The sequence below is a fragment of the Pinus tabuliformis genome, chromosome Q (genome assembly GCF_031772625.1).
Source record: "Pinus tabuliformis cultivar Carrire ecotype Pingquan chromosome Q, CPIR1, whole genome shotgun sequence".
Classification (NCBI taxonomy): Eukaryota; Viridiplantae; Streptophyta; class Pinopsida; order Pinales; family Pinaceae; genus Pinus; species Pinus tabuliformis.
Genome location: NC_142296.1, coordinates 837065561 through 837137649, shown reverse-complemented (window position 1 = coordinate 837137649; position 72089 = coordinate 837065561). Strand labels below are relative to the sequence as shown.

At 39.3% G+C, this 72089-nt stretch overlaps 1 pseudogene; it reads right to left on the bottom strand.

Annotated features, from left to right (window-relative positions):
* The window catches only part of LOC149222204 (beta-fructofuranosidase, insoluble isoenzyme 1-like), a 2132-nt pseudogene extending 154 nt beyond the window's left edge, over positions 1 to 1978 (bottom strand).
* Between the last annotated feature and the right edge of the window lie 70111 nt (positions 1979 to 72089).

Genomic DNA, 72089 nt, shown 5'->3' with positions numbered 1-72089 from the left:
ATTTATACCTGCTCTGGTCACTGCACATTAATATCTTCAATTCGTTTCGATAGCGAACGATCTGAAAAAACACAGCAATGCGTTCATTCAAGTCCTTGGAAGCCAAAACAAGCAACCCAAATGGCCCAACAACAGTCCTCGCAGCTGAGCCAATCCGGCTGCACAGATTTTGAGCTGTCAAATTCACTCCCATCTCTTCTTCGAACTCTGTGATTTCGAGCCTTGGGAGATCGAAGGAGACCTCCACGTCAGCCTGATAACAAAGACAAATTCACTGAATAAGTTAATAAAATGAAACCACAAACACAGAAAAAAGGAAATAATTTCTTAAAATCTGTTTAGTCATGAAAGAGATCTTTTCTTCAACTAAGGTCATAGACGGCCTGTCTGATTTCCCTCCTATAAGAATCTTAAAAACTAGCAAAAGAACTACTAACTCGATACCTAAAATCAATATTGGGACAATTAATTAGCCTAAACATTAAAGAAAACCATTGAGATGTTCTGAGCAAACAATTGTTAGGTAAAATGTACTGAATTAAAAGAAATTTATTGGTGTAGTAAGTACCTGTGCTACATTTATGCCTGCAATTTCAACAACGGATCCACTGGTGAGGTCAATGTTTTGTCTGAAAGTTTTGTTTCGATGAAGGGATTCTACTTCAGAAACTGGTCACTGCAAAAGTTGTGTTCTAGTGATGTCTAGCCAGATGGTTCTTGGAATGGCCTTAACAAAACACAAACACATGCATCAAGAAGTAGAAGAAATAAAAAATGTAAACAACATATAAGACTAATAGGTGTGATCAAACTAACTTTACCTGAAGACCGGACCAGCCCTTGGTAATATCATCGGAGACACTGTCTGATTCATTCACCCATCCCCACAGAATTCGTCGCTGCTTATATTGATCAAAAAAGGACTTGGAGGCATAGAATTTTCCATAGTCATATCTCAAGCCATTTTTATAGTCATTGTTGTTGTTATCGGGCACGTATCGATCCTGACCAGAAAAGTAAGTTCCCACTATATAATAATCAATCATGTTACCACCCAGACTCACCTTCAAAACATGTTTGAGAGAGGGGCCAATTGTGGAAGTGTTTAGCCCTTTGGTCCCGGAAATAGGAACAGGGTAAAAATCAGGACACTCCCACATTTCTGTCAAGTTCGACGAATGTAAAGGATGCTCAGCCTTCACCCAATTGAAAAAATCCACGCTTTCGTATAACAGAGCCACCCCGCTGCGATTACTCTTATTTCCAACTACAATCCTCCATTTGTCATCCGTGTCTAACCATCCAGTGGTGGGATCCCTAAAGAAAGTCCCATTAATTCCATCGCTTGGAATCAGAATAGGATTCTGAGGTATCTTCACCCATTCCCTCAAAAGAGGATCGAAGATATTCTTAGGAATGGCCATGTTTTGCACCTGTTGGGATGAATTGGCCCATCCAGTATAAAGAATTACAGGCTTGTCTCCGGGCAGTAACGTCGCCGAACTGGACCAGCAGCCCTTTATATCATACCATTCGCTCGGAACAATGGCAGGATCCAGTGAATGCCAGTTAATGAGATCCTCAGAAACAACATGCCCCCAAACAATATTTCCCCACACCGCTCCTTGAGGATTATACTGGTAGAAGAGATGGTAAAACCCTTTGTAGAACATGGGCGCTGCAAAACGAACCCAGTTCGATTTCATCACAGAGAATTTTAAATCTGAGAACTATTGAATGAATGAATTGAAGAGGAAGGAAAAGGTCACCATTTGGGTCTGTTGGAGGTTTGCGACATAGTCATGCAGGCAAACACAAACATAACAAAACAGAGTTAGTAGATCGGCAGTAATGTCAAATACAGGGTTGTTATGAAAAATCTGGAATAATATGGACTGTACACACCATTCATCCAATTCTTTTGAGGCTGAAAATGGTAGGTCGTGCGATACTAGATTTGAACATTTGTTCCAGTTGTGTTGACAGTACGTTCCAGATGAGAAACCCACATAACAACGCAAATGCCTAAACAGAGCCCTGCCAGAGCTATGAGATAGATCGGAACGCCTCTAACCCATGACCCCATTCTGTGACCAGAACCGAATACACCAAATGCTATACGTTCACATGCTCTTTTATTTTATAGCACCGGCCATTAGATTTGCAATCGAGTGAAGGATGACCGTTACTAATCAGTGCTTGCCAAAAGCCAGGGAAGAAGAACAGTGCTTGCCAAAAGCCAGGGAAGAAGAACAGCAACAACAACTGGCAAGGAAAAAGCAGTAAAAATATCTTCAAGTGTGACATAAAAGAATGGGAAAAAGCACTGAGGCAACTCAACTAATATTTGGAAAAAATAGTCACATTTCAAATCAACGGTTGAAAGTGTCTCACCTGATTGAACGGAGGAGGGTAAAAGTGTTGATAATTGTTGATGCATAGAAAAGGCCTTTCGGCTTAAATATATAATTATTTTGTGCTAAATGTGAAATAAATATATATTAATTAACCATTAAAGAAGTATTGTATTGATAAACTAACTATTAATTAAATATGAAAGCTAATATTAATTCATTATTAATATGAGTTAATTAATTAATATAAATTATTTCATTTTTAATATATTATTTATATTTAATTATGACATTAAAATAATATTAAGAGATATATATATTAAGAGATATAATATTATTATTACATGAATAACATTATTATAATATTTAAATAGCAATAATTAGAGTTTAATATAACATTAATGATACATTAATAATATATTAATATACATATTTGATAATGATGATGATGATGATGATGATGGTTAATGTCCACTGAGACCAAACTTTGGTCTATCGGACCTAAAGAAAACAAATTATTTAGTTTGATTTAAGGTTTTATTCCTCTACTCAAAAAGCTTGGATAGAAGCCTCCCGAGATCACTATAATTTTGACATCAAAGAAGGCTAGGAAGGTTAGTATTGCAACAAAGATTATGAAACTGAGATCTAATGTGGTTGTACGCAGGGCACTCTAAGAGGAAGTGATTTTCATCCTCGATGTTCATATCCTCACAGAGATGGTAGATCCTTTCCATCCATGGTGTTTTAGGAACCACCCAACGACCCATTTCACTATGGAGCTCATGGGAGTTCATTCTAATCTTGGCTATATTAATTTTCTTCTCTGCGCTAGTTAAAACCAAGAGATACTTTTGATCTTCTAGGGTGGGGTTGATGACCTCCTTATAATATCTTAATTTATAATGTCTTAACTATAAATCAATTTATATATTAACTCATTTAAGTATGCTTGAGTATTGTTGACATCATTAATTATAGTTGACATGGTCTTCATAGTAAACAATAGTCAACATTACTTTCGTGGTGAGTCATAGTTACTAAAGGTGATCTATAGTGAACCATAATTAATTATATTGAGCCATGATGATTCATGGTCGACCATAAAAACCTATAGTGGATGGTTAGGGTTAATACTATTAAACTCCTTAAGGTCAATAATAATAACAATATTATTAAATATTTATTAGGGTAAATATTAAAATTTAATAATAAACTTTAATAAATTGATTAATAATGTTATTTAATTCTTAAAAAATTCATAATAATATATTAATAACTTTATATTAATACATTAATCTATAAATTAACACATTAGTCACTAATCTACACATTCATAATGTTTTAACTTTAAATAAATTTATAGGCTAACACATGTTGATTATGATTAACTATTGTTGACTTGGTCAACTATAGTAATAAAAACCCGTGATTAAGTACAAATTAAGTAGCAGTTTCTTAAAATCTTTAGGTTTTATTGTATTAAACTTAAGGATTATAATGCTAGTCGTAGGATTTATAAGGTGGGGCTTAATAATGTTAGTGTTTATGATATTTGGTTTAATATTAGGGTAGTGTGACAATCGTTCTCACAATGATACATCACATTGCAATTTATTCAATGTCGCACTGCAACATTGAATAAATTAGGGTTTAATATTTTGTTTTATAATATTTGGTTTAGGGTTTATTTTGGTTCATAATATTGGGTTTAGGTTTTACAATCTTAAGGTTTTTTATTGTAAGATTTATAATATTAATCCTAGGTTTTTTGATATGTTGGGTTGATAATATTATTAGAGCCTTACCAACGTCGCATTGTAACAAAGATTGTCTCAATAGGAAAATCAATGATGGTTAAGCATGGTCAATGATATTTATTTTTCAATTTATAATATTTATCTTGGGGTTTAAAGAACTTGGGTTTATAATATTAATCCATCAGGGTTAAAATATCAGTCCTTTTCATTTTTAATATTGATCCCTTGCATTTTTTTATCTCCTAGGTTTATAATATTTTTCTCTTGATTTTATAATATTAAACGCTTGGGTTTATTTGTTCTTTGAGTTTATAATATTAATAATTCATTTGGCTTATCAATTTATCCATTGGGTTTATTAATCCCTTCACTTTAAAATATTAATTGCTAGGGTTTATTAATCGTTTAGGATTTTAATATTAGTTTGTTGGGTTTATTTATTCCTTGGGTTTTTTTATTTCCTAGATTTATTAATCATTTGTTTCTATAATAGTAACGCCTTGGGTTTACAATATTAATAATGATTTGGGTTTATTCATCCTTTGTATTTATAATATTAATAATCCCTTGGATTTAAGGGTTTAAGGGTTCGATTTATAATAATAATAATCTCTTCGGTTTATTAAACCCCAATATTAAGGGTTTAATCCATCAACTTTTAAATGCCAATATTAATCCATAATCCAACTATTTATGATTATGTCAATATCACTATACATTAATCTATATGGAAATCAACCATCATCAACCATGGTCAACCATAGTTATTTTAGGGTTTATAATAGTCATGTTAGGGTTTATATGCATTGGGTTTATAATATCAATCCCTTGGGTTTATTATCCCCTTAGGTTTATAATATCAATCCCTTGGGTTTATTGATCTAAGGGTTCATATTCCTAAGGTTTAAAATTATTCAACAATGGTCAACAATAAACAACCATGTTCAACCCTAGTCCAACGTCGCATCACACAAGGATTGTCTCAATATGAAAATCAACCATGCTCAATGATCCGGATTTAAATAGGAACGCAACAAATTACAAATATAACCATACATATAGAGATAGAACATAAATAATACTTCATTGCATTACTGTAAAATACTGAAATATGCTTACAAATAGAAATGGAAATAAACTAGCTAGGGCAATGGTAGCTTATCTCTTAGAAGAGATGTGGTGACTAAATGCCTCTGAAGTGTGTTACAATGAGGCTCGAAGGCCTATTTATTGTTGAGAAACAATGGAAAACCCTAAACATCCAAAAACCTAACCCTAGAAGATGAAATGCCAAACTGTGGGCCCCGTTTGGGTAGATTGGTACGTCAACTTCTTTGGCATACGATCTCTGTTTAACACGAACAATATCTCGTTAGAAAGATCTATCTGATAACTACAAATTTGGGAAGATAAATAGTGGTCCATGGTCCCATTTTGCTCCCATTTTTCCCAAAAAACGTCGTTTAGGCCTCAACATAGCTTCGAAAGTCCAGGACCCGAAAAACTGCTAAAAATAGTAAATTGTGCTACAATTAAGGAAACTGAAAAGCTGAAAGAAACAATGGTGGGGGTCCAAGTGGACTGGGTGGGTGGCCATCAATATCCACTTGGATCATTCCTCCCCCCTTAGGAATCAATGGCCCCCATTGCGTTGAGTTCCTCCATGAGATGAGGAAACTTATGTTGAACTTGGTCCTTGGTGAGCCACTTGCCCTAGTGAAGGTGATCCAGGTTCGAGTGTGACAAAGGACCCTTCCAAGACCTTTTACTTTTGCTATGTGTTAAATTTCATTTTTAAAAGAAAATAAATGAATACATCTGTAAGTTGTAAAGAAGAGGAGGATGTCAATCATGAGCAACATAAAAACATAAGCCGTTGATAACGGATTTCGTCCAGGAGGGACTATGGCTCCAGGCTCCATTGTCAAGATGGTGTAGGCCGTTGCATTAAGTGTTCACAATAGTGATTATGTACATAAGAGGTGATGTCGCTACCATAAAAGGAAAATACCCTCACGCAAGAGTGGCTCCAAGAGATGTTCCTCTACAGGAACTCTCAATCAAAAGACTCCTATCAGTATGACATAAACCCATGCATGATGATCAAGAGCATCCCGTCAACATGGCATAAAAGGTATCTCAATGCAAACATACATGATGACAACATGAGTATCCCATCAACATACAACAAAGGGATCTCAAGACACAACATGACGTATCATGACAACAAGTACATCACACAGATGATTCTGCATCACATCAAGCAAGAATCATGAAAACAAGTAAGAAAAAAGATCCCACATCAAACATCAAACAGGGATATGTGCAACATAATGCATAGCAAAAGAAGTACATGAACACTCTACAAATATCTCACATCCAAGGGTCATCTGAAGAAGTGGATGTCAAACTGCTGAAGCTATTCAGACCATTGATCTCACAACATCAAATCGCATGAAAATGGCTACTCGCACATGAATGCTGACACCTGCACCCCACTTACAAAAGTGGATGAAAAATAGAATGAGAAAATGGAAAATATGAACACACCATCAGATTTGTGGCATCGAATAGTGTAAAATAGACTGTCAAATTTCTAAATTCTGAGAAAGTGAGAATCTAGGGCTCAAGGAATCTTTTAGATTCCCTTAGATTCCTCAAAGATTCCCTCCTCCTAGTCCTCTGTAAATCGGCTGCTCAGATTAGGAAATTGACTGTGCCATCAGGTTCATGTCGCTGAGAGGTGTAATATCGACATAAAGTTTGTCCAATTTGGACACTGCAAAAATTTCACCCTCCTGGAAATTTTGCTTAGTCATGGTTCCACCTGCATAAAAATTAATAAAAAAATGACTCCGCCTCGTTTTCCATGTCTGCTCCTGGTTCCTCATTTTTCCTCTACACACTGCTTAAAATGAATGTTTATATAAAATCCCCAGGCAAATTTAACAAGAAAGTAGTTTGGGATAGTGGTAAATGAGGTAAATGGTTGAGGAGGGGTTAGGTAGTCAAACCATGCCCCTCCCTTTTTTAACACCTTGTTGTTTAAAAAAAAAACAATCCACATAATTTTTGGGTGCATTATTGTTTTAATGATTGGTACGTTGGTACCGAGGTTCATGCATTAATGGGGCCATTGTAATTGGATATGGCATGGGGTCACTGCATGGTGGTGGGTCAACGACGTGGCTAGTATGGGTTTGATACCCACCAGCCTCCCTAAACTCATCGCATGTGGAGAGATTTGTTGGGATGTGGGTCGTGTCCACCAAAGGTGGCTTGCCCACCCGCTTAACATTTAATTAATGTTTATATGTGGCATGGGTAGATGGCTCGGCGGGGTGATGGTTTCAAGCCAAACTTAAATTTAATTTTTTGTACGGTAAGGTTTGGGGGTCAACGGGGATCATGGACCATCAGCCAAACTTACATAAATTTTTTAATGTGATTTTGGGGTCGATGGGGGTGGTGGCCCGCCACCACAACATATATTTTATTTTATTTTATTAAACATAGAGGAGATTTTCCAACCTTAAGAAAATAAGGGATATTGGGCAAATTAATGAGGCCACAACTTCGACCAATTTCAGGAGCTAGGTTTCAAGCCTCGGGGTCGGTCAAATTGTAGGACACTTAAACCTATCCCACAACCCAATTTTGACCAAAAATTTGACTGGCTCTTTCTCCCTGATACGAGCTCAGATTGACGAACCATTTGCACCGCCACGATCAGGATGACGAGATCTACGCTCGGGTCCTAGTTCGAAAACATTCTAATCACTTTTATTTTTGAGCTTTCATAAGCCCTCTTTGTCCTGTGTGTGTCTCTAGAGCCATCTGGATCAATCCTCCCCACTGAGAAGCTCTTGGTCCTCCAAAAGCATGAAAAACAATCTGCAACTTTTTTGTACCTTATCTACATCATAAGCGTCTTGAAAGGCCTCACTTCCATCTCCTTCACCTTTGTTCTTTGAAGCCTTAAGTGATGGGCTGACACCTACCACCTCGGCAACCTGTATACATTGTTTCGCAAATTACTTGTTTGACTTTCATGACCAACTAATGACCCAAGCATCGCACACTTTCCACAAGTTTATAACACATACTCGGTGGTCAAGCTTACATTAAGATGGACACAATACTCTAGCTACGACAACAAGGCCGAAATATCATTGTTTCTTCAACAAGTGATGGAAAACACATCATCACTATAACACATGATTTACAACAGTAAGGCCAACCATTGTTTTGTTTTGACAAGTGATGGAAACATGACATCACTTTCAAAATTTATCATGCAACACACAATAAGACTAGAAATCATTGTTGTTGAACAAGTGATGGAAAACACATCATCACTTTTACATTTTAAAATGCAACAAATGATTTACAAAAGTACGACCATGAAATGCTAACATATCTAGAAACCATTTTCCACTTATCAAGGTGAACAGATCATCACCCTGTGATGGTTTTGCTTGTCGAACAACTGTTTCATTTGGTTCAGGCATCGACACTTTATCTTTAAGGCGTTGCTCTGGATGGAGCCTCCAACAAGTGGCTCTTTGACTGCCACTTCTGTCGCAACAATTGCAAAATGTTTTCTTCCTCCAGATCTACTTAACATGTTTCTTTACCTGTTTTTGCGAGGGTCTCTCACACCTCATCCTTTTATGTGCTTTCATTATTTTCCAACACTTAGAAAATGTATGGTTATGTAATCCACAAAAGGTAAATTTTTTTCGATTCCATGTTTTACATTCATCGTTAACAACATGATTATAATCGAAATGAACATTCGAATGTCGAGAGTGGTTATACCTTTCCTTACCATCTCTGGTGTAAGTATGGTGATGAGAGCTTGCCTTAGCTCTTTCCCTACCATGAGCACTACCTTGGGATGATGGGGATGTGTTCCCATCATTCTCTTTCCTCGATGATTTTGACAATGTCTCGGAAGATTCTGACACCTTCGAGCGTTCTCCCTCGCTGTATCTCAAGCCTACAAATTGAGGTCTCTGCTTAACCTTCAATGGTTGAGTTACACCTTGGCTATTAACTCTAATTTATTTTTCCTCCTCATGTCTCGTCCTAGTAAGAAGCCTCATGTTTGTCCTTGTAATTGGGATCTCCACATCTCCAACAGAAATCATACTATGTGAAGATGAAACCGAAAGGAAATCAACATCTTTTACCTCCTCTGTCGATTTGGAAAGAACTAATGATGGATTCTCATCATTTGTTGTTGGTGGTTTGCTAACTGTCATGGTGAATTCCCCAGCTTCCTTTCTGACATACCCAAGTCCTGTTCGACACGGTAATTCCTCTACTTTGATGGTGTTCACAATGCCTTGGCCATTAATGCCCAAGCCTTTTCCTTCATACCCCATTTTCTTCAACAGTTTGGAGCCAATTCATGTGGTATGATTTTCAAAAATAGCAAAATCATCATCAGGACACATACATGAATATGGAGAATTGCTTTTTACCTCACATGGGTCACACTACAACTTTGCCAAGGCCTCGTCCTTTACTTGCAATTCTCGTCGCAAACTTTGTTTTTCCTCTTTCTCTTCATGTAGACGCATCTTCAATTCAACGTTCTTTGTTTGAAGATTCTGCTTGCTATGCTTCAGTTCTTCCAGGGCCTCTTCCGTGGCTTGCAACTGAAGCTGCAATCACTCCTTTTCCTCTGTTTCTTTCCGTAGAGTTTCATACATTATTTCCACCCTTTTGGAAATTTTGAGCATGGTCTCATACGTTGCTTTTTCATCCTCTGTCATTGCATGTTCCATTGTTCATGCTTGCAATTCACTTCCATGCAAAGACCACTCTAATACCACTTGATCCAGGTCCGGTGTGATAGAGGACCCTTCCAAGACCTTTTACATTCGTGATGTGTTAAATTTCATTTTTAAAAGAACATAAATGAATACACCTGTAAGTTGTAAAGAAGAAGAACATGTCAATCATCAGCAACATAAAACATAAGCCATTGATAATGGAGTTCGTCCAGGAGGGACTACATCTTCAGGCCCTGGTGTCAAAATGGTGTAGGTTGCCGCATTAAGTGTTGTCAATAATGATGATGTACATAAGATGTGATGTCACTATCATACAAGGAAAATACCCTCACACAAGAGTGGCTCCAAGAGATGTTCCACTACAGGAACTCTCAGTCAAAAGACTCCTATCAGTATGACATAAACCCATGCATGATGATCAAGAGCATCCCGCCAACATGGCATAAAAGGGATCTCAATGAAAACATACATGATGACAACATGAGTATTCCATCAACATACAACAAAGGGATCTCAAGACACAACATGATGAATCATGACAACAAGTACATCACACAGATGATTCCGCATCACATCAAGTAGGAATCATGAAAATGAGTAAGAAACAAGATCCCACATCAAAAATCAAACAGGGATCTGTGTAGCACAATGCATAGCAAAATAAGTACATGAACACTCTGCATATACCTCACATCTAGGGGCCATCTGAAGAAGTGGAAGTCAAACTGCTGAAGCTGTTCAAACCATCAATCTCACGGCATCGAATCGCATGAAAATGGCTGCTCACACATGAATGCTGACACATGCATCCCACTTAGAAAAGTGGCTAAAAATAAAATGAGCAAATGGAAAATCTGAACACACCATCAGATTTGTGGTGTCAAATAGTGCAAAATTGACTATCAAATTTTTGAATTCTGAGAAAGTGAGAATCTGGGGCTTAATGAATCTTTTAGATTCCCCCTAGATTCATTAAAGATTCCCTCCTCCAAGTCCCCTATAAATTGGTTGCTCAGATCAGGAAATTGACTGCACCATCGGGTTCATGTCACTGAGAGGTGTAAGATGGACATAAAGTTTGTCTTATTTGGACACTGCAAAAATTTCACCCTCCTGGAAATTTTGCTCAGTCATGGTTCCATCTACATAAAAATTAATAAAAAAATGACTTCGCCTTGTTTTCCATGCCCGCTCCTGGTTCCTCCATCTTCCTCTGCACACTGGTGAAAATGAATGTTTATATAAAATCCTCGAGCAAATTTAACAAGAAAGTAGTTTGGTATAGTGGTAAATGACGTAAATGGTTGAGGAGGGGACGGGTGGTCAAACCCCACCCCTCCCATTTTTAACACCTTATTGTTTTAAAAAAAGCAATTTGCAAAAGTTTTGGGTGCATTATTGTTTAATATTTGGTACATTGGTACTGGGGTTCATGCATTAATGGGGCCATTGTAATTGGATATGACATGGGGTGCCGCATGGTGGTGGACCAATCACGTGGCTAGCATGGTTTTGATACCTGTCGGCCTCCCTTAACTCATCGCATGTGGAGAGGTTTGTTGGGGTGTGGGTTGGGTCCACTAGAGGTGGCCTGCTTGCCCCCTTCACATTTGGTTAATCTTTATATGTAGCGTAGGTGGAGGGCTCAGCGGGGTGATGGCCGCTTAGCCAAACTTAAATTTAATTTTTGGTATGGTAAGGTTTGGGGGCCGATGGGGGTCATTATCCATCGGCCAAACTTACTTAAATTTTGTTAATGTGGTTTTGGGAGTTGCGGTGGTGGTGGCCCGCCACCACAACATATATGTTTTTTATTTTATTAAACATTGAGGAGATTTTCCAACATTTAGAAAATAACGGATATTAGGGAAATTAACGAGGCCACAATTTCGACCGATTTCGGGAGCTAGGTTTCATGCCTTGGGATCGGTCAAATTGTAGGACACTTAAACCTGGCCCATAGCCCAATTTTGACCAAAACTTTGATTGGCTCGTTCTCCCTCATACGAGCTCAAATTGATGAACCGTTTGCACCGCTACAATCAAGATGACGAGATCTACGCTTTGGTCCTTGTTTGACAACATTCTAATCACTTTGGTTTTTGAGCTTTCATAAGCCCTCTTTGTCCTATGTGTGTCTCTGGAGCCGCCTGGATCAGAAGGAGTTGGCCTGCTTTGACGACTTGATACAATTGGATATTATGTTGGCGAGTGTGATTGATCTGTGTGTCCATGATCTGATCAGTTGCGGCCATTTCCATGCAATCTGGATTTAACTCTATGGGTGTAAGATATTCTGCAATGTTGGATGTGTCTAGTAATGGTGGAAAGTATGGTCGAAGGCGATCCACATTGATCACTGGGTGCAGGCCAAGGAATGGGGGAATGCTGAGCTCAAATGCATTGTCTCCCATAACCTTGGTAATGGTGTAAGGACCATACTAGAGTAGTCAGAGTTTCTGATAGGCTCCAGTAAGGCATTCCTTTTGCAAATGCAACTAAACTTTTTTGCCCACATGAAACTTGTGTGGCACCCGATGTTGATCATGTCGCTGCTTGTACTTGGCATTTGATTTCTCCTGAATGTCATGGACTAGTTGGTGAATATGTTGGATGTGCTCAATGAAGTTGTTTTCCTTATCTTTTTTAACCTGGACATGAGTCGAATCTATGTGAGTAGCTACAAATGGCATGGCCACATCAATGGGACATAGTGGCTGGAATCCCGAGCCCACCTGAAAAGGGTTGTGGCTAGTTGAGCTGTGGAGAAACCAGTTTTAGTTGTGTTGAACATAGGGGAGGCTCTCGTCACATGTGTTTGGATGCTTTGAGTTGTACATGCGCAGAATGTGTACAATCATCTTGTTGACAACCTCTATCTGGTCATCAGTTTGAGGATGGAAGGTTGTGGACTTAGTGAGATTGGTGTCCAGCATCAACCAAAGACTAGACCAAAATGTACTAAGGAACCTGTTGTCCTGATCTGATATGTTAGACTATGGCATCCCAAAGTGTACCCACACTCATTCAAAGAAGAGTTTAGCAGTGGCTTCTGATGTGATATTCTTCTTGCAAGCCGCCATAATGGCCATCTTCAAAACTCGTCGACAACCACAAAAACATAGTCATTTCCATGCTTAGTGGAAGGAAGGCCCAACATGTAGTCCATGGAGATGGATTCCCAAGGTCGACTAGGGGTAGGCAACAAGGTATAGAGGCCTTGCTTCTTGATGGTCAATTTGGTAATGGCGTAGGGAGTACATGATCTGATGTACTTCCCAACATCCTGTTGAAGATTCGGCCAATAGAAATACTTCTGCAGTACTGCCACCATCTTCTTGACTCCAAAATTACCAGCATCTCGATTGTAGTGTGCTTCCTAAATCATCTTGGCACGCTCACTTGAAGGAACACAAAGGTGACCCAGGTGGCATAACAGGGCATCTTAGAGGTGAAAATCTGGAACATGTTGACCCTCCAAGAGTGTTTGGTATATGTGGCAGAATTCTGGGTCGCTTTTATAGAGAAGTGGCCAATCAAAAGTCTCGTGCCCACAAAATTTGAGCACGGTGGTTAACGCCATGATCGGTGGTTGACTAAGGAAATCTGCAACATTATTGGCGTTGCCCTTCTTATACTTGATATTCAAATGGAACTGTTGCAAGTATGTGGACCAGTTATGATGGCGATCATTCTGCAATTTCCCTTGGATCTATATGAACTGCAGGGTCAGTGGTCCGTGTGGATGATCATTTCCTTCCCCAAAATGTAATTCTTCCATTGTCAGCCGGCCTATACAATGGAATACATCTCTTTTTCATAAGTGGGATACTTCATGACTGTGTCTGAAAGTGTCTCACTATGATATGCCACTGGATGCCCATGTTGAGTAAGGACTGCCCCAATAGCATAGTCAGAGGCATTTGTCTCGACCTCAAATGGTTGTTGCAAGTCTGGTAATGCGAGCACTGGTGCCAAGAAGAGGTGATCTTTCAACCCTGTGAATGCCTTCTGTTGAGATTCAGACCAAAATAATTTTTCTTTCGCTCCTCCCTTGGGAACTTGAATCAAGGGCCAAGTGATATGAGAAAATCCCAACATGAACCTGTGGTAGAAGTTGGCAAGACCTAGAAAGCGGCGGAGCTCTGTCAGAGTGGTTAGAGATGGCCAATCCCGAATGACTTGGATCTTGGATGGATCCACATGCACCCCTTGTTCATCAATAATGTATCCCAGATACTAAACCTAGGTCATGCCAAAAGTGAATTTCTCCAAATTGACACGTAACTTGTGTTGCCACAGTGCTTGGAGAACCTGTCGGATGTGGTGGAGGTGAGCTTCCCAACTCTGGCTGAAGATCAGGATGTCATCCAAGTATACCACTACAAATGAGTTAGTGAATGGCCACAAGATGTCATCCATTAGCCTCATGAAGGCTGTCGGAGCATTCGTCAATACGAAAGGCATAACCAACCATTCAAAAATTCCCTCCTTGGCTTTGAAGGCAATCTTCCACACATCGGAGGGTTTTATTGGTACCTGGTGATATCCTGACTTCAAATCAATCTTGCTAAAATATTTTACCCCCTTCAGTTGATCCAAGAGGTCATCAATCCATGGGAACGGGTACCTATTATGGACAATGATCTTGTTTAGCGCCTGACAGTCAATACAGAGTCTCCAAGTCCCATCCTTCTTCTATACCAACACGATTGAGCTCCCACAGGGCGATGAACTTGGACGGATGTGACCTTTCTGCAGCAGCTCCTGAATATTCCTCTTGATTTCATCATTCTCCATAATAGAGCACCGATAGATTGGTCCATTGGGCAGCGGCACACATGGGTCATATCAATGGAGTGCTTGACTTGACAGTGCAGAGGAACCCCTACGGGGGAGGTGAAGATGTCCTAGTACTCCTCCATGACCTTGTCCATATGTAGTTGTTGTGTGGAGAGGACCTGTCTGGAGGTTGTGGCCATCATCATCTTCTTTCCTTGAGGGCGTATCATCAGGAAAACAAATTTCCTAGTTTTGGAAATGAGCTTACTGCATTGTTTTGCAATAACCAAAGAGATGGTGGTAAGCGGTGCTACCTCCGGTATCCTGTACAACTTATTTCCCAAAGTAACAATAATAGCACGGGGCCTTGATTCATACACAGCATGTCGCTTCCACAAGTATGGTTGTCCTAATAATACATCACAAACTTCAAGGGGAGAAATGTCACACAATACCTCATCCATGAAGGGCTTGATGTTGTATTGAAGGCGACACTGTTGGCTCTCGTGAAGATCCCATCCTTGGTGAAGCCACCTGATGATGTACAGTTATGGATGTGCTGTGGTCGGTAAGCCAAACCGCTTCACGACCCCTGCCGAAATGAATTTCTTTTGGCTCCCACTGTCGACAATGAATTGTAGCAGGGAGCCCTTTACCCACATTTGGGAGTGGAAGAGACGCTCCTCCTCCTCTGGATCTTCGAGTTCCTCCTTCTAGATCTTCATGGTGGTAACGGTGGCATTAGGCTCCACATAGATAATCTGCTTCCCTTTATCATTCCCCTTATCAGGTTCTGACTTAGAGTCAGAACATGCATCTGATTCTGAAACCTTTGGCTCGGCCACCAGTGACTTCTTGGCCCGACACTCACTTGTGTTGTGAGTGGAGCTCTTATGGAACTCACACCACTTTCCCATGTCCTTTTTCGACTTCACGGTGCTATTCTTTTCTTGCAGCTTTGATGGGTTGTCTTGGGCCACCCCGCCTTGGCTTTTTCCTTTGTTCTGTGGTTTGGTGGCACCTTTGCCTTACTTTGGATTCAAAGATCCAAAGTCTCGCTTCTTCGGTTTAAGCTTTTGCTCGATCTTGACGGCATATCGGTATGCCTTGCCGAGTGAGGAGATGTTCAGGAATTCTATTTCTTCCTAGGTGTACCTATGCATGCAACTGTGGTATTTGAGTACCAAGTGCTGCTCTGAATCTTTGATACCCAACTTTGTACAGAGGGTATGGAAAATATTGTTAAACTCTAGCACGTCTTGGTCGCTTCCCTGCCGCAGGATGTCCACTTTATGTATTGATCCTCATAGCTTTCGACAGGGTAGTACTGCTCCTTGATGGTAGTCTGGAATGAATTCCAAGTGGGTGCGTCTGAAAAAAGTGAGGCCGTAATTTCATCCTTCTGCTCGCAGTAGGTTTCCCACCAGTCCTTGACGTGGGGGGCGGCTTTGAGAAGAGCGAAAGTAATCTTTTCCCGGCTAGAAAAATCATGACCAGAAAAATACTCTTCTAGCAAATTTAACCATTTATCTACGGTGTTTGTATCTATCTGACCCTCAAATATGAGAATGTCAAAGTTAACTTGTACCTTATGGTGTGGCACTTCTAGAGTAGTTACTAGAAGTAGATGTGTCACCTCTAGGTAGTCGCTGAAGGATTTGGGAAAAGTTGTCCACCATCGCGTTCCTTTGTCACTCGAGGGCCTCTTCGAGCAAGTTGTCCCTCATCTTTCTTTTCATCCACCATGGGAGGTCATTGAGATTTGCGACGCTAGTCTTGCAAAGGTTCGACCAATTCAAGCCCTAACTCCTTATATCCCGACCGCATTGGGGACATGAAAAGAAAAATAGACAAAGAGCAGACCGCTCTAATACCACTGATCCGGATTTAAACACGAACACAAAAAAGTATAGATATAACCATACATATAGAGATGCAGCAGAAATAATACTTCATTTCATTACTATAAAATACTAAAATATGCTTACAAACATAAATGGAAATAAACTAGCTAGGGCAATGGTAGCTTATCTTTGAGAAGAGATGTGGCGGCTACATGCCTCTGAACTATGTTATAATGAGGCTAGAAGGCTTATTTATTGTTGAGAAACAATGGAAAACCCTAAACATCCAATAACATAACCCTAGAAGATGAAACACCAAACTGTGGGCCCCGTTTGGGTAAATTGGTACGTCAACTTCCCAGGGTCGTAACTTTGGCATACGATCTCCATTTGACGCAAACTGTATCTTGTTAGAAAGATCTATATGAGAAATACAACTTTGGTAAGCGAAACATCGGACCATGGATGCATGTTGCCCCTAGTTTTCCCAAAAAATGTCGTTTAGGGCCTCAAAACGGCTCCAGAAGTTTAGGACCTGAAAAACTACTAAAAATAATAAACTGTGCTACAGTTAAGGAAATTGAAAAGTTGAAAGAAATAATGATGGGGGTCCAAGTGGACTTGGTGGGTGGCCACCAATATCCACATGGATCACTCAACCATGTTTATTTTAGTAATTTTAATATTTATCTAAGGGTTTTTATACCTTGGGTTTATAATTTTAGTCCCTTGGGTTTAATATTATTCCCTTGGGCTCATAATCCCTTAGGGTTTTAGTATTAATCCCTTGGGTTTATTATTCCTTTGGGTTTATAATATCAAACCCTTGGATTTATTATTCCTTAGGTTTATAATATCAATCATGGTCAACCATTGTCAATCATAGACAACCATGGTCAACCATGGTTGAATATCACATTGTGACAAGGATTGTCTCACCATGAAAATAAACCATGTTTATTTTAATATTTGTAATATTTTTATTAGGGTTTAACAACGTTGGGTTTATAATATTAGTCCCTTGGTTTTAATATTATTCCCTTGCGGTTTTAATATTAATCCCTTGGTTTCATAATATCAATCCCTTGGGTTTACTATTATCTTGGGTTTATAATATCAATCATGGTCAACCATGGTCAATCATGGTCGGATCGCACATTATGACAAAAATTGTCTCCATATAAAATCATGGACAATCATGGAAAATCATGGTCAACCATGGTCAACTGTGGTAGATGATTGTAAACCATGTTTTATAGAATCAAAGATGGTCAACCATGGTCAATTGCAGTGAAACATGTTTGAACGTCGCGTCGTGACAAAAATTGTCTCTATATGAAAATAAACCATGATCAACCATGGTCCAACGTCGCATTGTGACAAATATTGTCTTGATATGTAAATTAACCATAGTCAACCATGATCCAACATGGCATTGTGATAAGGATTGACTAAATATGAAAATCAACCATGGTCAATCATGTTTATTTTAGTGCTTATAATATTTATCTTAGGGTTTATATATGTTGGGTTTATAGTATTAGTCCCTTGTGTTTAATCTTATTCCCTTGGGTTCATAATCCCTTGGGGTTTTAGTATTAATCCTTTGGGTTTTTTATTCCCTTGGATTTATAATACAGATCATTAGGTTTATAATATTAATCATGGTAAACCATGGTCAATCATAGCCAAGAATGTTCAACCATGGTCAAACCATATGGATATGGAAATCAAACATGATCAACCAAGTTCCAATGGTGTGTTCTGACAAAGATTGTCTCGTTATGAAAATAAATCATGGTCAACCATGGTTAGCCATGGTCCAACATTGCATTGTGACAAGGATTGTCTCTATATGGAAATCAACCGTGGTCAACAATGGTGAACCATGCTTATTTTAGGTTTTATAATATTCATGTTAGGTTTTATATACCTTGGGTTTATAATTTTTATCCCTTAGGTTTGTTATTCCCCTGGGTTTATAATATCAATCCATTGGGTTTATTGATATAAGGGTTCATATTCTTATGGTTTAATATTATTCAACAATGGTCAACCATAATCAACCATGTTCAACCATGGTACAATGTCGCATTGTGACAAAGATTTTCTAAATATGAAAATTAAATGTGCTCAACCATGTTTATTTTAGTATTTTTAATATTTATCGTAAGGTTTTATATCTTGGGTTTATAATATTAGTCCCTTGGGTTTAATATTATTCCCTTGGGTTCATAATCCCTTTGGGTTTTAGTATTAATCCCTTCAGTTTATTATTCCTTTGGGTTTATAATATCAATCCCTTCGGTTTATTATTCCCTGGTCAACCATGGTCTATTATGACGTCAACCATGGTCAACCATTGTCCAACATGGAATTGTGATAAAGATTCTCTCAATATGAAAATCGACGATGCTCAATCATGTTTATTTTAGTGTTTATAGTATTTATCTTAGGGTTTATATACGTTGGGTTTATAATATTAATCCCTTGGGTTTAATATTATTCCCTTGGGTTCATAATCGCTTGGGTTTTAGTATTAATCCCTTCGGTTTATATTATCAATCTATTGGGTTTATAATATTGATCATTTTCAACCATTTATTTTAGTATTTTTAATATTTATCTAAAGGTTTTTATACCTTGGGTTTATAATTTTAGTCCCTTTGGTTTAATATTATTCCCTTGGGTTCATAATCCCTTGGGTTTTTAGTGTTAATTGCTTGGGTTTATTATTCCTTTGGGTTTATAATATCAATCCTTTGGGTTTATTATTACCTTAGGTTTATAATATCAATCATGGTCAACAATTTTCAATTATAGCCAACCATGGTAATCCATGGTTGAATGTGTCATTATGACAAGGATTGTTTAATATTAGTCCCTTAGGTTTAATATTATTCCCTTGGGTTCATAATCCTTTGGGGTTTATGTTTCCCTTGGGTTTATTATTAACTTGAGTTTATAATACCAACCATAGCAACCATTGTCAACCATAACCAACCATGGTAAACCATGGTCAATCATGGTCGGATCTTGCATTATGACAAATAAATTCTCCATAGAAAATTCATGGACAATCATCGTCAACCAAGGTCTATGATGCTCAACCATGTTTTATAGAATCAAACATGGTAAATCATGGTCAAACATGTTTGAACGTCACTTTGTGCCAAAAATTGTCTCAATATAAAAATCAACCATGATGAACCATGGCCCAATGTCGCATTGTGACAAATATTGTCTCGATATGAAAATTAACCATGGTCAACCATGGTCCAACATAGCATTGTGATAAGGATTGTCTTAATATGAAAATAAACCATGGTAAATCATGTTTATTTTAGTGTTTATAATATTTATTTTAGGGTTTATATACATTGGGTTTATAATATTAGTCCCTTGGATTTAATCTTATTCCCTTGGGTTCATAATCCCTTGGGGTTTTAGTATTAATCCCTTGGGTTTTTTATTCCCTTGGGTTTATAATATTGATCCATTGGGTTTATAACATTAATCATGGTAAACCATGGTCAATCATAGCCAACCATGGTCAAACCATATGGATATAGAAATCAACCATGGTCAACCATGGTCCAACATTGTGTTGTGACAAAGATTGTCTCAATATGAAAATCAATCATGGTAAACCATGGTTAACCATGGTCGAATGCTTCATTGTGACAAGGATTGTCTCTATATGGAAATCAACCATGGTCAACCATGTTTATTTTAGGTTTTATAATATTCATGTTAGGGTTTACATACCTTGGGCTTATAATTTTTATCCCTTAGGTTTATTATTCCCTTGGGTTTATAATATCAATATGTTATGAAACCATCTCACAAAAAGATATAAAAGAGAGATCAGTGTCTTATAATTCAACCTCTTTGAGGGGGCAACCTCCTTCACATTACACAAAAGAACAATTCTTCGATGATACAAATGAAAAGACCTCCTTTCTATATATAGGAGTCTAAGGGGTCATAATATAATCAGAGCCGACATAACAATAATAATGTAAGGGCACAATAGTAACAATATGGGCGCTACATGGGTACATCAATATAATAAGTGGGTTGTACTAATAACAATAAGGGGTTACACTAGTAGTATAGGGGCCTAACACTATCCGTTTGGCTCTAAAAATATATATATAAGAAACTACCATCCATCCTCTTTCTGTACCTTCTTACGAAATTTCAATTCGATGCTTAGAGAGAAAGTTATGACGATTTTCCCCAGGTCACTTGTTTGAAATGTAATTCAGGAGTCTGCAAAAATACCTACTTCCTCAGATCATATCTCCGCAAATATAGCGCAAAAAGCTCTGAAATTTGGACCCAAGATTCATTGCGATTTCTTCTCAAATGGGTCTTTTTTATCTTCTGAAATGTCGCAGAAAAAAAGTTATATCGAAAATTCCACGATGACTTGTTTGGAGCAACGAAACCCTAGAATCCAAAGCTCTGATACCAAATGTTATGAAACCAGCTCACAAAAAGATAGAAAAGAGAGATCAACGCCTTAGAATTCAGCCTCTTCGAGGGAGCAACCTCCTTTACATTACACAAATGAACAATTCTTCGATGATACAAATGAAAAGACCTCCTTTCTATATATAGGAGTCTAAGGGGTCATAATATAATCAGAGCCGACATAACAATAATAATGTAAGGGCACAATAGTAACAATATGGGCACTACATGGGTACATCAATATAATAAGTGGGTTGTACTAATAACAATCAGGGGTTACACTAGTAGTATAGGGGCCTAACATGCCCCTCTCCTTCAAAAAGCATTTTCCTCAACGCTTGAGTAGTTCTTGATGCTTCTGTATAAAATTCTTGTCCTCCCATGTGGAATCTTCAATGGGTAAGTTCTTCCACTTGATGAGATACTCTGAAATTGATCGATTTCGTAGTTGTCGAATTCTTGTTTCTGTGACTGCTCCAAGTTCCAATATGATTTTTCCTTCCTCTTCAATTTCTGGCAATATTGTTTGAATTGGGATCTTTTGCAACTTTAGAATAAGTGGCCATACTTCTTCGTCCTTATTCCATTCATCCCTTGCTTCGTTTATCCAATCTGGTTGTATAATAGAAATAACACAAAACAATGCTTCCACATCCTCATCCTTGAAGAGTCTTCCCATTTGGTAAGGTCACCATTTTTTAAGTGCATGTAGTATTTCCAACATTTCCTTCTCATAAATAGCTTGCTTGAGATGTAACAGTAAAAATACCCAATCACCTACATCAAAACATTTTTCACTACGATGTTGATCTACATGTTGTTTCGTTTGATTTTGCACCGGAGTGGTGTTATCCTTTAAAAGTTGGAGAACTTGTTGTTGATGCTCGATGTGATCTTTCACTGCTTGAAAACTTTTTCTTCTTGATATTTCCTTCTATCTCTAGAGTTTTAGGAGTGGTAATTTCTTCCAATACTTTACAAGATATGGTTGGATTCATTTCTTGATGCTCGATGTGATCTTTCACTTCTTGAACATTTTTCTTCTTGATATGTCCTTCTATCTTGATAGTTTGAGGAGTGGTAATTTCAACCAATGAATTACAAGATATGGTTGGATTCATTTATTCTTTCTCTATGTGATCTTTCACTTCTTGCACCTTTTTCTTCTTGATATGTCCTTCTATCTTGAGAGTTTGAGTGGTAATTCTTGCCAATGCTTTACAAGATATGGTGTGATTCATTTCTTCTTTCTCTGGGGTGGAGTCCTGGCGTATATCTTCTTCTTTTGATGTTTCTTGATCCTTTTCTTCCTCCTCTTCATATTCTATGTAAAAAAAATTTCTTCTCAGCACATTTATAACCTTTAGTGCATTTTCTATCACAATTGTAACAAAACCCTTTTTCTCTTTTTTCTTCCAATTGTTGTGGTGTAACCCTTGTAGGTTGTGGAAGGCTAGGAGAAACAACACTTCCATCTTTATAGTTGTGAGGGATATGCTTCCTGGTTTCCATAATTTTGCTTTCCACTATGTCACAAAGCCCATTTACTCTTTCCAATTGTTGTGGTGTTGTCTAAAGAAGGTGTTTCTCTTTGTATCCTCATAATGTGTTGTCATTTCCTCTATGAAAATTGACCACGTAACAAGTTGTTTACGAGAACAAAGCCCTTCATACCATAAAATTTGATCTGGTTCTAAATATGAAGCTGCAATACATACCTTTTGTAACAGTGGTACACCATGTAGATCAAAATATTGCTCCATTTGAAGTATCCAATTTACCGGATCCTTGCCATCAAACTTCCTCATCTTGCTTTTTCTTGATTTTAGGAGCTCGATATTGAAACAACTGTAACTCTGTACTTTCGAATATTTAAGTTATAAGATTGCGACCTATAGTAGCCCTCTATGTCCTCTTTCCAATGCCACTAGTCTGATCCAAATTTGATTCTCCAAGAAAGAGTTATGCACAATCTCTCAAGATGCCCTGATTATAGACCTTTCCAGAAGAGTGAAATTGTATGAAGTGCCATGTGTCACTGTTTCAACCTTAGGCTCTAAAAAATATATATAAGAAACTACCATCCATCCTCTTTCTGTACCTTCTTACGAAATTTCAATCCGACGCTTAGAGAGAAAGTTATGACGATTTTCCCCAGGTCACTTGTTTGAGATGTAATTCAGGAGTCTGCAAAAATACCAACTTACTCAGATCATATCTCCGCAAATATAGCGCAAAAATCTCTGAAATTTGGACCCAATATTCAGCGCGATTTATTCTCAAATGGTTTTTTTTAGCTTCTGAAACGTCATAGAAAAAAAGTTATATCGAAAATTCCACGATGGCAGCGAAACCCTAGAATCCAAAGCTCTGATACCAAATGTTATGAAACCATCTCACAAAAAGATAGAAAAGAGAGATCAACGCCTTAGAATTCAGCCTCTTCGAGGGAGCAACCTCCTTTACATTACACAAATGAACAATTCTTCGATGATACAAATGAAAAGACCTCCTTTCTATATATAGGTGTCTAAGGGGTCATAATATAATCAGAGCCGACATAACAATAATAATGTAAGGGCACAATAGTAACAATATGGGCACTACATGGGTACATCAATATAATAAGTGGGTTGTACTAATAACAATAAGGGGTTACACTAGTAGTATAGGGGCCTAACACAATCCCTTGGCTTTATTGATGTAAGGGTTCATATTCCTAGGGTTTAATATTATTCAACAATGGTCAAGCATAATCAACAATGTTCAACCATGGTCCAATGTCGCATTGTGACAAGGATTGTCTCAATATGAATACCAATCATTCTCAACCATGCTTATTTAGTCCCTTGGGTGTAACATTATTCCCCTAGGTTCATAATCCCTTGGGATTTTAGTATTAATCCCTTGGTTTTTTTGTTCCTTTGGGTTTATAATATCAATCCCTTGGGTTTATTATTCCCCGGTCAACCATGGTCCAACATGGAATTGTGATAAGGATTGTCTCAATATGAAAATCAACAATGGTCAATCTTATTTGTTTTAGTGTTTATCATATGTATCGTAGGGTTTATATGTGTTGGGTTTATAATATTAGTCCCTTGGGTTTAATATTATTCCCTTGGGTTCATAACACCTTGGGCTTTTAGTATTAATTCCTTGGGTTTATTATTCCCCTGGGTTTATAATATTAATAATTGTCAACCATGGCCAATCATAACCAACCATATTCAACCATGGTCAAACGAGGCTGGATATGGAAATCAACCATGGTCAACCATGGTCTAACGTTGCATTCTGACAAAGATTGTCTCGATATGACAATCAATCATGCTCAACCATGGTTAACCATGGTCCACTGTTGCATTATGATAAGGATTGTCTCTATATGGAAATCAATCATGGTCAACCATGTTTATTTAAGGATTTATAATATAGATGTTAGGGTTTTATTCCTTGGGTTTATAATTGTTATTTCTTATGTTTATTATTGTGTTGGGTTTATAATATCAATCCCTTGGGTTTATTGATCTAAGGGTTCATATTCCTAGGGTTTAATATTATTGAGCAATGGTTAACCATGTTCAACCATGGTCAACCATGTTCTAATCTATAATTTTGACAAGGATTGTCTCAATACCAAAATCAACAGTGCTCAATCATGTGTATTTTCATAGTTTTAATATTTATCTTAAGGCTTTTATACCTTGGGTTTATAATATCAGTCCCTTGGGTTTATAATATTAACCCTTGGGTTTAATATTATTCCCTTGCATTCATAATCCATTGGGGTTTTAGTATTAATCCCTTGGGTTTATTATTCCTTTCGTTTTATAATATAAATCCCTTGGGTTTATTATTCCCTTAGGTTTATAATATCAATTATGGTCAACCATTATCAACCATAGTCAATCATGGGGTTTTAGTATTAATCCCTTCAGTTCATAATATCAATCCCTTGGGTTTATTATTAACTTGGGTTTATAATATCAACCATGGTCAACCTTGGTTAACCATGGTGGGATGTCATACTGTGACAAAAATTGTCTCCATATAAAAATCATGGAAAATCATGGTCAACCATGGTAGCCATGGTTGATCATGGTCAACCATGTTTTATATAATAAAACGTGGTCAACCATGTTCAATCTTCGGTTTTTAGTATTAATCCCAATGATGAACCATGGTACAATGTCGTATTAGGACAAATATTGTCTTGATATGGAAATTAACCATGGTCAACCATGGTCCAACATGGCATTGTTATATGGATTGTCTCAATATGAAAATGAACCATGGTCAATCATGTTTATTTTAGTGTTTATAATATTTATTTTAGGGTTTATATATGTTTGGTTTATAATATTAGTCCCTTGGGTTTAATCTTATTCCCTTGGATTCATAATCCCTTAGGGTTTTAGTATTAATTCCTTAGGTTTATTATTCCCTTGGGTTTATAATATCAATCCATTGGGTTTATAAAACTAATCATAGTAAACCATGGTCAATCATAGCCAACCATGTTCAACCATGGTCAAACCATATGGATATGGAAATCAACCATGGTCAGCTATGGTCCAACGTTGTGTTGTGACAAAGATTTTCTCGATATGAAACTTAATCATGGTCAACCATGGTTAAGCACGGTCCAACATTTCATTGTGACAAGGATTGTCTCTATATGGGAATAAACCATGGTCAACCATGTTTATTTTAGGTTTTATAGTATTCATGTTAGGCTTTATATACCTTAGGTTTATAATTTTTATCCCTTAGGTTTATTATTCCCTTTGGTTTATTGATGTAAGGGTTCATATTCCTAGGGTTTAATATTATTCAACAATGGTCAACCATAATCAACCATGTTCAACCATGGTCCAATGTCACATTGTGACAAGGATTGTCTCAATATGAATATCAATCATGCTCAACCATGCTAATTTAAGTATTTTAATATTTATCTTCTGGTTTTTATACCTTGGGTTTATAATATTAGTCCCTTGGGTGTAATATTATTCCCCTGGGTTCATAATCCCTTTGGTTTTTAGTATTAATCCCTTGGTTTTGTTGTTCCTTTGGGTCTATTTCTAATAAGAATGTAGTACCGTAATATTTGATTATTATAATGATTTCAAAAATAATATGAAATCAAAAAGATGAAATAATGGAGTGTCATCTGACATGATTCTGCTCATGAAAAAATAAAATATTTCCCCAACTCTTATCTTGATATTTTCATAATTATTTTTATCCTAAACTCTTAAGAAACAACAAATACAACAACCTGTCAAAATAAAAAATAAGGATAACCAAATTTGTAAATGAAATAACAAGCATTACTAAATTCACACTAACCTCAATAAACACAATGATTTGAGTGATGCAATTCACAAATGATATTTGATAAAATCAGATTGGCAAATCCACAAGAAAAATAGGATATCTTTATTGAAGTATGCTTGTTCATTTTATCTTTAAATTTTATTTTTCAAATGAAAATAACCTGGTATTTAGAGGGTTCGATTCTCCCTCTATTTGTGTTTTATTCTCTGAAGACATGTTAGCCTATGTTGCAAAAAATTGAACACTTTTTTAACATCTCCTGAATAATAGTGAGAAATTACTTTATCTTGATCAAGATTTTAGTAAATAGATCTCACGAAAGACCAATGAAATTTTAGATGAATATTTAAATAGTAAGTAATATTGTTTTTTGTAATTATGAAATCTCATAATTCAAGAAGGGAGGCCGGAAACGAATTCCAACCTCCCATTTCTCTCCTGGCGATAAAAAGAGATTTCATTGGAAAGAAAGGGGTTCAGTCTTGAATTAAAAAGAAGGATAAAGGAAAGTCTGTGAAGGAACAACACAATGTTAGAGGGGAAATCCAAAGCTAGACCTCGGCAAGTGGATAACCCCAGTACATAATTAGAATCAATGGTATTTTAGACTTGACTGTAGTATTTCTCTCTATTACCGAATTTGAGAGATAATACTAAAAAACTTGTTATCTATTGTCCTGGAGTGAAGCTCGGGAGAGGAGTAGACATGATTGCCCTTCTCAAGGTTGGGCAGAGAAGCTCTCACCTTAGTTGAATACATGGATTGACATACAAAAATAAGTATTCCAACTTTGCTTAAGTCTAAAGCTATGAGTTCATGAATGAAAATAGATATATATTTGGTTACTGTATTTGGTAAAATAGGTATAAACCCAAGTGTTTATGTTCTACTGAACATAGTAGCTTGAGAGTATGATAAATTGTGTAATCTTATTTAAGTACAATTCCAAAACTGAATTATGATAACACAGTGAAATTTTAGAAGAGTCTTTTGAAAATATAGACCAGCAGATTGTAACTCAGAGTATTGCATGAATTCCTAAATTCTTTATTACATAGTGTATATTCCCTTATCCCTTTAGATTTTGTGATGGAAGCAACTGGAAAATTGGACTCCAATAGGGAAGAACCGAATGCATGCTTAACCATAAATTAAAAAAATGCAGTTATGACTTCCTATAGGAAATGTATATATATGCGCCAACATTACACTAAAATTTGGAACCATTTTGATTTGTATAAGCAGAGAGTTTACATTGGGTTAACGAAGGGGTTAGGATCAGGTTGTCACTTCCACACCCACCCAATCCAGTCCCCTAGGAATCTATTAACAAGAAAGTCAAACCCAGAAGTAGAAATTGTCCTACCATTTCTATCTGAAGCATAAGTATTGAAACTAGATATAGTCCAATAATTTCAGAAAATAACACACTCTGCAAGAAGACTAAGTTATTTATTAGGAAGCAACACAATATAATAAAACAAAAACCTTTTCCTTGGAACAAAAATTGACAGAGATATAAACCAGTGACAAAGTTATAAATAGAAACCAACCAGAATTTCGCATTTCCATCATGAGGGAACATCCATCCATATAAACCAATTGCAGACAAATAAATAAAACAACATAAGTATAAATATTTAATGAAAATGGAAACTGTCTTTTAACCCAGAACTCAGCTACCAAGAGCACCGAGTTTAGTTCAAAAGTCGACCTCGACTGAGGAGGATAAGCCAAATAACATTCATCAAAAACTCAGTTACTTAGGAAAACTGAAATATTTAATAAATACAGAAAGCAACATTTCTGGAGAGGAAAATACAAAACCCTCGATTTTACAAGAAAATTGTTTGAGACATTCCAGTTTCTGGACAACAACTCTAAAACTTAAAAACCCTCATTTCTATTCACTACAAGCCAAATGGCTATGTTTTAAATGAAAGGCACCTGGTGGTAAGGATATCGAAGTGGTGTGGCAGCCGCCATTCGAAACCCACTCATATGTAAGCCTACAAGTTACAAGAAAACAAAGGTAAGACTCTAAAGAAAACCAATAGAGCACTAGACAAAAAATACACCAATTCTGTGCATAACGTTATGAGGAATTTCCTATATGAACAAGGGTTACCTTTAGCAAGGGTTTTAGTTCCTCGGAATCTAAAGACCTACAACCCAACACTCTGCCTATGAAAATGCCCTCTTGAGGGTTAGGACCTCAATAAATGAAAATAATATTGCAAGGGAGTTAATCGAAAAACTTAGGGTTATGAGGGTTACATGAAATGAGACAATGTAAAAAAAAAGGATACCTTTACCTGTAGCGGAAAGCACGATCCGTGTGCAGCAATTCCAAATGGAAGAGTAGCTTGTAAAGAAATTGTTGAATCACAGACATAATTAAAGAACTGGTTGTTGATATTGAACATAGCCTGGTGAATAACCCAGATTTGTTCGTGAAAAAACTCGCTAACAGTGAAAATTTACCCCTTGCATTGAGTTTCAGAGCTAATCCTCATGGAGTTGCACCGAGCGAATGAAGCAAAATCGGAACGTAGACACCCTAGCTAAAACCCTAACTGTTCACAAGAAATTTCCTGCCATTGAATCAGAATCATAATGATCGACGGTTCCACAACGTCCAATTGTCTATGGCAGTGGAACCCACCTGTAATCCTATAAAACTTCTCGATGCTTTGATCGATTCTTTTCAAGGTTTTTTACTATACTTAATGGGTCTAATTAAAACACATACCATATTGTGAACCTTACACATATGTATTATGTTCACCGATAATGAAGTCAACGTATATATATGATAATAATAAGGTTAATACCATATTGCAATCTTTATGCATATGGTAATGATATGGTCATGAAGGTATGGGTTTAATATTATGAGTTTAGAATAGAAAAATAAAAATAATATTTTTTTATATGCCTTTACATGTTACAAGTGGTATCAGAGCCACAGGTTCTAGCTATGTGGCCTTGGGAAAGAAAGTTGTCAATAACCAAATGTTTAAATGCACAGAGAGGAGCAAAGAAACAGTATGAGAAGGGGACAAGGAACTACCCCATCTAACTTGGAAATCTGGGTTTAGTTGGGGGAAAATACGACAAATGAGAATGTTGTGTTGTTTAGACAGTTCAAAAATTATGAGCAGAAATAATGAACTTGTGCTGCGACAATGAGAGACTGAGGTTAGAGAAGGAGAGGATCCTAAAAATATTCTCAGATCGAAAGAATCTGAGGGGTCCAAATCTTAGTGCAGACAATGGAACACAAAGAGGAGACAACCCATCAATAGAGAGGTCCTATAGAAATAGAGGAAACTAGAATGAATAATGATGAGGAAGAATCAGGGAATACTTCTAGAGGTAGAGGGGCTAAGAAGCCAAGAATTGAGTTACAAGGAGAATTTAAAAAAATAAAACCTCCATTATTTGATGGAGAAGCAGAAGAGGCAGCAGAAGCTTGGTTGATTAATATGAACCAGTATTTTCATATATATGAATACGATGATAATTTAAGGGCTCGACTAGCTGTTTACAAATTGTGAGGTAAAGCCACCCTTTGGTGGGAAGAGATTAAAACAGTTTGAAACTTGGACGAGCGGGGGGTAACTTGGGATACCTTCCGAAATACTTGACAGAAAGGTTCTAAAATGAGAATGTGGAGGAATTCCATGACTTGAGGTTAGGACAATAGTCCATGGATGAATTTATAGCCAAATTTACATCTTTATTGCACTATGTTCCGTACATGCAAGAGGAGAAAGCGAAAGTACAACTCTTCCTAAGTAGTTTTCCTACTCATATGAAGGAACTAATAGAGTTTAAAAATCCGAAAACAATGGACAAAACTATTTGGAAGGATCTTATCTGCTACAAGAAGATACAACAAAAAGGAGAAGGTAATAAGAGTTCGCCAAGCAAAAAGGGGCAGAAAGGATTTTCAAGCAATTTTAAGGGAAACAGGATAAGGTGGAATGAAATTTGTACCCAGAAAAACAAGGGGAGGAGCCTTAGGAAAATATTTGTCGCGAAACCAAAATCCAGATGAAGTCAAAATAGTTGAAACTCACATCAAGATAGAACTTAGACAGCTACCAAAACCGCCACTACAATGTTAGGGTTGTGGAGAACCTCATTACTACAAGAACTGTCCTCACTGCACCAGAAATGGAATTAAAGCAAGTGTTAAAGAAGCTTCCACAGTTGGAGATGTGGCTAGGAAGATACCAAAGATTAATGTTGCCTTGGAGGATCATCAGGCAGAGTATCAACCCACTATGATGGAGTTTGAAGGTAAGATATATAACTAGACTATGTCTATTTTGGTTGACCCACAAGCAAGCCTTATTTACGTTAGTCAAAAAATAGTTGAAAAATGTTATTTTTAAAGTGTGAAATTTAAAACTTTGTGGCTAGTGAAATTAGCCACAAGAGAAAACTTAGAGTGACAACCAATAAAGAAAATTGTCCCGTAGAAATTGCAGGTCAATCCACTAGAGTAAACTTAAATATATTACCTTTGGGTTCTTATGATGTGTTAATTGGGATGGATTGGTTCGAAGGACATTGGTCCTTAGTAAATTGTAAGGATAAAACCATTAGTTTCCTCATAAAGGAAGGGAACAGACAGGAAATACAAGGTATTAAAAGAAATACTAAGTTGTGGTAAATCACCATTGACGAGTTAAAGAAATGTGTCCGGAAATATTGTCAAATATATGCGGTACAGGTTGGATATGTCAATTAAAAGGATAAGCCGTCATCTTTAGAAGATATACCTATTTTCAAAGATTTTATAGATGTGTTTTGGAAGATATACATGGGTTACCTCTAAAAAGAAGCATTGATTTTACCATAGAACTTATCCCTAGAGTTGCCCAGTGTCAAAAACACCATATCGTATGAGTATTCATGAGTTGATTGAACTCAAAATGTAGTTATAGAAATTACTCGACAAAGGGTACATCCGACCAAATGTATCCCCTTGGGGAGCACCCATATTGTTTTTAAAGAAGAAAGATGGAATACTAACACTTTGTATTGACTATAGGCAATTCAACAGGTTAACCATCAAGAATAAGTATCCTTTTCCTTGAATAGATGACTTGTTTGATCAGGTCAAAGGTGCCACCATATTCTCCAAAATCGATCTGCGATCAGGGTATCATCAAATTCCAATTAAATATGAGGATGTTTGTAAAACAATTTTTAGAACATGCTATGGCCATTATGAGTTTATCGTGCTACCTTTTGGGTTGACTAACGCCCTAGAAACCTTTAGGATTTTAATGAATAGGATTTTCCACCCATACTTGGACAAATTCATTCTAATTTTCATTGATGATATTTTAATCTAGTTATTCAAGAGAGCATAAGGAGAATCTGAGGATTTTTCTCCAAACCTTAAGATAAAATCAACTCTATGCCAAATTCAGCAAATGTGAATCTTTTAAGGTACATATACAATATCTGGGGCATGTGATATCTTCCGAAGGCATTGTTGTTGACCCTAGAAAGATTAGGACTATCCTAGATTAGCATGTTCCTAAAAATGTAGAAGACATTGGATCCTTTATGGGTTTCGCGGGTTATTATCGTCGATTTATTGAGGGGTTTTCTAGAATTTCTTACCCCATGACATCTCTACAGAAGAAAGGGAGAGTTTTTAAGTGGACAACGGAATGTCAACTCAGTTTCGAACAATTGAAACATTTGTTAACATCCTCCCTAATAATGAAAGTAGCTGATCTAGAAAAGGACTTTTCTATTTGTACGAATGCCTACCAGCAAGGAGTTGGAGGTGTTTTGATGTAGGATGGTAAAGTGGTGGCTTATGAGTCAAGAAAGCTCAAAGAGCATGAGAAACAATATTTTTCTTACGATCTAGAACTTACTGCAGTAGTGCGCGCATTGAAAGTGTGGCACCATTACATGTTGGGAAATAAAATCTTACTTATGACTAACCATAGCAGTCTAACTAATTTCTTTAAGCAACCTAATCTAAATGCATGCCAAGATCGGTGGATAACATTCCTGAGCAAATTTGAATTTGATATAAGACACCTTAAAGGCAAGGAAAATCGAGTGGTCGATTCTTTAAGTAGAAAGGTTCAACGTGTGTATGAAATTCGGTATCACCGCATAAAGTTTGATGTGACAAAAAAGCTCAAGGAAGTTTGCCTTAAGGATCTTGAATATAAATTTTTATGGCAGCAAACTAAGAAAATGCAGGATTTGGGGAAACCAACTGAGTATGGCATAGATGATAGGAAATTGTTGATTTTTAAAGGAAGGGTGTATGTTCCCAATCAGGTAAGCTTCAAACAAATGTTGTTAGATGAGTTTCACTGCAATCCTTATGTCACTCACCCAGGTTATCAAAATTTGTTCTCTATAATTAAGAAAAGGTACTTTTGGCCTAAATGAGGAAGGACATCATGACATACTTGGTGAATTGTTTAGAATGTCAACAGGTTAAAGTTGAGCATCAACACCCCGGTGGACTGCTCCAACCACTTCCTATACCTGAGTGGAAGTGGAAAATGATTACATTACACTTCATAAATGGACTTTTGAGAACCCAAAAGCAGCGTGATTCCATCGTGGTGGTGGTGGACAAGTTGAGCAAAGTTTCTCATTTTATTCCTGTTAAATCTACCTATAAGGAAATGGAAATGACATACATATTTATGAAGGAATATTACGATTACACAGTATGCTGAAAATGGTAATTTCAGATAGAGATGTGAAATTACATTTGCATTCTGCAAATCTCCTTTTACAGGGCTAGGTACTCGGATCTAATTTAGTACTTCTTAGTAACCCCATACAGATGGAAAAACAGAGTAGGTCAATCAGGTATTGGAAGATATGTTACAACTGTATGTGATGCAACAACCAACCAAATGGGAAGACTATATCCATTTGGTTGAATTTTCTTATAACAATAGTTACCATGAATCATTAAATATGAGCCCTATGAATTGTTGTATGGAAGAAGGTGTAGGACTCCAGCTGGTTGGCATAACCCAGAAGACAAGATGATCCTAGGACCCAAAATGTTAGCAGAAATGGAACAAGAATTAAAGAAAGTTCGACAAAACTTGAAAGCGGCTCAAGATAGACAAAAAGTTTATGCAGATAAAAAGAGAAGTTTCAAAGAATTCCAAGTCAGAGATCATGTTTATGTCCAGATAAAACCCAAGAAAAGCACCTTGCAGTGGGGTAGTTGTGCTAAATTGGCACCCTGCTACTGTGGCCCTTTCCAAGTCTTGGAAAGGATAGGACTGATAGCTTATCAGCTTGCTCTTCCTCATCACATAAAATTTCATAATGTGTTTCACATGTCACTATTAAAGAAGTATGTGTATGACCCCAGGCACATTATTAATTGGAAAGATGTGCAAGTAAGTATGAATGAATTTGAATTATATTATATCCAAGATAGAATGAATAACTAATGGTGATAATGATGTTTTTGATAGGTCGAACTAGACGGGGAATTTTTGGTAGAACCCCTGCGTATTCTCGATCATAGAGAAACAACGTTGTGGAAGTGAGTTATCACCCAAGATAAAGTGCAGTGGAAGCACTTTAGCCCAGAGAAAGATTCTCGGGAAGAATAAAATATGTTGACACAAGATTCACCTACTATGTTCCATGGGCTACATTAGACACCGAGGACGGTGTTTTGCCTAGGGGGAAGATGTAACATCTCCCAGATAATAGTCATAAAATACTTTATCTTGTTTAATATTTTAGTAAATAGAACTCAGGAAAGACCAATGAAATTTTAGATGAATATTTAAATAGTAAATAATATTATTTTTTTCTAATTATGAAATCTTAGAATTAAAGAATGGGAGACCGAAAATGAATTCCAACCTCCAGTCAGTTAGTAACAATTAAAGACAGTTACACCTTTCTCTCCTGGAGATAAAAGAGATCTCAATGGAAAGAAAGGGATTCAATCTTGAATTAAAAAGAATGAGAAAGTAAATTTTGTGAAGGAACAACACACTGTTAGAGGGGAAAATCCAGAGCTCGACCTGGGTCAGTGGATAACCTTGGTACATAATTAGAATCAATGGTATTTTAGACTGTATTGTAGTCTTGTTGTCTATTACGGGATTCGAGAGATAATACTATGATTTGATACAAATACTACGAGGGTAAACATGTGACGAGAGGCTATTATGATCTTATTCAACTACCCATGTACAGTTAAGGAAGTGGGACCAATAAAACAACACCAAATTGACCTTTCACACATGCTACAGAATCGCCAGGATTCAACCAACCTTTCCAAGTGCCCAACCCCTAAGGGAACTTAACATATTACTAACCTAGAACCTTAGTCACTCCCATGACATGGGAATGCATGTGGTTGGGACCCTCTAGTCACTTTCACAATAAGGGCATGCAAGAAACTATGGTATTTTTCAACTATCTCTAAGCCTATGACCCCAGATTTTGTGCCACTTTTCCAGGGCCAGGACTTAGGCCACTGCCATGGTGTTTCCAGAAATGAAAAGTAACGTTGAAACAATGATACTAGTACAAATACTTGAATAAGGCTTCACTAGACCTCCACTAGCCATTAGAGGCATTATGTCAAACATGTCACAAATATGCATTCTATAGGTCATAATAATAGATCTGAGCATAGGGATCTCATAATTATCTAAGAATTTCTAAGAAACATTGATGACTTATCACATTCGCTGCATTATCCTCTATTAGGACATATATTCATTGCTCATTCATTTAGAAATCAAAACATGATGAGAGCCATACATCATCATTGTCATAAAACATACTCATAACCAGTATATAAACAAAAGAAATCATAAGGATACGACAACCATAAAATCCACATATAAACCAATACATTTACACTTGAAACACCAAGGAGAAGGTACTCTTATTAACGAATGCATAAGCCAACCAGGTATGGGACTTCCATGTACCACCCAACCATAGATTGGCTAAACCAAATCTTTCTTTTAGCCAATCAACCCTGTGTCATAATCCAAGCATGAATGTGGGACTCATAACCAAAATCAACCAGGGCTTCCTGAGGGTACACCACCTCACCCTTATCAATAGAACCAAGCTTTACCACAATCCCCACCAAATCATTAGGCCCTAAACAAGCATGGATGCCACCAGATTTATCCACCTACATCGTGATGAATTTTCCTATCTCCTAGTCTCTAGGATTTACCATACCTCCTGTCATACAACAGTCGAGGATCCCTAGGCCTAATCAAGGATCTGCACACCAGGATTTATTATATATCCTACCATTCATTGGCCAAGGATTCCTAGGCTTGATCAAGGGCACCCACCTCTAGGATTTACTGTATATCACGTCATTTACTAGTCGAGGATTCTTAGGCCCACCAGGGTAACACAGAATTCAGCTTTACCAAAACCCATAGTTCGGTTGAGGGGTTACTAGGCCAAGGCTTTATTGCAATTAATAGTCTGATTAAGGGGTCACTAGGCCATGTGTTCTTTCTTTCAGAGATCACCTCACTCAGTTTCGAATCCATCATGTAATCCGACTCAACCAAAACGTGAGAACCCATCACACCGTGGCTATCTAGAAATGGCAAGGCAAAGTTGAAGAACAATGTCACACTTGGAAAATCCCATGCCAATGAAAACAAGAGGACCAAATACACACATACATGTACCATGCATGCCAAATCTAGCAAGGGAATCACACATGCAAATCGATACCTGCAAATAACCCCTCTATATTTGCTTGATCCTGGTCTTCCTTGCTTCATCCTCTCTTTTATTTTTTTAATCTAATGCTAAAGTGCTCCAAGAAAAATCTAAGTGTCCAAGAGTGTGAGAGAGACAATAGAGAGAGAGCTCCAAAATTAAACTGACAAAAGGTAAAACTAACAAAAGATACCAAGTGATCCTCATAAGCCTTTTTATTAATGAGCTCTATTTTCTTGATTTTCCATTATTTTCCTTCATTTTCCTCATCACATGCAACCTATGACATTTCACCTTCAGTTTCTCTTAATTTCCATTATTTTTATAAATAAAATGCCAATTAATGCCTCGTTCCTTTCCAAGTCCTTTTCCATTGCCTTTGCCAATTTCCTTAGCCATAATAAACCAAAGTAACACCCACACCAAGATGTTTTTCCCAACACTCATCTTGGAACAGTCTCCCATAACGTGGTTATTATTTTCCCTTTATTAAATTTTATTACATGGAATTTTCACCAGGGCTGTTACAAAACCCTCCCCCTTGGGGGAACACCGTCCTCAGTGTTCAATGACACCTTCAACAAACAAGACTATTGAAAGAAAAACATACTATCCATGGAACTTTATAACTTACCTCGATGCAATATTTATAATGATCAACCTGTTGAAAATAAAACCAACATGACAACATAAAAACATGACACCCATACCACTTATTGGAGTTTTATAACACAACTCATGGCGGTACTTACATCCATATATATATATATATATATACACACACACACACACACACACCATAACATATGCTAAAGACATTCACTCAACTAGTGAATAGTGAAGGATACTAGCGTGCATCTGATCTGCCATCTCCCATGTAGCTTCATCGGGCCCAAAGTGATTCCATTGCACTTTAAACTGCTTGCTTGCTCAGTTTTGGAGCATGAGCATCTTTCTCAACAATATACACTGAGGTTCTATCTGAAATTATCCATCTAGCTCCACCTGCAATACGGACCAGTCAATCACATGATCATCATCTTTAACATACATCTTAAGAAATGACACATGGAAAACATCATGGACTTTCACTATTGGAGGTAGTACATGTCGATAGGCTACTGGTCCAATCCTTTCAAGAATCTTGAAAGGTATACAAAATCGAGGTGCCAATTGGCATACGATCTAATCCTCAAGGATCTCTTCTTCAGCTTGATGTGCAAATACACTTGTTCCCCAACCTGAAACTACTTAAACAACCTATTTTGATCTGCATTAATTTCTTCCCTGTCTTGTGCTTCCTTTAGATTCTTCTTGATTACCTGCATTTCATGTTCCATCTTTGCCAACATCTTTGGTCCAACCAACATCTTTGGTCCAACCAACACCTTGTTCACTAGATCAATCCAAATGATGGGAGTATTACAACTTCGCCCATAAAATGCCTCAAATAGACTCATCCTTAAATATTCTTGATACCCATTGTTGTAAGTGAACTCAACCAGTGCAAGATACTCTTCCCACAACCACTAGTGGTGTTAAAAAATGTAACTAGGTTCGGTCTTCATAATTGTACTTCAAGACTAAATATAATATATTTTCCAAAAGGAATTTTATTATTATTGAAATTGACTTATTAAAGCATGGGTTTCATGTTGGGTCATTTATATTATTTCAAGCTTCAATTTTAGGCTTTAGTTTATTTGTCAAAGTCATTTATTGTTTGACTCCTCCATCAAGTCATCCCCTTCTGCAAATTATTCTTCTCGGCCTGTTCAACGTTCTCAAGGAAGTCTTCATCAAAGTCTTCAAGTCGACCTCAAGAAAATTACAATCAAAATAACTCAAGTCGGCTCAATTAAAGGACACATCTCTTCATAATACATGTTGGCTCATTTTAGGATGGACAAACCACTATATATGCCCACCTAGGATCTTCGTGTTTCGCCAATTTTAGAGCTCGAAATCACAGAAAAAATTTGTGATCACAAAGAGGGTTTTTCGTATATCTCAGAGGGAGTTTCAGTGAAATCTCAGAGATAGTTACTATGTTGATTATAGTGAGGATTTTGGGTCTCAATGATACATATCCTCGTTGTTGTCATAGCTAAGGGATGCAGATTGTTGGAGTTCTATGATATCTCAAAGGAAGCTCCAGTGTTGATTACAATCAGGAGTTTGGGTCTCAGTGAGACATATCCTCATTTCTGTCACAGTTAATGGGTGTGGATTGTTCAATCTACCACGGTTCAGTGCCTTGGTGTAACTACAATGTGGTGGGATCGCTACCACCACAAAATTAAAGTCTATCGTTGCTATGACCTCAGATATATTGCAGTGATGATGTATTTGATGGTAATGCGGTGAAAGGAAGAAGGGTAACTTGATGGAGGTAGTATTGAATGTAAGAGCCTTGGTCGTCTCATCTTTGAATCTATTGAGGGAAGAACTTTTGACTGGGTTTTCCCCTCGAAGGGGGTTTTTCCCTGGTAACGTGCCTATATCTTGTGTTCTCTTATTTTTTCCTTTGGAATTAATCTTGATGATAAGAAAGGATAATTAAGAAATCTAACACTAATAATGAAAACATCACAATTTAATGTTATAATAAGGGAAAATCGTTTTAACTACCACCTTTGCTGATTTCCAAACATGGCATCGGAGCTATGGTCATGGTCAAAAGGCAGTTTGAAAAAGGAAAGTTTTGGGCTAATGGAGCTAAGACTACAATGGGCTAAGACACCTTGAAGAAATTGAATTTCACCATACCTCAAGGTGACAAGTCAAATAATGAAAAGTTCAAGTATTAATCTCAGTCACAGTCAAATCATCTCAAAGAGCAAGGGTCGATGATCTCACAGTCTAGTATAAAAATATAACTTCACTCCACGGGATAGTAATGAACTCAAGGCATCTAGTATAACAAGTATAAGTGTGATGTAAGTTATAGTGAGACAAATTGGTCACTTCGGATATTTGTTTCATAAATATTCGATGAAGTTACAGTCATAAAGGAATTCAAGTTCTATGATATGTGGTTGAAGTTATGATAGGAACAGGGGCTGGAGAATTGATATTTATAAGAACTAAAATAGTGATAAGGGTTAACCACAGTAAGAAGATTTTGCGACCACCACATTGTCATCATTAACGAATTATGCTACCCCTTCTACAAACAACGAAGATTAGGATTATTGTGTACAAACCGAAGTGTATTGTGTCATCACATAAAATATTTGAAGTTTTTCCTTACTATCTCAAACATTCTTTCAGGATCTGAGTACAAGAAAGTATTGTTACTACGACAAGGTTAATAAGCTCTCAGGAATCAAAGGTATGAAAAATACAAGGTAAGTATAATCATAAATATTTTCAAATGATACATAATTAGTACTCCCTAGATGACATACTAAATCTCATATTAGAATCTCGATCCTTACAAGTAATCTAGGATGTCAAATAAAAGTCCTTGATTGAAAGAAGTAATAATATTTATAGGATTTAATCCTCCATGGTTATGTAGGAGATCTAACTTGAGAATTTAAATCATGATTCTTTTTATCCCATATTTTTCTTGAAAATATGTCTACAAGTATAGAAGATTATGACTTTCTGAATGATCAAGAATTATGAAAGAAGGCCTCACAAGACAAAGCATTGGATATAAAAAGGTATGTCTTAGAGAATGAGCTTTTTCCTCTTCATAATCATTCTTTTTTTATGATCCATTCTACACTATTAATAATTGATGTGTCTATCTCTCTTGAATCACAATTATTCTTGTCTTCGGTGATTCATCTCTTGATAAATCTACCCACCCCACTCATATTCTTAACTGATTTTGTAGAACCCATATTCTTAACTCATATTCTTAGGGATATTGTGAAATGATTTTTTAAGTTCTATTGATGATGTCATGTTTGGTGTTTTTGTATGATCAGGAAAACCTAACTGGTTAAGGTTGAATGATAAGGTCTAAAATCTTGAACCTTTGAATTTTTGGTAATGTTGGCTTTTCTATGTTTCTACATTGAAACCCTAACTCATTAGGGTTTGGTGGAATGTGTGAGCAATATCCTTTCAATGTCTTAGAAATGATTTCCTTAGTATGGGTGTGTTTGTTTGATCAAACCCTAGGCTAACTAAGTGTTGGAAATAATACTGAGGGGGGGGGGGAATCAGTATTATCTAGCAATTTACCAAATCTTCCTTATTTGATCTTTTGAAATATTCTTGCATATCAGTACTATTAAAACATGAGCATGAATAAAGAAAATAGACAGTCACACCAAAGAACACAAGATGTAAGGTGGAAACCCAATGCGGGAGAAAAACCACCTGCTGCAATATTGTCTCTATCTTCTTTCAAGAAATTCTTTTTACAATGATTTTGTACTGGTGCAGTCCTTTACCAGCACGCAGGCTGCAACCTGCAAAGAGCTACAACTCTTTCTCGTTTTCCAGACTTCTCCTGGAAGGGAGCTACAACCCCCTACTTCTTTTTCAAAATGATCAACAAGTATACAACAGATACAGTCTACTACAGATATCAGATCAGTAATTACAGAAACAACCCAGAACACCTTATGAACAGAAATATACAGTTAACAGATCATCTTGAGACAGGGACGCATATTTTCTTTCTGTGGCCTGCGACTGGACGCAGTATACCTTATGCTGTTCTGCGTGCAGACGCACTGTTACTTTTGCTTGTCTGCGACCGACGCACACATCAACACTATCGCGCCGCGTCTTTTGCTTCAGAGACGCACCCAATACCACAGTCGCGCTGCGTCCTTCGCTTCAGAGACGCATCTGATCCTTTACTGTACTGCGTCCCGGCGCACTTTCCCTTCACTGAATCTGCGTCCCTTTAGATATAGAAGATGAGAGGACTTCAGAACCAACCCAAACACTCAGATCCACAGATCTGATCATGCGCCATATAGATCGTAGTCCATTAGAAGATTTACCCTTAAAGATATGGACTAGATCACTCCAAGAGATGATCAACACAGATGATTCTTAATCCAAATGAACTCCTTTGCTTTATATAGGCAAGCTTCTCCCCAAAGCGTGGAACAATACCACGAGCCGACACCATAGAAACACGCAACCGTCGGCTAGATACCACACAAGAAGCCCCCACGAGCTTTTCTCTACCTTGAAATGTGTGCACTGGGCGGACGCACCTTCTGAACGGCTGGCCAGCGTCCCTGGACGCGGGTTCTGTATGGAATACCTGCGGGGACGCACTTTCTGAACAAAATTTCCTGCGTCCTTCTTGATTTACCATCTGAAAGAGTTTGCCATCAAGTACAACACCTGAATCATAATGCCAACAAACTCCCCCTTTGGACTTGATGGCAACCACATAATCTTCAGCTTCATCATTCTCCCCCTTTGACATCAAGAGCAAAGGGTATGCTCCCCCTATGCTCATGCTTCTCCAGATTTGTAACCAGAAATCCATCATGAAGGAGACAGAGACATATTGCAGCTATTTCCAAGATCTCCTTCTCCATAATGCCAACAATGCATTATGTGCTCCCCCTGAGCCTATACCATCAATAGGAAGATGGTCAACAGTGAGATGATGCATCAACAACCCCCAGCTTTTGCCTGAGGTATTCAAAAGTGTCCCTGGGCAACGGTTTGGTGAAAATATCAGCAACTTGTTCCTTAGAAGGAACATACTCCAACTTGACCTTCTGTTCAAGTACTTGTTCCCGGAGAAAATGGTACTTGATTGGTATGTGCTTGGTTTTTGAATGCATAACCGGATTCTTTGAGATGCTGATTGCACTTGTGTTGTCACATAAGATAGGAATAGGAGGTGTACAAGTGATTTGATAATCCTGCAAAGTCTGCATCATCCAAAGAAGTTGGGTGCAACAAGATGCAGCCGCAACATATTCCGCTTCAGCTGTAGACAAGGCAATTGAACTCTGTTTCTTGCTGAACCAAGATACCAGTCTAGAACCCATAAAGAATGCACCACCACTTGTGCTTTTCCTGTCATCCACGCTTCCGGCCCAATCTGCATCTGTATAAGCATGAAGAGTGAGATCTGTATCTCTAGGATACCATAGGCCATAATTTTGAGTCCCTTGAAGATATTTGAAGATTCTCTTTACTGCTTGAAGATGAGTCTCCTTTGGATTTGCCTGAAACCTTCCAACTATTCCAACTGCATGCATGATGTCTGGTCGGGTACCTGTCAAATATAGTAGACTTCCAATCATAGATCTGTAGGTTGGTTGATGAACTGCTGCAGATTCGTCATTTGCACTGAGACTACATCCTGTAACCATGGGTGTACATACTGGTTTTGCATTTTCCATGCCATATTTCTTCAAAATCTGCTTGAGATACTTGGTTTGAGATAAAAGGATTCCTCCTTTCTTTTGTTGGATTTGCAAACCAAGAAAGTATGTCAGTTCTCCTAGCAAGGACATCTCAAATTCTTTCTGCATGACTGAGGCAAAGCTTTGACTCATAGCTTCTTCATTACTGCCAAAAATAATGTCATCTACATACACAACAAGTATTAGTAATTTGTCATTTTCAACTTTTATATAAAGATTGCTATCTGCTGAACCTTTTGAAAAACCTTGTTGATGAAGATATTTGTCCAACCGGTAGTACCAAGCCCTTGGAGCTTGTTTGAGACCATAGAGAGCCTTTTTTAATCGGCATACAAGATTTGGATCGTTTCCAAGAATGAAACCATCTGGCTGTTCAATGTACACTTCTTCATCCAAGTCTCCATTCAGAAAAGCTGATTTCACATCCATTTGAAATACTTTGAAGTTCTGACAACTTGAGAGAGCAAGAAACATTCGGATGGCCTCAAGTCTTGCAACAGGAGCAAAAGTTTCTTCAAAGTCTATTCCTTCTTGCTGTGCATACCCTTTACAAACAAGTCTGGCTTTGTTTCTAATTACTTCTCCATTTTCATTCAATTTATTTTTGAAAACCCATTTTGTTCCGATAACATTCTTATCCTTTGGTCTAGGAACCAGCTCCCAAGTATTGTTCTTTTCGATTTGCTCAAGTTCTTCATCCATTGCTTTCACCCAACATTCATCTTTGCATGCTTCTTTCACATTTTGTGGTTCAGTAGAGGAGAGTAATGCCAAATAACTTGAAGCTTCTGCAACTGTTCTTCTAGTTTGTATACCTGCTTCCTTTTGTCCCATGATCTGAGATTCTGGATGGTTCTTTTGAACATATCTGGATGGAGTCTTTTCTTCTATTCTTGTTCTTTCTTCTGCTTCTTCGTGAGGTCCGTCTTGAAATTGTTCTTGCGGTTCTTCTTCTTCATCATTCTGTCTTTGAGGGTAGCTTTCATCTTCTTCAATGTCTTCACGATGTATTTGCCTAGGAATGTATCCTTTCTCATCAACCACTACATCAATGCTTTCAACAATTCTGCCAAGTCTTTTATTGTAGCATTTGTATGCTTTGCTATGTGGAGAGTAGCCAAGAAGAATTCCTTCATCTGCTCTAGGATCAAGTTTGCCAAGCTGCTCCTCAGTATTTTTGATATAACATTTGCTCCCAAAGATTTTGAAGTGCTTTACTGAAGGAGTTTTACCACTCCAGAGCTCATGAGGAGTTTGAGTGCTGTTCACTCGGACATTTGTCTTGTTGAGAATAATAACTGCCGCATGTGCAGCTTCACCCCAGAAGGTTGCAGGAGTTCCTGATTCATCAAGCATAGCACGAGCCATTTGCTGGACTGTTCTGTTCATTCTTTCCACTACTCCATTTTGCTGAGGAGTTCTAGCTGTAGAAAATTCTCTCCTTATTCCATGTTCATCACAGAAATCGAAAAATTCATTTGAAGTAAATTCTCCACCTCTGTCGGATCTGAGGCACTTAATCTTGTGACCTGATTCATTTTCAGCCAAGGCTTTGAAGGATTTGAATTTTTCGAAAGCTTCATCTTTGTGCTTCATAAGTCCTAACCAAACAAACCTGGAGAAATCGTCAATAAATAATATCAAGTATTCCTCTCCTCTAGGTGTTCTTTTTCTGAATGGTCCACATACATCTGTATGTACTAGCTCAAGAGGCATACTGGCTGATCCTTCTTTCTCTGGAAAGTTAGTTCTAGTCTGTTTTCCAAACTGACATGATCTGCACATGGTGTTGTCAGGAATTTTGATATCTGGAAGATCGCGAACTGCCTGATATTTGCAAGCTTTCCTTATTTGTGAGAAGCTTAGATGTCCCAATCTTCGATGCCATAACCAGTGCTCTTCATCCTTGCTTAAATAGCATTGTTGTTGTTCTTCATCAAAAATGTATAGATTATTTGAAGTTCTTTTTCCTTTGAGAACTGTTTTACCTGTATCAAGATCACGAACAAGACATCCATTTGATCTGAATATAACCTCGGTTCTTTGATCACACATCTGGCTTACACTTAGAAGATTATGCTTTAGTCCATCAACAAACAAAACATTTCCAGCCTTAACATCTTCTTTTAAAGGAGCAATACCTTTTCCTTTTATAGTTGCAGGAGTATCATTTCCAAAAGAGACTTTCTTTCCCTTTTCTAAATTAGAATAAGATTCAAGTTTTTCTTTATCACCTGTCATGTGCTTTGAACATCCACTGTCAATGTACCATAGATTTTCTTGTCCTTCTGCATAGAATGCTATCCCACATCTTTCTGTTTGAGGTTCCTTTATTTTCCATGTTTTGGTGCCTGAGGTTTGTTCCCTTTTTTGTTCTTGTACCTTTCTTTCCGGAAACCTGCTTCTACATTCAACATCTTCATGTCCAAAATTATTGCAAATAGAGCATTCAACTTCATTTTCAAGAGCTGAAAAATTGTTATAGGTCCTTTTTGTATTCCCTGTCATGCTTCTTTGTTTTTGAGCTTCCCTAGTCATGATTGTTTTATACGCAACACATTGGGCTGCTTTGTGACCAAAGTTATGGCAAGAAAAGCATTGTCCATTGAAGAAGTTTCTGCGATTATTGAATCTACCAGCCGACTGATTGTAATTTCTATTTTCATCTATTCTTGAACCAAATTGAGAAGGTTTTACCTGTGGCTGGTTGTGGCTTTTGTTCACCCTTAAGCTGGATTGCCCCTGATAGTTTGAAGTTTGTCCCTGCTTTACCTGATGATCTTCCTTGTGTTCTTGCTCATTTCTTCTTGCTGCATCAAGATAACTTTTTGAAGTGGAAGCTTGAGAAGTTTCTCCATTGTAGCCCAGACCTGTCTTATTTAGAGGAGATCGCTGCACACTGATAATCTCATTCAACGTTTCAGATCCTTTGACAAACTTGAGATTAATAGTTTTTGTTTTCTCAATTTCTTTTCTAAGACCAACAATTTCACCTTCTAATTTTTCAAGATGTTTTTCCTTTTCATCAATCTGAAATTGTAGAGTATCAATAATCATGTTCTTTTCTTCTATACATCTCTTGAGTCTAGTAATTTCATCATAAAGGTTATCCACATCTATAGCATCCTCATAATTTCATCTTCAAATGCCATTAACAATCTATATTTGTTACCTTGTTCATCTTCATCACTGTTTGATAAGCCATCGCTATCTTCATGGGTGTAGTAGCTTTTCTTATTTGTACCCTGTTTCTTGTTCCATCTAACTGGTTCCTTTCCTTTATCCTTATAAGAGCATTTTGCAGCATAATGACCTACTCTTCCACAAGCAAAACATTTGAAAGGTAGCTTACCTCTGAACCTTCCAGAACCCCTTTGAAGATTTCTGACAAAGTTTGATTCTTCTTCCTCTTCTTCTGGAACATGACATGCTTCATAGTGATCTTCTTTGCCTGATGCTTTAAAAGCAGCTTCCCTTCTGTCTGATGGACCTCCCTTTCTCATTTCATAAGCAGTTAGAATTCCATGCAGCTGAGACATAGTGAGAACACGGAGATTTTCCTTTTCTTCTACTGCAGATACTTTAGATTCAAACTTGGGAGATAAAGATCTTAGAATCTTTTGAACTACTATAGTCTCTTTTATTTCTTCACCCAAATTTTTCATACAATTAACAATCTCATCTACTCGAAGAAAATAATTAGCCACACTTTCATCATTATACATCTTGAGAGTCTCATATTGAATCCTGAGAGTTTGAAGTTTAGCTTCTTTTACCTGTTCATCTCCTTCATAGCTAGTGATCATTTTGTCCCATATCTCTTTTGCTGATTTGAAGTGCATGACCTTCATGAACTCTGTTTGAGATATACTTCCTAATAGAGTACTGACTGCTTTTGCATTTGTTTCATACTGCTTTTTCTCAGCTGGATCTGTAGGAGTAACTGAAGGAAAGGCATAGCCTGATTCTACAATGTTCCAAACTTCTGTACCAAGAGATTGAAGATATGCAGTAACTCTTACCTTCCAATAATTGAAGTTTGTTCCATCGAAGACGGGTGGCCTGATTGATGCTTCTCTCTCGTAGTTGCTCATGATGAACGATCTACCTTCAAGCGATCAAGCTGTTCTGAAGGACCTAGCTCTGATACCAATTGTTGGAAATAATACTGGGGGGGGGGGGGGAATCAGTATTATCTAGCAATTTACCAAATCTTCCTTATTTGATCTTTTGAAATATTCTTGCATATCAGTACTATAAAACAATGAGCATGAATAAAGAAAATAGACAGTCACACCAAAGAACACAAGATGTAAGGTGGAAACCCAATGCGGGAGAAAAACCACCTGCTGCAATATTGTCTCTATCTTCTTTCAAGAAATTCTTTTTACAATGATTTTGTACTGGTGCAGTCCTTTACCAGCACGCAGGCTGCAACCTGCAAAGAGCTACAACTCTTTCTCGTTTTCCAGACTTCTCCTGGAAGGGAGCTACAACCCCCTACTTCTTTTTCAAAATGATCAACAAGTATACAACAGATACAGTCTACTACAGATATCAGATCAGTAATTACAGAAACAACCCAGAACACCTTATGAACAGAAATATACAGTTAACAGATCATCTTGAGACAGGGACGCATATTTTCTTTCTGTGGCCTGCGACTGGACGCAGTATACCTTATGCTGTTCTGCGTGCAGACGCACTGTTACTTTTGCTTGTCTGCGACCGACGCACACATCAACACTATCGCGCCGCGTCTTTTGCTTCAGAGACGCACCCAATACCACAGTCGCGCTGCGTCCTTCGCTTCAGAGACGCATCTGATCCTTTACTGTACTGCGTCCCGGCGCACTTTCCCTTCACTGAATCTGCGTCCCTTTAGATATAGAAGATAAGAGGACTTCAGAACCAACCCAAACACTCAGATCCACAGATCTGATCATGCGCCATATAGATCGTAGTCCATTAGAAGATTTACCCTTAAAGATATGGACTAGATCACTCCAAGAGATGATCAACCCAGATGATGCTTAATCCAAATGAACTCCTTTGCTTTATATAGGCAAGCTTCTCCCCAAAGCGTGGAACAATACCACGAGCCGACACCATAGAAACACGCAACGTCGGTAGCTAGATACCACACAAGAAGCCCCCACGAGCTTTTCTCTACCTTGAAATGTGTGCACTGGGCGGACGCACCTTCTGAACGGCTGGCCAGCGTCCCTGGACGCGGGTTCTGTATGGAATACCTGCGGGGACGCACTTTCTGAACAAAATTTCCTGCGTCCTTCTTGATTTACCATCTGAAAGAGTTTGCCATCAAGTACAACACCTGAATCATAATGCCAACACTAAGTGTGTGTGTCTAACACTTATTTGATATTTTTGTGATGTTGGGTTTGACTAACACATGATATGAAATATATTTGAATGATGATGAAATCTAAGCATATATAGATATGTCCCTTTGGTTGAAACCCTAGCTTCGTCTAGGTCAGATGTATTAATATTGTCGAACATATGATATGCTTATGAATGACTATGAATTCCTACATATATATGTTGACCTAGTTATTGATGGTCATAAGTTTTAGGATTTAATGAAAGTCCTTATCTAAAATTTTAGGATGATGATAATTCGAAATCTATGGTTTTGCAGCTAAACCCTAGTAATAGTTCCATTGTCTAGTATGTGTGATATAACAATCTGAGATCTATTTATTTAATGATTGTTGAGATTGTGAAAATGGAATTTTAGGGTTTTAGAGTAAAACCTTAGTAGAAGTAGAAACCTCTGATGTATGATGACAACATAATAATTTGAGATTTTTGAAATCTAAGTTTTGGTTGGGATTGATGGTTGATCAGAAATCTAGGGTTGGTGACTAACCCTAGTGGAGGTTCGTCATGTTAATGACTAAGCTGTGATTGGTTTTGATTGACTCTTTTGCATGAAAAGTTGAATTTGTATGAAACCCTAGTGAAGTATAACATACGAATTTTGAAAGTTTATTATTTGCTTTATATTTTTCTGAATTGTTTCTAGGGTTTTTGTTGGCTTGTTCAGGCCTGACCCAGGTTCGTATTTAATTAGCCAAACAAATCCCTATACTACTGGCCCTTTCAGCAACACTCCATGGAGCGCGAACTGAGGTCTCACCCGAACTAGTATGGGAGGGTGTTGGAACCAAGTTTCCGCACCCTTGAGACATCTGAGAGTTCAAACTAGTCCAACTGTTCATCCCTACGCGCAGGTCACTTCATGCAATTCCCTATTGCTCACGCCCTGATATACTACCTTCGCACAGCCCTAACCAGGGGTTGTGGAGCTTCCATGCCGCTAGACCAGCGCTCTGCGCTATTCCCCGAGATCTTACTTATCTTCCTATACTAGTTAATTACCTTCATGTAATTGGATGTCTTACGTTATATTCATTTACACAAAACATTCATATGAGTTCACGCAACAAATAAATAGTATACTTGCAAATTATACCCAATGATACATTAAAAAAAGAAAAGATACACAAAAATATGGTAAGCATCTCTTTATTGATTCTTCCAACGGTTACAGACTCAACCAACCATACGCACTCAGTTGCAGGGGTCCGTGCACTCAGCTTCAAACTACTAGGCCTCTGTGCACTCAGCTGAAGAGCCTTCTCCTACTCTACGATTCAAAGACACACCTTGCACTTCAACTCAATCACTTAGACTTATCATTTTTCCCTTCTATTAGTTATGCTATTCTCTCTTCTACACTTAGAGCCTCGCTCTATTTATACAATCCCATGGTACACGTACCATGGGTAGGTCTATTAAGCCGACATTACTTTACAAAATCAAGGGCAGACAACCTTGTGACTCTATTATGATTTCGCGCTCTGCACCCACAATTCGCGGGGCTTTTACAAAAGGATTTGGTCAAAACTTGGGCTTTAAGCCCCAAGACATGCCTTGGGGGGATTCCATGCCCAACAGGCCCCCAACACAAACATCGTGTCTCACCCTCAAGTCACTTTGTCGAAACGGAGATCTTCGCTTGGAGTTCTTCCAACTCTGCTTGAAATGTTGCAAGGTCGGCAGTACACGGAGTTGTTGCCTGCTGGATCTGTTGTACACATTGTTCTGAGACCGAGGTGTCAGAACTGTTTCTCTGCATCTATGCCTCTGTCCCCTGCATTTGTTTATAGTCCCGTGTCTTCGTCTAGATCCTTGGACTGTGAAGTTTGTGCTTCTTTTGGCTAGTCAGATAGCTGGGACACCCGTGTAGGGCTTCAAATGGCTACCATTCACTTTGCCTGGGAAAGGCTCTCCATTTAGTTTGACTAGTTGTACCGTGCCTCTGTCTGTGACCTCCTTAATAGCATATGGTCCCAACCAATTCATTCTGAACTTTCCGTCAATTTATCAAACTTACTGTCATACAGTAGCACTAAATCATTTACCTTGAAGGTGCGCAACTTAATATGGTGATCATGCCAGGCCTTCTCACGCTGCTTTTGCACCTGCTGATGAAAGCTAGCCACGAACCGTTCCTCCTCAAATTCTTCCAACTTCTCGAACCTCTCTTCGAGGGCTTTGTGTCCGTCATACCTGTAAGCGCTACTATGCGCAGACTAGGTACAATATACACCATTGGCATGACAACTTCCACGCCATAAACCAACCAGAAAGGTATCTGTCCCGTAAGTTTCTTGCACGTTGTCCTATAAGCCCATAATACCGTAGGTACGCACAAGTCCCAATCACTCCGCTCCAAATTGCATACTTTGGTTATCGCAATCTCCAGTATTTTTTTGAATGCTTCTACCGTCCCATTGGCTTGTGGGTGATACGGTGTGCTTTTTTGATGATACACCTGGAACTCTTTGTTAGCGCGCTGATGCTTTCATTCAGGAAATGTGTACCGCAACCACTCATTAAGATTTTTGGACAGTCAAATCGATTCAACATGTGTTCAAACAAAAACTTCGTAGCCATGGCGGCCATGCAGTCTTTGACTGGCTGTGCTTCTGCCCAACAAGTCAGGTACTCTATCACGGTGATAATGTATCGTGCACATGTTTTTTCCTGAGGTTTGATAGGTCGTACAAAGTCAATTTCCCACTTTTCGAAGAGATGCAGTGTCATTTGTGGATTCAAAGGCATCTCGTTCCTCTGCGATGGTTTACTTGTCATTTGACATATATCACAGGCCTTACAGTGTGCTTTTGAATCCTGATGAAGGGTTGGCCAACACAACCCTGCGCGGAGAATATTTTGCACGATCGCTCGTCCTACATAGTTTCCTCCTACAGCGCTCCCATGTGCTTCCATGGGGACTTGACTTCGTTCAAATTCAAGTACGTACCTCTGCAGTATCTCATCATTTCCCATTTTGTATAGGTGCCCGCAATGACAGAAAAATTAGCCGCGCGCACCACCAGTTCCTTCTTCTGCTAGACAGAGTATTCCTTCAACGTAGTCCTCGTTGTTAGAAAGTGGATTATATCTTCAAAGTTTTCGTCTGTTACATGCACAGCAAAGAGTTTTGCATCAGGTAATCCTTCGTCCAAACTAGTAGGTTCCTCTCCCATCTCAATACGTGACAAGTGATCCGGTCCCACATTCAGGCGTCCAGGATTCACCATGACCTCAAAGTCATATTCTTGGAACAATAAGATCCACCTGCATATGCGCCCCCCCAACACAGGCTTGTTGACTAAGTATTTTAGCGCAGAATGGTCTGTATACATCTTGAAATGTCCCCCTACCAAATAGTGCCAGTATTTTTGGAGCGCGTACACCATAGCCAACCCCTCGCGTTCGATTGTGGAATAGTTCTTTTCTACTTTAGACAAAATGTGACTCATGAACATGATAGGGTGATCTAAGCTCTCTCCACCCTCTTGTGTTAACACCACTCCCAACACTATACATGATGCGTCAACATGGACACGAAACTCCACATCCCATTTTGGGAAGACCAGGATTGGGGCAGAGGCCAATTTCTCTTTTAGTACATCTAGGTTCTTCATGAAATCACCATTCTAGCAGAACATGACATCCATTTTCAATAGTTTTTCCAATGGCACGGTGATCTGGGCATAACTTTTGATGAACTTCCTGTAGTACCCCGTATGTCCCAGGGTAGCATGCAACTGTTTAACACTTCGCAGTGCTTCCAAATTCAAAGTTAATGGAATCTTCGCGGGGTCTACCATTAGTCCCTGTTTGCAGACCACATGTCCCAACAGGTTCCCACTTTTTGAGTTTCAGCACGATTTGGTGTCGTCGGCAAGTATCCAGCATCAATCGTAAGCTTGCAACAACTATTCGTGAAAAGATGGTCGGCGCTTTCTTTAACCCAAATGGCATAACAGTGTATTGAAAGCAGCCCCACTCAGTCGCAAAGGTGGTCTTTCTATTGTCTTCTGGTGCAATTTTTATCTAGTGGTACCCTGGGAACCCATCAGTAAAAGAATATGCTTCTTTCCCACTGACATTTTCCAATACTTAATCTATGAACGGAGTCGGGAATGGGTCGTGCACATAGGTGTCATTCAATTTCCTAAGGTCCATGCATATTCTTATCTCGCCCTTCTTCTTCTTCTCTTGCACTACCATAGGGATTACCCAATTGGATTCTTCCACTGGCTCAATGATTCCAGCTGCGAGCATTTTGTCTAGTTCTACACAGACCTTTTCCTTGTACTTCGGATTCAAGAGGTAAGGCCTTTGCTTAATCGACTTCACATCGGGTTTTAAGGTGATCTTCATCATCCCTAAATTACCAACGATCCCCTTTAAGTCTGTGATCTTGGTCGAGAATAAGTCTTGGTACTCACGGAGTAACTCAGCGACCTTATCCACCATCGCATCATCCCAGTAGTCGCTGAGCATTGCATACTTCGGTCCGGCCTCCATACCAATGTTTACCTGCTTTGTCTTTACCAGCATGATTATGTCAGGGTATTCAATCAATGGCCCTTGAACCTCGAGATAGCCTTTAGTTTCTGGAATGTTAACTTTTCATGGATCTTCATCATCTTCTTCAATATTTACGTTGTAACACTCCAGCGCACAGCTCAGCTGGGTAGCCCATTTAGGCTGAAGCACTTCCATTGGCTCCTGGGGTATTTTAAAGATAGTTTCTTTTATTGCTTGTAGCACATCATCAATAGTATCCCACCAACAACCCTCAAACGTGAAGGTTAACACGAATCCTTCGTACAAGATATCCCATGTTGATAATGCAACAAGATGATGGAGCTTAGTGGAAAGAAGCCACCTTCACTAAGTGGGCCGCAAGCTATTTTTGGCACAAAGTCTATTTTTAAACCATTTCTATTTTTATACGTATGGATCATGGTCTATGAGTTGCAGGATGCTATTTATGGATGATTGGTCATGTTGGTAAAAATAGATGGACTTCTATTTTTAGACATATGGGCAGGTTTCTATTTTTAGACTGCCAGGCTAAAAATAGAACAGTCGAATATTATTGTCTCATAATAATATTTGGACTATAAACATTATCTTATCCTCTTGGAGCACTTCAGTTTGAGCTACAGATGTGGCACATGCAGCTGTCAGAAGGAAATACGTTTTCTTTGTGGGTCAGTTGAGCTATTGCATGTAGGACTTCAGTTAGAACTCATGTGGTTGAGTTTCGATGGAGTTGATTGTGGAGTTGATGGAGTTGTGTTCAGTTTGACTTGGTTGAACTAGTTGTATTTTACTCTAACTAAAGAATACACTAGTGATGAGTTGTGTGAATTAAATATTAATTAATTCACTAATTATTAACTCATGAAGCAACTGAAGAATACATCAGTTAACTCAGTGTGCATACAGTTTAGTGGAGACTGGTGTTAAAGGTTGAGATTGCTATCAGTTGTGACTATAGTTGTGCATGAGATTTGCACATGCATGGATGGATATTTCCCATGAGGCTTGCACAGTATAACCAAAGGAATTCGATTTCACAGAGTGATTGATTTTTCTTGGTGGATTGCGCATTGGAGGCAGGCAAACAGTGGAGGAGATTTGAGGCATTAGATCTGAGCTAGTTTGTGTGTAACAGGTGGAGATAGTACTGAGTACTTGTGAGGAATATTATACTATGTATTGTTACATGTTATCTATCATTATAATATACAGATAGTGTGGGGTTTTCAGCTGTATGCTTTCCCCTGGTTACATACTATGTTAATGTGTGCATGCGATTGATGTTTCATTGTTTTTAATGCTACTAAATTGATGATCAACATAGAGGAGGTTATGTATTATTCATGTATTCCGCAATAGTGTATAATCGGGATAATCTCTGTGAATAAGTGTCATATTATTCAAAATTTCTACATGGTATCAGAGCTGTTGATCATCAGATCTATTATTCATAAAGTGTTTACATTTTATTTATTCAGGCAGAGTCTGTAATCGGACCAGGTAGCCTCTGGATTCATCCTTTCTTTGGAAGGTGAGATATCCAGTAAAATCCCATACAGTCAATCTCTGTACGAGAAATACTTTGTTCTCACGAATTCTAGATTAGAGGCGGTTGAGTTTTTGAGCTGGTGGAATTCGAATTTTCAGTAGTGTTTTCTTGGTGTCAACATTGAAATGTCTTTCAACGGATTGCGATTGGAGTATGCTCTTGAGGGCAGCTCGAACTATATTGCATGGAAGGATAGGATGGAGGCTGTGTTAGATGATAATGGGCTGAAGGAGTTCATAGAGGCTGATGTCCCAAAGCCTACTAATACTGTGCAAGTTGATGCTTGGCAAAAGAAGACGGCAAAGTGTTGAAGGATTCTGTTGGAGGGCGTGAAGGATCACATTGTGTCCAGCCTGCACAGAAAGACTTCTCCATACTTGATGTGGAAAGCGTTGACAGATATATTCCAAATCAAGAGCGATCAGAGGAAGCTGGCACTCAAAGATAAACTCAGAAACATTAAATGTGAGAAGGGAGACAATATGCCCAAGTGTCTCACGAAGTTCACTCAGTGCAGGGATGAGCTGGGAAGTGTGGGGGTGACTGCCAATGATGAGGACTTGGTGAGCTTGGCTCTCCCTGGTCTTTCGAAGAGTTGGAATTCCTATCAGGACTCTGTCAATGGTCAGGAGAAATTTCCAGGATGGGAGAGGCTTTGGTCAGATCTTGTGCAGGAGGAGATCAGGTGGAATACCAGGGACAGATCTTCATCAAAGGGACCTGATGAATAAAATTGCGCTTTGGCTGCCAATGCAAAGAAGGGGAAGAACAAGAAAGCTTCTCATTCCAGTGTGAAAGGTAAGAAGCAGGACATGTCCAAGGTGAAGTGCTTTCACTATCACCAGCACGGACACTATGCCATAATTGTCCACAGAAGAAGAAGAACAAGCAAGCTATTGGATCTGCAGCAGGAGAGGCTCTAGCCTCGCAGTTTGAGCTTGATTTTTCATTGATCGCATGCTTGGTTTCAAGTGTGATGGGATCGGTGTGGTTATTGGACAATGGTGCGCCTTTTCACATGACAGGAGATCGAGATTTGTTTTCTAATCTGGAGGAGAAAGATCTTGGAGTGCACATCGAGATGGGCGATGATGGTAGATACAGTGCGACCGGTATCGGTACCATTTCCTTTGAGAGGGAGTCTGGTAAACCCTTCGTATTGAAGGAATTGATGCATGTTCCAGGATCGAAGAAGAATCTTATCTTGTGGCGATGTTAGAAGACAAGGGATATGATGTTGTTTTCAGCGAGGGAAAGGCTTTCCTGCGCAGTAAGACAACTGGAGAAACCTGGAAGATAGGGGTTCAAGTCAGGAACCTTTATCAGTTGCATGTAGATGGCTGCATAGCAATGGCATGCAAGGCAGAAGGATTGGTGAGCCGGGATGATGGTGAGTTGTGGCACAGGAGAATGGGTCACCTTCACCATGGAGCCTTGAAGATACTGTAGCAGATCACTACAGGGCGTCCTACAGGCACTCTTGCACAGTCAGATCAATGCAAGGGGTGTACTTTGGGAAAGTTTGTGAAAGCCACCTTTCACGAGAAGGATAGTCGAGCCACGACGATCCTTGAGAGAATTCACACAGATGTGTGTGGACCTTTCTCAATAGCTTTGACAGCAAAACACAGGTATTATGTGATCTTTGTTGATGATTTCTCTTGTAAGTGTTGGATCTTCTTCATACAGAATAAGAGCGAGACATACTCAAAGTTCTGTGAGTTCAAAGCATTGGTCGAGAAGGAATCGGGGAAGAAGGTGAAGGCTCTTAGGAGCGACAATGTTGGTGAATACATCTCTGGCGAGTTTAAGGACTTTTGCAGTGCAGAAGGGATTTGAAGAGAGCTCATAGCTCCCCATAACCCACAGCAGAATGGGGTTGCTGAGCAGAAGAACAAAACAATCGTGGGTGTTGCATGGGCGATGTTGAATGATCAGAGCCTACCCCTTCACTTGTGGGCGGAAGCATGCAATACTGCAGTATATGTGCATAACCATTGTCCTCACAGGTGTTGTGGGGAAAAATGCCTATGCAGGACGATCCTATCCACCTAAGGTGTGACAGTGCCTTAGCAACAAACAGAAACAGCTATTCTAGTATTCTTCCTTTATGAATTAAGAATGAAGAGAGATGGATGGACTAACGGTGTCTTCCGTTTGTCCCTCGATCCGGTTTCTCTTCTCTTTGAGAGTTCCCAGCTACTTGCCTTCTCACTCGCCCAGCTTCAACAGGTTCCTGCAAGATCACAAGAAGGGAACACTACACAAAGACATAGATTCATATTCATAACTAGTTCAGGATTAGAAATAAACTAAACATACTAATGCAATCATACATCAAAGATACATCAGTATATAGGAGAAACCAAGATAGCTTTATTGATGAATAATAAGGTTCAGGAGGAGATACAACCAAGAGAGTTCCAATCCAGCATCTACCTCCCAGCGAATGAAATCCTTTCTTCACCTCCCTTCAAAGCATTAAGCACCCAATGATTCCAATCTCAAACCAACAGCAATTCTTTGCAATAACAAAATTCCAGCCTCCTGGATCTCATGCAGGAGAGATCCATATATAGATGTTTGGAGAGAGGATGAGTCAGCGTGAGATCTGACTAGTGTCCTCTCCCTCTGTCAGTTCTTGCTTCCACTTGGAGACTAAGAGCCTCTTACTCATCACTTAGTCGAACTCATCAAGGCAAGTGTCATGGAGGAAGATTCTGGAAGCTTCCACAGTCTTTACACCTCGCACAAAGGACCCTTCCATTTGTCATTTCCCGCCCAGCGCACCCTGGTAGTGCTTCCACCTACTTTGCAATACAACTAGCCAGTGTAGCCTCTGCATTTCAACGCAGGCAGCTAGTGGAGCCTCTGAATTGATCCTGAATTGACTTGTTTTTGAGCAGTTTCTGGTGGAGAACTTCTGTGAATTGTTGTGGCTTGTTAGCCTTGTTCCTCTAGGGGTAGGAACAACATGTTTAGGGACTTTGTATCCCTTGGATTATGGACATTTCATGCTTATAGCTGTAAGGCACAAAAATGTCTATAACAGTTGCCCCCTAAAGTATGAGGCCGTTTATCGGGTGAAATGCTTTATTAGGAGGATCCGAAGTTCTTTCAATTCTGGGAGGAGACCTGTAATACAATACAATACAATACATTATTTTCATACTTTTTTCACGATCTAGCTGAGGCGGGCATTCCCATGCTCAGCTTTATAAATTCATTTTCATGTACATATAACAGACAATCGTCTGATGATAGACTGATGATTCTGATAGAGCCATCATCCTTTTGGTAGGATGATTATCTGTGATGTAAAGCTTTACATTTCTATGTCTTTATTTTATGAATATATATCGCAGCCCAGATGGATGAACCTAGATCTGGGGTCTTCAATCGCGTCTGATCTTCACTCTAAGTACAAGTCGATCCATGTGAGAATTGCTCTGAAGTCGAACATGGAAAGACATCGCTTGATTACCAGTCAATGATGTAAACTGTTAACAAGCGCGAGAGGAATCACCGATAATGAAGATGACCCTCAAGGTATTGCAGTACAATTCACGTGGTGTGAATAGAGGACTTGGCATCGAACACCACGCAAAATCTTTCGGTCGAAGGTCATTGATGTGTACCTGTCGCCGGAAGTGAGAAACTTGCCATTGAGGCATGCAAGCTTCAAAGTACTGAAGGGGGTGTTCCTAGATCAACTTCTTGGATAATGAGCTGATGTCGACAAGAAGTGATTCGTCAAAGGAGGGCCTTAATGAATCCCACATCAATGACACGGAACGGAGCTAATGATTTTGATGGAGGTGAAAATGATCTGATGACATATGATTCAGGGTGGCGGTCATGAAAGAGTATAATGTATGGTAGTGGATGGGACACAGGTGACTTCTCTGAATGACTTCTCTTGAACATATGGCGACACTTATGCGATGGATCGGTAGCATTACCCCAAATATGGATGGCATGGTGAGACCATGGCGATGTGACCGGTGAATGAAACAACCCAACCGATTGTGGTACGGAGGAAAAGTGTCATGTTCAAGAGCGACTTGCTACCATCAAAGTTTTCTTGAGTTTCTCCCAATTTTTCCCCAGTCATTGCTGACCAGTACCTCTTTATTTTTGTCAAGCTTGAGGAGGATAACATATGCTTGTTCTATAACTTGCCCTTCGGGCAAGCCCATCGCTATGTTTTAACGAGCCTAGCGATAGTGAAACTCGTTCTCGTCTAAAGACAAGTTTGTCGCTATTTCATGCATTTAACGAGTCTAATGACAAGGATAACTCGGTCCTTTTCATCTTTAGAGAGTCTGAAAAGGTACGTAAAGTTAACTCCAAAAGTCCTTTTTTGTCATCTAATCCCTTAAGTCCGAAAAAGTATAAAACAATACAGAAGGGATGAATTTTCGATATCTTTAACGAGCCGAATAAAACAAGCGCTCGATCTTTTTGTTCAATAATCCCTCAGGTCCAAAAAGATTAAAATCTAGAGGAGGGATAGCTCTTCTGGTCACTTTATCGAGCTGGAGGGCCAAAACTCGGCAATCTTTTCATATTTCACGAGTCAGATGAAAAGAGCTTAAAGAAGACTCGTCTTTTGAGGAACGAGTGATAAAAAGGTTAGCAGCTGATTCCAGGGAAGGATTGGAATTTCCAAATCACGGCAGTGTCACAAGGATGGCTAGTGAAATCACTCTTCGCAGCTGTTCCTCAAAATGGGTAAACAATCATATGGAGGTGAATGATCGGCCAATGGAAAAGTGGAGGTGATGGGAAAACACGACCAAGGCTTTAATGGCTGATGATATTACATTCACGGTGGTTATTTACCGGAATAGTTCATTTTTTAACGAGCTTAAACGCGGGTGGAAACATTTGCTCGATCTTATGTTTATTTTTTAACGAGCATGAACTATGCGCTAAAACTGCTCGGATCTTGCGTTTATTTTTTAACGAGTATGAACTGTGTGCTAAAACTGCTCGATATAAGTTTGCATGCCCCCAGCATAATAATGCAAATTGAGGTGCATGCCCCCCAAGCTTCATTGCATTCAACTTGGTGGTTGGAATGAAGGTTTACCTTTGAGATTTGAAAAGGGGATTTGTTTCATTTTTTAATGAGGTTGACATAGTAAAAGAACTATCCTCATGACTCCTTGTTTCATTTTTTAACGAGGTTGACACGAGATAAGAACCATCCTCGGAGCCCACTGTATTTACAGTATTTGATAGAAAATCAAAAACTGAAGGATGATAAAGGTCATCTTTAGTATCTTCTCCACAATTCGGGAGAAGGGAACGATGGTGGGAGATATTCCATGGCGCCCCGTCAATTACCATTGATTGAATGATTCCTTCATTTGTAGAATGTAAAGTGACGAAGGATTTGAAGAGGTTTCATATTCCTTAGACCTATCTATCCAAACGCTTGATGAGCGTTGATTTGGGGTTGCCCTCCAGGCCAAGAAAATTGATTGCTACAATATTTCTAAAATGGCGATGATCCATGCTGACAAAATGTTCAGGAATCTTTGGAATCCATTAGATATAGAAGATTTCATATTGTAGGTTTCCACTGTGGCCACTTCCACCAGATTACTCGCAGGCGGTAGGGTAAAAGTACCCATTAAGGCAGGGTCTTTTAGGAGACCTACTCCAATATTTTGAAGCGAATGATTGCTTCCATGGATCATTGGAATGCTTCCCGTAACTTGTGAACTGTCGGGGAGGAAAATTTGTTGGTCGATGACTGTAATTCCTCCTTGAAAGGGAAATGCAATCTTCCTGAAGTAGGTCGACACAACTGCGGCCATGGCATATATCCAGGGCCTTCCCAGTAGGATGTTGTAATCGAGTTTTCCATCAATTACTTCAACATCAATTCCTACTGTTTTGCCCCCTAGTTCAACTTGCAAGTTACTTAAAATCCCGTATGGAGTGTATGACCGTCCATCAAATGCTTTTAACGTCGTTGACGATCTCGACAAGGGTGGTGAGCCTAAATTCTTCCAGCAACTCATCGACATAATACACGTAGATGCCCCCTCATCAATAATTGTTCGATGAACAGTTTTGTTGAGGGCTTTCACTTGAATAAGGAAAGCTAGTTGAGCTGGTAACTGAGGGTCATATCCTTTATGATCAAAGGCCACAAGATTGGAATCCATTGGGCCAATCCCACCTATTGCTGATAATAAAGCTTGCTCTTGGGAGGGGCAATTTTGCGGTAACTCAAGTGTTGACATAGCGGACGACGATTAGGCCAGGTCCTCTATTATATTATAATTCTGTGCTACTTTTGCACGAGGATTAAATGTCGATTTGTGTACTACTCCCTTTGGCGAATTTATCATTGGTTCAGGAATGATGGGTGGCACAACTTCAGTCAAAGTTGTTGTCGAACTACTAGGTTGTTCATTAGCCTTGTTATTCGACAGCTGTGGTTTCCCGTAATCTTTATTCCTTGTCAAAGAATCATTTTGCTGCTTTGAGATAGACAACATAAGCACTTGGGATCGGGAAGCATTTTGATTAGCAACCAGTTTGGTTCCCGGGTTTGGAAACGGATCAGTCAATACTGCTGAGATTTTCGAACTCTTAAAGAATCTTTTAAGCTCAGCTTTGTATGGACATTCATTCGTCCAATGGTCCTCATCGAATATTTGACACCCGAAAAGGGGTTTCCTTTGCCCAGAAGGGTTTGCAGAAGCTTTTTCAGGAGATGACTCATCCTGCTTCTTTTTCCTCCCTTTCTTTTTCTTCTTGCCCCCTGGTTGCTTCAGTTTTTTGCCCTTGTCGGTCGACATGGCATTTACTTCCGAGGCAAGAAGTTCGCCTTTTGCATTTTGATCTGAAATCTTACGGGCTTTCTTGGATGTAGCCTTTGTCGATTTCGCGTTTGTCGTGCCAATCACGCCATCGTCGGCGTGAGAGTCATTGTTTGATTTAGGAGGAGGAGGAATTGAGAATTCCGGTCTAGGGGCGTCAGGTATTTTGTTGTAGAGTGTGCCAGACTGAGTATAGACCAAGTCTATATATTGCGCACGAGCGATAACTTGCTCTTCCGTTACGACTCCCCCCTTTTCCACATCTTCCGTTATGGCAGGAAGTAACGACTTGATAAACCATTCAGCTAATAGCTGATCGGGAACGTACGTTTTTACCATCCTACGACGACGTCGCCACTCATGTATATGATCAAATATGTGAGTGGTCGTTTTCTGTTTGAAATTGGTTAGGAGTTCCGTTCCCATTTCATACCTTATCGGTAATTGAAAATGGGTTGAGAAAGTCATGGCTAAGGTACTGAAATTGTCGAACAAAGCTCTAGGCAATTCAATATACCATTTTGCCACTGGACCCGTTAACGTCCTCTGAAAAAGGCGAAGTCTTATCGAATCATCATTTAGGGTGTTTGATGAATACCACAGATGAAATGTCATCACATGATTCGACGGATCTTCACCCGGATTTCCATTAAATTTAGGAATATCTGACGGAAGTTTATGCGGAATCGCTGGCCACCAAGGGGCATAAGCAATTGGATCATTCGTCAACGGGTTTAGATCTGGTAATTCTAGAGTTGCTACAAAGGGCAACTGTTGATTCAGGTTAGGTGAAGCATACCCAGGATAAGATGGAATTGCCTGAGCAGTGGGTCTTTGCATACGAGCATAATGTATTTGATGCTGGAAAATTTGACAAGGTTGATGGGCATAACCATTATAGTATGGTTGTTGATAACCGCTTTGGAAATGCAGTTGCCCATTACTTACAAAGACTTGTTGCTCAGGTCCTTGATATGATTGTTGGAATTGCGGTTGTTGAGATTGAACCAGCCCTGGTTGTTGGACCATTTGTTGTTGTCCAATACTGGATGATTGACCAAGATGAGGAGTCATAGTACTTGTTTGAGCCTGAGTCGCTCCAGATAAGGAGGCACTAACCTGAGGTTGTGATTGAGTTGTCGAGACAAGAGGTTGTTGTATTGCAACCTGAGAAACTTGGGGTTGACATACAACAGGTAGCGCTTGTACTTGCGACGCAATCACCATACTAGGTATAGTGGGAATATTCGACACAGGGTGGACTGGTTGTATTGAATATGCAACCCTTGGTTACTGAGGCAGTATTGGTACCCAACCGCTGGATGTAATTCCAGTTTGACCTGAACTTTGTTGTAAACTCCCATATGGTTGTTCTCCGGGAGGGAACAATGAAAAGGCATACTGCCCTCCATATGGTGGCAATCCAGTACTTAAAGGGCAGATTGGCCTTTGAAGACACATTGGATCAATTTTTGAGTTTCAACATAAGAAATACCAGATGATAATCCGGATGAAGAAATAGGAACTAACCATGTCGTCGAAGCAGTCCCTGATGGGACTCCGGCTTGTTGTTGATAACTTGCCGGGATAGATGGTATACCATCAAACATCGTTGGGGTAGCAGCAGGAGGCTCTGTCGCTGCTGTGTCGGATGACACAGTCCTGGATGTCGACGGTTGTTCAGACATATCTAGTCTATCCAAAAGATTTTCTAGCGATTCTACAAGAACTTACGATGAAAAGAGACTAACTTCGAAGATCAACGAGGGAATGGTGATGATTATTCCGTTTAAAATAAATTTTAACGACGCTTAGACACAACCTTCTTTTTCAATTTTAAAGAGTCGAGAAAAAGCAAAAGATGACTCTAGTCTCCTTCGATGTTTTAACGAGCCCGAAGTGACAAATGCTCGGATGGACTTTTTCCGTTATAGAGTCTGAAAAAGGCCAAAAGGAACTGCTCTGGAGTTCTAGGTAGAGGGTGTGCCAAACTTTTCGCAAAACCGGAGAATACTTTTTAAGGTATGGGCGGTCAATCTTCCCGAATGCTGTGTTCAGTGCATTGCAATCAGTAGGGCGGCCGACACGGCTTCCTAAGGATAAAGGTTTTATGCCTATAGGGGTCTCCCAATATATACTCGACGGTACGTGGGAGCACAATCCATACTGGCGCTATCGTTTCTCAGGAGGAATAACCCAACCATCAGCGAGATTGACAGTCACCAGGTTTTACGCCGCCGAAACACGTCTCTAGCCTAGACCTCTATGTTGTGTGTTAAGTTACAAAGCGTTGTTAAGTTCATTCAATTTATTTTAGGTTGATCTTTCTTAGAAGTTTGCCTTTTTGGATCACCACGAGATGTATGATACAATTCCTAGCTACAAGGGGAAAAGGAAGATACAAACTTTTCTCAAAGAGCATAGAGCACACTGTAATGCACTTTCCCCTAAATCAAAGCATGCAAACTATCAAAATGCAAATGCACAAATGCATGTATTTGTTTTCGCTTTCTTAATATTGATGCCTAAAAAGAAAGCTGTTGTACAAATTTGAATTCGATTTCAAGTGAAAACATAAACAAGTTCCTTTTTCAAAATCAAAAAGACGATTACGACACTTTATGATTTACTTGTTTCGACACTTAAAATGCATAAATTCAAACCAAAAGACAAAAGTAAAAGCTAAATCAACTGTGAACAGCAAACAAACTCACTCCTAAGATCAAAACAACACTTATGACAGGTCTAGATCTAAGGGCGACAGTATGATTAGTTTACTTTTGTAATGGGAAACTGCAAATGATGTAACAAATACACAAAGAACAAACACAGTTTCTTTATACAACTGAGGCGGAATTGAGGCAAAGAAAAGGGGTTTCAGATAGGTACACAGACTGATAACAGGCTGCAAAAAACAGAGATAAAACTGAGCAAAAGGAAGCAGGGAACCACAGCTTCACAAGGCAAAGACTGATCAGCGCACTCCCAACACAGAGGTTTTGACATTCAGCGCAGGTAGCCTTCACGGGACCTACGTTGAAATGCAGAATCTCTTCACAGAGTCTGCGCTAAAGCAGAAACGAGAGTTATTTCTGGGTTCTGGGTTACGGTTTGCAGTTAAATCAACAGTTTTTGGCCAAATAAAAGCTATCAATTAGGTACAATTAGGAGGATGATTTATAGGAGGACTAAGATCTATCACAAAGGGCTGTTAGAGCACTTGTGGATCAGTTTGTTTAGATCATAAAAACAGGCCCAGTGAGTGGACTAGAGTGGCAGATCTCTACTTTGCACTTGAAAATGGCAAGTGCATTTCGATTCGGCACTCCTGAGTTTATGAGAAGAACAAGACCAGAAACACAAATAAACCAACAAGATACTCTCCCCAGTGGAGTCGCCAATTTGTTGTGGGGAAAAATGCCTATGCAGGACGATCCTATCCACCTAAGGTGTGACAGTGCCTTAGCAACAAACAGAAACAGCTATTCTAGTATTCTTCCTTTATGAATTAAGAATGAAGAGAGATGGATGGACTAACCGGTGTCTTCCATTTGTCCCTCGATCCGGTTTCTCTTCTCTTTGAGAGTTCCCAGCTACTTGCCTTCTCGATCGCCCAGCTTCAACAGGTTCCTGCAAGATCACAAGAAGGGAACACTACACAAAGACATAGATTCATATTCATAACTAGTTCAGGATTAGAAATAAACTAAACATACTAATGCAGTCATACATCAAAGATACATCAGTATATAGGAGAAACCAAGATAGTTTTATTGATGAATAATAAGGTTCAGGAGGAGATACAACCAAGAGAGTTCCAATCCAGCATCTACCTCCCAGCGAATGAAATCCTGTCTTCACCTCCCTTCAAAGCATTAAGCACCCAATGATTCCAATCTAAAACCAACAACAATTCTTTGCAATAAAAAAATTCCAGCCTCCTGGATCTCATGGAGGAGAGATCCATATATAGATGTTTGGAGAGAGGATGAGTCAGCTTGAGATCTGACTAGTGTCCTCTCCCTCTGTCAGTTCTTGCTTCCACTTGGAGACTAAGAGCCTCTTACTCATCACTTAGTCGAACTCATCAAGGCAAGTGTCATGGAGGAAGATTCTGGAAGCTTCCACAGTCTTTACACCTCGCACAAAGGACCCTGCCATTTGTCATTTCCCGCCCAGCGCACCCTGGTAGTGCTTCCACCTGCGTTGCAATGCAACTAGCCAGTGTAGCCTCTGCATTTCAACGCAGGCAGCTAGTGGAGCCTCTAAATTGATCCTGAATTAACTTGTTTTTGAGTAGTTTCTGGTGGAGAACTTCTGTGAATTGCTGTGGTTTGTTAGCCTTGTTCCTCTAGGGGTAGGAACAACATGTTTAGGGACTTTGGATCCCTTGGATTATGGACATTTCATGCTTATAGCTGTAAGGCACAAAAATGTCTATAACAACAGGATACTTGGCATGAGTACACCCGAGGAGGCTTATTTAGGTAAGAGACCTGATATTTCTCATTTTAGGATTTTTGGTTCTAACGTTTACATGCATGTGACGAAGGATGATAGGAAGAAGTTGGAGCTGACTGCAGAGGTTGGGATATTTGTGGGGTACACTGATACGCCCCACAACTATCATGTGTATTTGCCAGACAGTGGAAAAACTGTTGTGCGACGGGATATAGAATTTCAAGAGGAGAAATCCATGAAGTGTTCACTTGAGAGGGAACCACACTTGCATGCAGATGAGGAGCTATTAGTTCCTAAGGATGTGCTTCAGGACGTGGATTAGCCACAGGACGAAGTTAATGGAGTGGAAGAGACCACTCATGCAGCTTCAACCATCAGAGGGCAAAAGCGCTTGACAGAAGCTGAGCGACTGGCTCAAGATGCAGAGAAAGTTGTAGGACCACCTACAACCCAACGTAGGCAGAGACAGTCACCTGATCGGTACACTGGATACATGGCTATTGTGAGAAAATGTGTTGTGTCTGAGCCATCCTCTTTCGAGGAAGCTGTGGAGGATCCCGCATGGGTAGACGCCATGGTGGAAGAGTATGATTCGATTGTCAGAAACAGTGCATGGGAGATTGTCCCAAGACTAGAAGGGAAATCAGTGGTGGGTTTGAGATGGATCTACAAAGTTAACGAGGCAGCTAACGGGAGTGTGGAGAAGTACAAGGCAAGATTTGTTGCCCGAGGCTTTTCACAGATAGAGGGGATTGATTATGAGGAGACCTTTGCACTTGTCACAAGGTATTCTTCCATATGGACGATTCTTGCTCTCTCAGCGCAGATGGGGTGGCACATTCATCAGATGGATGTGAAGACTGCATTACTCAACGACGTCATTGAGGAGGAGGCGTACATAGAACAGCCCGAAGGTTTCGAGATCTTCAGCAGTGAGTCGCATGTGTGCATGCTCAGAGAGCGTTGTATGGGTTGAAAAAAGCACCACGTGCTTGGTACACAAGGATAGACAGCTATTTCACCGGACTTGGATTCTCCAAGAGTGAGGCGGATCCTAACCTATACCATATTGTGGTGGAGGGTAAGTTGCTTATCATTGTACTTTATGTAGATGATTTTATTCTAACAGATGATTAGTTGTTGATACTTTCATGCAAGGAGGATCTTTCTAAGGAGTTTGAGATGAAGGACTTGGGCCTCCTTCATTATTTCCTGGGATTGGAAATCTAGCAGCGCAGTGATGGACTATTTATTTCTCAAGGTAAGTATGCTCAGGAGATATTGGAGAAGTTCAACATGCATGGCTGCAAGCCTGTTGATACTCCTCTTCCTGGAGGTTGGAGGAAGGAGGCTACCACTTCAGTAGAAGAAGTGGATGCCACTGTTTATTGACAATTGGTGGGGTCGCTTATGTATCTGGTCAATACACGACCTGATATATGATGTGCTGTTAACCAACTTTCACAAGCTATGGTTAAGCCAACCAAGCTCTTCTGGAAGGCAGGAAAGCATGTATTGCGTTATCTTAGAGGCACATCGGGATATGGATTATGGTACAGACAGGAGGATGAGGTGAAGCTATGTGGCTTCACGAATGCAGATTGGGTAGGGAGACCAACGGACAGAAAGAGCACATCAAGAGGGCTCTTCAGTATCGAGTCGTCAACAGTTTCCTGGTACAGTGGGAAGTAGAGACCGGTGGCACTCAGTTCAGCAGAGGCTGAGTATATGGCAGCAAGTTTGGCTACATGCGAGGCTATATGGATGAGGAAGATCCTGGTCGGGTTGTTCAGTTCTTACTTGGAGCCTACTGTGATTTACTGTGATAACCAGAGTTTCATTAAACTATCGGATAATCCAGTATTTCATGATAGATCTAAGCACATTGACATCAGGTACCATCATATCAGAGATTGTGTGCAGCGGAGAATCATGTTACTTTCATACATTCCAATGGAGGATCAGGATGTTGATATCTTGACGAAGGCGCTCACCAGGAGAAAATTCGAATACCACCGAGGCAGGATAGGGATTGCTGATAATCCATATCTTGTTGAGAGGGAGTGTTGAGAATGAAACAAGATGATGAAGCTTAGTGGAAAGAAGCCGCCTTCACTAAGTGGGCTCGTAGGCTATTTTTGGCGCAAATCTAATTTTAGACTATGTCTATTTTTAGACATATGGATCATGGTATATGAGTTGCAGGATGCTATTTGTGGATGATTTGTCATGTCGGTAAAAATAGATGGACTTCTATTTTTAGACATATGTGTAGGTTTCTATTTTTAGACTGCCATGCTAAAAATAGAACAGTCGAATATTATTGTAACATAATAATATTTGGACTATAAACATTATCTTATCCTCTTGGAGCACTTCAGTTTGAGCTACAGATGTGGCACATGCAGCTGTCAGAAGGAAATATGCTTTCTTTGTGGGTCAGTTGAGCTATTGCATGCAGGACTTCAGTTAGAACTCATGTGGTTGAGTTTCGGTGGAGTTCATTGTGGAGTTGATGGAGTTGTGTTCAGTTTGACTTGGTTGAACTAGTTGCATTTTATTCTAACTAAAGAATACACTAGTGATGAGTTGTGCGAATTAAATATTAATTAATTCACTAATTATTAACTCATAAAGCAACTGAAGAATACATTAGTTAACTAAGTGCATGTACAATTCAATGGAGACAGGTGTTAGAGGTTGAGATTGCTATCAGTTGTGACTATAGTTGTGCATGAGATTTGCACATGCATGGATGGAGATTTCCCATGAGGCTTGTGCAGTATAACCAAAGGAATTCGATTTCACAGAGTGATTGATTCTCTTGCAGGATTGCGCAGTGGAGCAGGCAAACAGTGGAGGAGATTTGAGGCATCAAATCTGAGCTAGTTTGTGTGTAACAGGTGGAGATAGTACTGAGTACTTGTGAGGAGTATTGTACTATGTATTGTTACATGTTCTCTATCATTATAATATACAGATAGTGTGGGGTTTTCAACTATATGCTTTCCCCGGGTTACATACTATGTTAATGTGTGCATGCAATTGATGTTTCATTGTTTTTAATGTTGCTAAATTGATAATCAACGTAGAGGAGGTTATGTATTATGCATGTATTCCGCAATAGTGTATAATCAGGATAATCTTTGTGAATAAGTGTCATATTATTCAAAATTTCTACATCCCATTCGTTTTTTCCATGGCAAAGCTCCATCTCTATATACCAATTCATGGGTATAATATCCAGGGTATGATAGAACAGGTGCACCCACTTAGTTTGTGGCTCTTCCCCTTAGACCTTTGTCCATTTTGTGAGGTGTGCACGTGGATCATCCTGTTCTTCATACTTGTCTTTTAGCCGCATATGAGGCTTCCCAAACCACATGTACATCATCCTTCTGCATTTGCACCAGTCCTCAAAACTGCTTTGGTGCATACCCCACCACCTTGAGGGCGTAGCTCATAGTACCCATTTCAAAGCGTCGAAGCAATGCTGTTCCGACACTTCTTTTTCAAATTTGCTTAGGAAGTCATCCACCTCACTTAACCCATCATACGTAGGCAGATCTCTTACCTCTGTTGCTATGTAGCGCAGTGATCTCGTCATCACGTTACAGTTGAGCGTGGTTACCTCGTGTAACCGTTATACCATCGTTCTATCTCCTCGTCAAAATCTGATGTGCAGGAGCTTTCGTGCTCCCATGAGATCGGTCATCCGTGGTTGGATTTACCTAGTCTTTCTCCCACACGGTTATCTTGCAGATGCAGTCCAGATCGTCATCATTGTAATAGTCATGCACTAACTCTGTGTAGCGCAATCCTTCTACAGGGTCTAAAGGTACCACTATGCATAGAGACGTTTTCTCAAAAATAATCTTGCGCTTCTTCAGGTTTATCACTTCATTCATGTCAGTGGCCCAATCTATTCCCAATAGCACTGGGTAGGGATTGTGGTCATGAACAATCTCTATCACTTCAAAATCCATTAGCACGGTCGCTCCTTCGATATCTACTGTGATTCCCTGCAATCTCCCCATAGGTGGTATCTTTAGCTGGTTTTCCATTTGCAGTTGGATAGGAGACCATTGCAACGCATGCCTGCCCATGCACTCCCTTGTCTTCTTTGGCAGGACGTTCGTGTTTGATCCTAGATCTAGATCACTTGGTCCATCTCATATTCCCCAATTTGTGTGATCAGTCTCATCTCCCTTCCTGTTAGCGTCGTGTGCTTCTCGAGCTTCTAGACTATGCGCGATTCTCTTGGAACAGTCCTAGCGCATCTAGTTATGAGCTCTTGTAGCCCCTTTACAGCCTTGTTGTCATGCGGCAGCCTTATGCATGTCTCCAAGAATGTAGTGAGCATCGATGGGTCCATTTTCGGCTCTAGTCTATCTTTACTTCCTGAGGTGGAGGCATTAGCGAAGCTCCTCTTAGCTTCCATGAAGGTCTCCTTAGCGCACTCCAAATCAAATTCTTGTTCCTTTGTTGGAGCTTTGAGAACCCAGGTACTTTCTTCACGCTGCTTACCTTTGTCATCCCATGTCGTAATTGCACTTTGGAGCACGATATTTACATTAGGGTCTTCCTCGCGCAGCTCAGACCTCATCATTAGCAGGTTCTGAGTCGGGGGAGGTTGAAGTGCTCCTTTATCACGCAACCTCGCTATCAAGGTGGGACAATCCTCCATCTCATGATCAAACAATGTACAATACAAGAATGATGGTCACGTTGGATTCATACAATTGCGAGCATAATGACCTGGCCCTCTGCAATTGTAACATATCAGTTGTTCGTGACCTCTTCATGGTCCCCCTCCAGCTTGGCCTCCTCCGCGCCCTCGAAATCCGATGTGCGCCATTCCTACATTTTGATCAAGGGACCATGTTTTGGCCTGAACTCTGTAGGTCGGAGTTCAATCCATCATCAACTCATAACTTCTATAGGTGCACTCATCATGTCCCACTGACCTACAGAAATTATAGAACAACTGCTATGAATTTTGTGTATACTTCTGTAATAGATGGTAGTTATCTATAGCATGCTTTCCTCCTATCTAACAAATCATGCACCATAGTGCAGGCTCCGCACTTGGTCCTGGTTATGGATCTGATCTTAATGGCATTGGCCCTCCTCCCGCAATGTAATTCGTGAACACCGGGTAGTGGTCCTTGTCATGCCCCTGAACCTTGCATTTTACGCACCATACCTCATCGCACATCTCTGGGTGGGTTGTCTCATCTTGTTTCAAAATCTGCATCTCAAGGCACAAGTTTTTCAACTACGTGTGAATCTGTTGAACTCCCAGGTTGGGATCATGTATCGGGGTCTCATGAAATCTCATCGTGACCTCCAAGGCCTCGGCCTGAGTTGTTAACCTCTATTATGACAACGTGTTCTGTAGATGCGGCGTTAACGATGCTACAAACCATTCGCAATGTTGCCCATCTGTTAACGTCGTGTTAGCTTCGTGAATTGTGCACTTCAGCCTTTGCTCCAACTCCCAAGGGGTCTCACCTTGAACCTAATGATCGACTCTGCCTCTGACTTTGGCCTACTAAATTATTTTTTTAGCACAGCTTGGATATCCGTGATCCCTGCATTCGAATTGTCATTGGAATGCTTAATGCACTAGGTCAATGCATGATCCTGCAAAGCGCTAACCAATGTTTCCTTCTTTATATTATCATCCATGAGTCCCTGTGTGTCCCATATAGCTTTTATCATGAACCAAAATTGGTCTGAATCTTCATTCCCTACACCCTTGAACACTGGTAGCTTTATCGCGCTTGCCATATTGCTTCAAGGTGGTGACGAAGGTGGTATGGGTGAAGACGGGGGTGAAGACGGTGAAACTGGCGATGGTGTGGGTGGGGGTGGTATGCGCGGAATTCTCTGCCTTATCATATTGATCGCACTTCTTGGTGAGACCTTCGCGAGCTCTTCTTCGCCCCCTCGTGGAGGTGAAATGAAGGGACTAGTTTCTAGTTCTGTGATACCTTCGTTTTTGTAAATTCTCCCACTTTGTGTAGCCCCAAACATCAATTTATTCGCATAACCCATTTTTCACATAGTAGCATTTTAATCCAAGTGTTCAAAGATTTAACATACTTACCTTACGGTCCTTTGAGGAAGCATCGTTCTACCTTGCTATAGCTAATTGAAGTATCTACTGCAAATCTAGTGATGAATCCTCTGATGATGCGATCTAGCCAGTGATCGACAGCGCGCACGATCTTATCTTCTGATGCTTCTAGTCTACGCACCAATTCTGGGGTCCACACAATAGGTCCGTCGAGGTTACACCTTCCTTGGCTATCTGCTAGCTTCGCGATCCACTCGTATAACTCAGTGGGGAAGGATGCGAAGAAAATTTCATGGATCTCTGTATATAAGTAGCAGTCTAACCACTCTTCCTTTGATAGTCACAGGTTCATGTTTTCCTATGTCACGAACTCATGAATCTTCTTGTCCAACCAATATTCAATTCCTTTCTTTGTCAGATTCCAGTGATACAACATCAGACATCTCTATGCAGATCCCAGTCCCAGCAACGGAACCATTTGTTAGCATGTTGAGGCCTGACCGAGGTTCGAAGTTAATTAGCCAAACAAATCCCTGTACTATTGGCCCTTTCGGTAACATTGCACAGAGCGCGGACTGAGGTCTCACTCGCAGTAGTATGGGAGGGTGTTGGAACTAGGTTTCCACACCCTTGAGATGTCTGAGAGGTTCGACTGGTCCAACTGTTCATCCCTACGCACAAGTCACTTCGCACACTTCCCTTTTCCTCATGCCCTTATATACTGCCTTCGTGCA